The 57,379-nt window shown below is 37.9% G+C and overlaps 4 protein-coding genes across 8 annotated transcripts; 3 read left to right on the top strand and 1 right to left on the bottom strand.

The window, feature by feature from the left end:
- The first annotated feature begins 8,187 nt into the window (after positions 1-8,187).
- LOC116266941 (ABC transporter F family member 4) lies at positions 8,188-12,281 on the top strand. The gene is made up of 2 exons (XM_031648455.2): positions 8,188-8,340; positions 9,667-12,281. The coding sequence occupies exon 2, from the start codon at positions 9,687-9,689 to the stop codon at positions 11,874-11,876; it is 2,190 nt and encodes a 729-aa protein (XP_031504315.1). The 5' UTR covers positions 8,188-8,340; positions 9,667-9,686; the 3' UTR covers positions 11,877-12,281.
- Positions 12,282-21,761: 9,480 nt separating this feature from the next.
- LOC116267013 (high affinity nitrate transporter 2.5) lies at positions 21,762-25,291 on the top strand. The gene is made up of 2 exons (XM_031648557.2): positions 21,762-23,036; positions 24,684-25,291. The coding sequence occupies exons 1-2, from the start codon at positions 21,865-21,867 to the stop codon at positions 25,060-25,062; spliced, it is 1,551 nt and encodes a 516-aa protein (XP_031504417.1). The 5' UTR covers positions 21,762-21,864; the 3' UTR covers positions 25,063-25,291.
- An 11,638-nt stretch (positions 25,292-36,929) lies between these two features.
- Positions 36,930-51,778, top strand: LOC116267340 (vacuolar cation/proton exchanger 2-like). 4 transcript variants are annotated; one of them, XM_031649026.2, is made up of 14 exons: positions 36,930-37,185; positions 40,762-40,866; positions 41,259-41,516; positions 41,729-41,796; positions 41,907-41,935; positions 42,880-43,076; positions 43,169-43,381; positions 45,501-45,635; positions 47,096-47,212; positions 47,288-47,341; positions 49,742-49,858; positions 50,470-50,563; positions 50,662-50,720; positions 51,358-51,769. In XM_031649026.2, exons 2-13 carry the CDS (start codon positions 40,816-40,818, stop codon positions 50,667-50,669), a joined length of 1,341 nt encoding a protein of 446 aa, XP_031504886.1. In that variant the 5' UTR covers positions 36,930-37,185; positions 40,762-40,815; the 3' UTR covers positions 50,670-50,720; positions 51,358-51,769. The 4 variants fall into 4 exon arrangements, with proteins under 4 accessions (XP_031504886.1, XP_031504887.1, XP_049937054.1 ...); XM_031649027.2 differs by having other exon boundaries at positions 50,662-50,751; XM_050081097.1 differs by lacking the exon at positions 49,742-49,858 and having other exon boundaries at positions 51,358-51,778.
- A 56-nt stretch (positions 51,779-51,834) lies between these two features.
- Positions 51,835-56,419, bottom strand: LOC116267339 (myb family transcription factor PHL6-like). Of its 2 annotated transcripts, none has more exons than XM_031649025.2 (8): positions 56,115-56,419; positions 54,520-55,601; positions 54,104-54,317; positions 53,936-54,012; positions 53,807-53,846; positions 53,476-53,548; positions 52,482-52,551; positions 51,835-52,342 (listed from the first exon to the last, which is right to left on the bottom strand). In XM_031649025.2, the coding sequence occupies exons 2-8, from the start codon at positions 55,159-55,161 to the stop codon at positions 51,956-51,958; spliced, it is 1,503 nt and encodes a 500-aa protein (XP_031504885.1). In that variant the 5' UTR covers positions 55,162-55,601; positions 56,115-56,419; the 3' UTR covers positions 51,835-51,955. The 2 variants fall into 2 exon arrangements, with proteins under 2 accessions (XP_031504885.1, XP_031504884.1); XM_031649024.2 differs by having other exon boundaries at positions 56,182-56,419.
- Positions 56,420-57,379: the final 960 nt, after the last annotated feature.

Raw genomic sequence — 57,379 nt, 5'->3', positions numbered from 1 at the left:
CTCAACAGGTATAGCGTAGGTGGTTAAGTTGTGAGCCATGTGAAAGATGCATGCATAGTTTGTTTTAACTAGGGGTGCGCTATGCTCCTGCTCCTGGTTAAAGTGGTTGGACATGGTAACTAAGTTGAAATGTACAATGCTACGATCATTGATGTTGATATTGTTTGGGATTCCGAAAGTAGGTCCTAATCTTCTCGCTCACCCGGAGCAAGCGATAAATTTAACAGGCACAATAAAGCATGAAAAAAACATATTTTAGAAGTAAATTTTATTTACAGTTATGGATCTAAGTTTATAAGTGTAATAAAGCATGAAAAAAAATAACATATTTTAGAAGTAACATTTGTTTACAGCTGCGGATCTACATGTGGCCTTGTGTGGGCGGTTACCCACACAATCTTATAAAATTCATTTGTTTACATAGTGGTTGATTGTATATTAGTTTATATATTAATATCCTTGATCATTTATTTTATTTACAATAATTTTACATATAATGCTATCTATTTAAGCAGCTTAAAAGTTTTTAAATCAGTGCCCCTTAGGCCTTGTTTGGATAGAGAGAAATGAAGGGAAATGGAGAGATTCAACAATCAATCCTTTGTTTGGTTGATTAATTAGGAAGGACGGAAAGGAAAAAAAATTTAAAACTTTGATGGGTTGCAAAGAAAAGAAAATGAAAGAGAAATGAAATGTAAATTCAATCTCTCTAAAATAGGAAGCATTAGAAAGGAAAAAAAACATCTGCCTCTTTCTACCATCTATACCCCTCTCAATTTTTAAAACATTTTGAATGTTAGGGGTATTATTATAAAGTATTACAAATTCTATCATTTCCTTTCCTTTTTATCCAAACAACTTTATAATTTCATTTCATTTTCATTCTCTTTCTTTCTCATTCCCTTTCCCTCCTTTTTTTTTTTCTTTCCTTTTCATCTCTTCCTTTCCTTTCATTTCACTTCATCCAAACAAAGAGTTAGTCAAGACTTTCTAGCTCTTTCAAACATTCCAATTTTGGCAATTGTGCCAACAACAATCTGACAATAATTAAGTAGGGATGTTAATATGTCATATTTAAAGAACTATGCTCCTTGGGACTTAAAAGATTGTCATTGGTTTTCAATTTTAAAGATGAATGGCATTTGCATATCTTAGATTAGGGAACTAAGGTGTGGCAATGCTTAAATCGGCCTATCCTAAACAATACCTTGTCTGTGTAAAATAATATTGTGGGATATGTACTAAGCAATGCTTTTTAAGCATAATTCATTTACATAATCATCCACTTTGACATTCACAAAATCAGATCGAAAACAACTTAAAACAGAAATAAAGCCGAAGCAATCAGTGCTTTAAATGCGTGCGCACCGAGGCGTGATGCGCACGCCTTGGAGCGCACCACACCCAAAAGCGCGCCGATTAATCGTGTAAAGGCGCACTGTAACCTGATGCGTGCGCCTCACTGGACTGATGCGCACGCGTCCGCATCCGCATCGGGCGCTTTTAAAACCACCGTTGTTTGTTACTTAAAACTTATGTTTTATGAATTTACAAGTTAAGTTGCTGTGTAAATGGGGAAAAGGGTTTTTCAAATGGGTTTTTTTCTGCGGCGTCCGCCCCCCCCTCCGGTGTCGGCTCGTCCGGTCGTCCCTCCAGCGGCAATAGCTTTCGCCGGCGGTGACGGTTCCCTCTCCGGTGTCAGGCGACATCAAACCAGTTGAGGATGTTAACTTAAACCAGAGAACGCCCCTCCCTCTGCCCTCTATCAGACGACGGTCCGCTTCTCCACCGGCAGCTTGCACCCCTCCCTCTGGCGTCTGCTCTGTGTCTGATTTACACTCTCCTCATCGTCTTGCTTGATTCAAGTTTGCAGAATGCAGATGCATCAACATTGAGTCATTTATAATCCAACTGCCAATGGTTCATGATTTTTTGCCCTTATGGTGTATTTATTTGCACAGGGTTTACGTCTTGGAGGAACAGGCCGATTAGTGGCGTTGCCCCCGAATATTTTTTATCGTCAAGATTCAAAAACATATAGCGAATTGGTATATTTTTTTTTCTTTCTACTGATTTAAGACATGAAGAACTGGCAACGATTTTAAATTTTTAAGTATAAGTTGATTATTATGCTGCCAATGTTCCTGCATCATCCTTTTACTCTATAAAATTTCTCTTGCGTCTAAAGATGGATACCTATAGGAGCTAACAGAAACAGCAAATTTGTTGAACAGTAGAGATAGGAGTCAGTAATTTTCATGATGTTTATTTGTTATCCGCCAATTTTCACGCTGCTTCTTAGTTTGAACATCAACGTGTTGCTTAAACAACATTTTTTCATGCCTTAAATCATCAACTCCTCTTTAATCCTACTGTTGTGTACATTATTATTCATTTTTTACATTATCTGAAGGGTAAATATTACTTTAAGAATTTTAGTCGTGATGCTTGCACATCACTTCAAATTATTGCGCATCACCTCGCATCAACGCATTTAAAAACATTGATTGCTTATATGTACAAAAAATCTTTGGTGAAATCAATCTATGCTTTATTTGCCTCATTTACAATCTTTGGTGCTAATATATTACGATCAACAAAGCAGGCTTTACTTTCAGCATTGCAACATGTGGTATTGGTGGTCTAATCTAATGTGAATAAAGATAGAGAAACTGAGCGATGGAGCTCCTTCAATCTCCTTGCTATTGTCTTTCATAAACAACATCAAGTGGAGGAGACATTGTTCAATGTATCTGCAACATAGCTTGTGAAATGATATAAATTCATATGACTCCATATATGATATTAATGTTTGATATCAAGAGCCACTAATTTTACGCCTATTAACAATAATTGAAACAAATAAACAACGATTATGTTATACTCGTAATATATTATCATTATTATGTACATGAACCCCTGTCCCCTATAACACCACAATAGAGAATCAAAGATATAAAAACCTTTAGGAAGTATACATTCTTTTCGATAGACAACATGTGGTTAGGCAAAACCCTACAAGATGATGCCATTAATGGAGATGCATCCTAGTACATTAGTTATTCAACTGAATGAAATTAATAAGCAATAGCTCACCCTCAGAATGAAATTAATAGACAATAGATCACCAACTTCAGATCATCTGTTCTTCCCCAAGAGACAGTGGGAGAGAAATAAGTTGGGAAAGACTAATCTGGCAGACAGAGAGACTAAGAGAAAGATAATATGAGAGACCCCAACAATATAATGTGTTTGCATGGATGCATGCACATCTGATAACATTGGCAAAATGTTTAAGACACAAACTACTTAAGCTCGAAATGCCCATTCATGGCCAGGTTGATGGAGTGCACCTGGAGGACTCAGTACAGTATGAGTTCATGCAGAGGGAGCTCATTTGTGGTCTGCTTGCTCTTAGGTAGAGTAAGAAGGGAAGCATTCTTTGGATTGCATGGTTGTTGACTTCACTATAGATGATATGGAGTGCATTGTAAATGCTCTTCCCAACCATGGAGTAGAATGATGGAATGTTGACATTAGTGATTACACTTTGTTCATTTTCGCAAATGTCTTTTCTTCATTTTCGCAATCCATTGTTCACTTCTATAAACACCCTTACCCATGCTTGGTAAACTTTTGTTCATTTCTACAACCCCATCATGCTAAGGATGACTTTAAGTTAATGATGGTTTGAAAGCAACATCATTCCTTGGTTGAAATGTATCTTGGTCAAAAGCCTTAAGATCTCCACCAGAGAAGAAGTTCATGGTGGCATGTAAAAATTCTCCATTGACTCTCATCGGTGTTGATTGTAACAACATATTTTTCTAACTAATAGCGGCCATAGCCACACAAGCACAAACCACTATAATAACTCAACACTAGCCATGCCTTGACAAACTTTACTTTAAATGGTGTAGAATTTGTCATAAGCATGCTTGAAGATAGACCTAACGATAACATTAATGACTTTGCTACAAAAAACATTGCTATTTTCCTATTATAGACAATAAGCACTACTAGAATTAGCATTGAGTAGACAAAAGTAGAACTAGCATTTTGCCAATTGTTAGTTGCGTGTCATTAACAAGCATGACCAATTGCAATTAGCAAGTCACAAATAAATGTGCACTTTTGCAACATAGAAATGTGTATTTTTGGCCTTGGTAAGTTTTATAAAATGCTTTTTAGTAGCTTGAGTTGTTAAAGTAGTAGCCATGTAGGTTTTCCCAACCTGTTACCTTCTTCCCATCCTTCATCATTTTCTCATTTCCTTTATCCTCCACTTCATTTGACATGGTATGTGCACTTGCGTCTTGAAAATGTGTACTACCAATTGGCAGGTCTATACTTGTGAATTGCAAACATGCACTTGCAACCTTCAATACATGAGTTATATATATATTTTTGGATGTTGTAAGTGAATTAGTTGATGGATAGAAGATTTGAGACATTATATCTAGTTTTACTTTAATAGGAGTAGATATTGAAGGGGTCACTGTTGTGGTAAAAAAATACACATGATAGGTAGTTACTTCTTCTATTTCTTATTGGTTTTTTGGATCAATGTCTCTTAGTTCACGCGTGTACTCGAGAACGATAGTGGTCATGATCTCTTACAAAGTATAGATAAATTGTGGCCTACAAATACAGTTGTAAATGTTGTCGAGAGTGAGGAGGACATGGTTTAAGTGGTTGGAGATGTTAGGGAAATGAAAATGACATACATCTTTCACAATGCAGTACCTAGTGTTCTAATAGATGCAGTATCTAGTTGTCCACTGGATGCATCCATACTGGAATAAAGGAGCGACCAACTTGATGATGTACATGGAACATGGGAAAGTATTTCAATAGATGCAAAGATGCAGACAAAAAAAGTAGTGGTAAGTTTGATACAAGTGTATATCTTCTCGTCTTTGGTGTGGAAGCTTCACATGAAGGACTTGAATTCAATAACAATGAAGATACATATAACTTCTACAAAAATGCATTGCACCACTGATTTAATGTAAAAAAAAAAAAAGAAATAATCATGTCAGATCTGAAAGGTATTGTCACAGCAAAGAATTATCTATGTTCGAAAGAGAAATGGTCAAAAGAGAGCAAGAATAGTAACATTTAGGGGGCGCTTGAATTGCGAAGACAACACTGTGGCAGCGGATATATATCTGCCCCGTACAAATTTTGTCTGCACAATTCAAACGTGGAGGGAATGTCTGCGCTCTCAAGGGCCACAGCACGGACGAAGGTCCACGATTTTTTGTCAGACCTGTTGACGTCCGACAGAAGTCTTTGGACAAAAATTCTAAGGGCAGAATTTTTGTCAGTGGTAATGCACCAGCTCTGCTCATTGAAACCTCTTCGTAGCAGCTCCGCTCGTTTAGACCTCTTTGCAGCAGCTCCTGTTCAGCAGCTCATTCTTCCCTTGGCAGCAGATCTTCCACAGGCTCTCTGCTGTTGCTTGTTGGCAGAAGGCTCACTTCTCCCCTCTGCAGCAGCTCTTCTGTCAGAGCCTTAGTTTTACATCGTGTTTCATGTCTGCTTTTTCCCCACATCGAAGCCCTAGTTCAAAGTTCACAGAGTTTCCCCAACCAAAACTAGAGGAGCAAAATTTGTAAAATGACTCCAAAGAAACAAGCGACGAGAATGGGTTATGCCTATAAAAGCACCATCTACATTCCTATCGAGGATGGGGGTTCCATTTGGGGCCTCCAAGTGAGAAGATCAGAGGCAATCTGTTGGCAAAACCGGGCATGTTGAGAGAGAGAGAGAGAGAGAGAGCGAAAAAAAAAAAGGAGATTAACAGCAATCTGGTGAGAGAGGTCAACAATGGATTCTTCTTTATATGTATAACAGCATGAACAGGAAAAAGGAATTTGTCTTGCGGGTGTTGGAGAAAGAGTACTTGCCTTAGAGAACCACATAGATGGATGATCAAAAGAACCACGTTAGCAGTTGATCAAAATTAACATATGCTTATTTGATCAAAAGAACCACGTTACCTTGAAATTCATTGTTTTTATGTTTCTAAATAACATTCAAACAGGGTGGGGACTAAGTTTTTATGTTCCATCATTTAGATCTACTTTATGCTGTTAATATTCTATCACATATCCAGTTCATGTTGGAAAATGTGGGGACTAAGTTGGGCTTGATTCAAGTAGCAGTCTGCCCAATTTCAACGGTAATAGTTTTGGTCTGCCCATTTTATATCCATGCAACATTCAAACAGGGTGGGACATTACCATGAATATTTGCTGTCTCAATCACACACGTTGGACAATTTTTTGTCCGTGGATCACCATCCATGGTCTTTCATCCATAGACAAAATCCATGGATGGACATCCATGGATCTTTGTCTGTGCATGTCAAATGCCCCTTAAGAAATGGCATCAAGATGCTGATGCGGTACAAGTTAAACTCATGGATGGTAATACATGTGCCTTACATGCACCAACATATAAGACATCTACAACTCCAACATTAATTACGGCACCATAGATGGGTATCTCAAAGTTCATCAGAATTTCCTCAAACTAAAATAGCATCTCAATGAGAAGCAAGATGGATGAACAAGCCGATAGAAACAGGTAACCAGAAAACGCTCAAGATTGGTAATAAAAGAGCCTTACACGCATAAACATATCTTTAAAAGATAAAGGCAATTAAACTAGGTTTCTGGGACATTGATACTCTAACCATGATATTTGGTGGGAAAACAAATCGGCATCTAGTTGGCAACACATTATTCATCCACTTCAGGCTTGATCTCTCTTTGATGGTCCCCATGCTTTTCAAACGTACCATGAAAAGACATTATAGCCCAGATTTCAGTTTTCCCTTTCCTCACCTACTCTCTGAGTCTGGGTATGAACCTATAACCATCACTAACCAGGGCAGCTTCTCTTGTGAATTTATCCAACGCACCAGCGGATGCATCACTACTCTACATGTCCAAATGGTTTGTGGTTTCATCAAGTAACAGATATGTGGGAACTACACATGGAAATTCAAATGAGCAATGCCCTCCTGAAAGCTTTGCAATTGAAGTTGGATGTTTCTGACTAGCAAATCTAAACTTGCCAAGCTTTGCATGAAGAAAGACCTGATTGCTGAACCTTCCTATAGAAGAAGATGCAGCCTCTTCCATGATAAATATATTGATCAGCAAAATGTTGAGAATACCTGCCAATTCTCGTTTTCTGGCTTGTTCAAACCTCTCCTTGTGAAGGGTGCAGATCACCTGCTACTAGGTTGAGCTAGGTTGATTTCTCAGCTCAAATGGGCCCAACAGTTGACATCCTTGTGCCTATATTAATACCCACAACAACGTTAGACAGCGGAAATCCTGCTTGATTCTAGCTGAAATTCACCTCAATCAGCTGCAGGGTTATGCAGGGCTAAGTTTCATCCAACAAGAATCAGGAAACGAAATGAAACTTCAAGTATAGACAAAGCTGATATCCACTATCAAAGCATGAGTTAATAGGAATACTTGCTCTTGTGGATCCAAAGGTTGGCACACAGGGGCAGAGCCAGGATTTTTTTTGGAGGCAAACAGAACAGTCCAACTGCCAAACTGAATTCGAATTCGAACAAACCATTGCACAACTAAATTTTTTTAATGTAATTTTTTTTCAATTGACTAGGGTGGAGCCATGGCCCAAGTGGCCCTCCCCCTCCCTCCGCCTCTGTTGGCACATATGTCACACTAACTCTTTAAAAAAGGGGCGACACCCACGTCCACATGATGTGGGTTGGGGTGCAGCTTTAACATGCACCCCAACAGCATCCTCTATTCACTTGCCAATTTTTTTTCTCTTCTTCCTTTTTCTTCTCTCTCTCTCTCCCTCTCTTTCTTCATTTAGTAGTAAAAATGAAAAACAAAGACAGATCTAAAAAACAACCACATAATTATATATATATATATATATATATATATATATATATATATATATTGATTTTGGATTCTTTGTCGGGTTTAGACTGAAAATAATCCAACTTTTCACAACATATTGTCTATTGCAACGTAGGTAGACAAAGGTATGATAAGAGGATTTCAGCTACATATTCATATACGTCAAAATTTCTCCAAACCGACCCAAGGTGGGAGGTCGGTCCTGAGGCGTCCGCTTCAGTCTTCCGGTGAGGCGCGGCAAGATGTTTTTCTTACAAAGTAATAAAAATTATAAAAGCAGCCCTGTTTCTTTATATTCCCCTTAATACCCTCTGCTCACTGGGAAACCCTGCATCTCCCGTCCTCTCCTTCCCCCTCGATCTGGATTCAACGGCTCACACGCCCCTCTCTCTCGATTCTCACCGCCGGCATCGCGCAGGTACCCATCTCTCTCTCTCTTTTCGATTGAGGGCTGACGACCCCCTTCTCCTCTCTCTGTCGCATGAGGGTTGCCGACCTGCTCTGTTTCTCTCTATCTCTCCGTCAAGAAAGGGCTGCCGGCCCTCTCCTTCTCTCTACGATTTAGGGCTGCCGCGTTCCGCCCTCAATCCTTCTCATGCTCAAATCTTTTGGGCTCGCACATGTCTCTTTCTTTCTCACCTCGAATGCCGTATAGATTTTCTCGGTAACGAGGCTTCATGTTTGCTGTTTGTTTCTGTCTTCCCCATATTTCTGCTATAATTGGTCGTGGATCACCAATATTTTGCCTTGTAATGCATTTGCTGATTTTTCCCGTTCTTCTTTTCGCTGTTCTGGACCATTTGGATTAAGGTTTTATTGTGAAGCTCATTTTTCTGAATTAATTTGATAAACAAGGAGTTCTTCTCTTGTTTGATTTGCAGTAATGGAATGAACTACTAATCTCCAGTGCTGTTTGGTTCGTCGATTATTTGCTTCTCTTCTAAATACGACATACTGTAGTTAGTGTCGTAATTAGGTCTCATTTTGGGAGTTTAACAGGTTATAATTTTCATGGATTGCACGATGATTTTTATTGCTTTCTTGGATTATCTATCTGTTTGAGTTGTCTTCTTAAAGAATATATTATAGTTCAATATTATTTCAATTTTTTGCGAAAGAAATACCATGATTTCTAGGGAAAATAAAGAAAAGGTTCACATGCACAGAAAATGTTGCAAGGAAGTCCTTTCAAAAGAAAGCATATAAGAAAATCTTTCAACACATAACAAGAAAGAAAAGCATCTTTCAACCCCTTGCTTCGCCTTATCGCCTTTAACAAGCTTGTTCAGAAACATATAAGATGTTCATATTTCGTTTAAAACATTTTTCCACAACAAATATATATAGATATATACATATATATATGTGTGTGTGTGTGTGTGTGTGTATTGAGAGAGAGAGAGAGATTGGAATTTCAAAAATATATCCAAACATGGAAAGGAGCCATTTTTTTCTTCTTTTGAAATTTGTATGTTTTATCATTCCGGGAAGAAGAAAGCCATATTTTCAAAGTTGTGGACAGCAAAATCTCAAAGCGAAAAAAAAAAAATTCTAAAATTGCAAAATGTAAGGGTCTTGATGGTTTCTGGACAGAGGTGGGACTGAATTCATAGAGTCAAACTGAATTTTAGTAGAGGGATTTGTTGATTGTTGTGTTACAGTAAAGCTGTTTGGATTTTGGGAGTATAAATCATGGGTAAATATTGGTATATTCCTGACAATGTGTAGGCCTCTAATCTTGCAGTGAGATAGTTGGTACCCACGATGGGGAAAAAGAAGACCGAGGAGATGAATCCACTGTCCTCAAAGGGTAAGCCTAAAGATGCTGCTTCTTCTAAAGAAGCCAACAAGAAAGAAAGGATATCAGTCTCTGCCTTACTTGCCAGCATGGACCAGAAACCTGAGAGCAAGGCAAAGGCATCATCAGCAAGTTCTAAGGCTAAATCCAAGTCTGCTGTAGTTGCACGCTCCTCTTATACAGATGGCTTAGACCTTCCACCTTCAGATGATGAAGAGGAAAATGAAGAGGAAAATGAGCTGGAGCCTTCTGCTCGTCCGAGAGGGCAAGGAAGAGTTGTTACCACTGTTGATATCTCTACATCCCTTAGCGAGAAGGAATTGAAGAAACGAGAGAAAAAGGAGCAAGTTGCTGCTCAAGCTGCTGAGTTCGCCAAACAGGAAGCTCTCAAGGACGATAGAGATGCATTCACAGTGGTCATTGGTAGCAAGACATCAGTACTTGAGGGGGAAAATGAGATGGATGCAAATGTGAAGGACATAACAATTGACAGTTTCTCTGTTTCTGCTAGAGGAAAGGAGCTCCTTAAGAACGCTGCTTTGAAGATATCACATGGCAAGCGCTATGGATTGGTGGGCCCTAATGGGAAGGGAAAATCTACTCTATTAAAATTAATCGCTTGGCGTAAAGTGCCTGTGCCAAAGAATATTGATGTCCTTTTAGTTGAGCAGGAAGTTGTTGGTGATGAAAAATCTGCATTGCAAGCTGTTGTTTCTGCTAATGAAGAATTGATTAAGCTTCGAGAGGAAGCTTTGAGGTTGCAGAACCTCTCTCTTGATGGAGGTGAGCATGATGATGATTCACGGGACTCTAGTGAAAAACTTGCTGAGGTTTATGACAAGTTGCAGGTGATTGGTTCTGATGCTGCCGAAGCACAAGCCTCCAAGATCCTTGCTGGTTTAGGCTTTAGTAAAGATATGCAAACCCGTCCTACTAAGTCATTCAGTGGGGGTTGGCGAATGAGAATTTCATTGGCTAGGGCTCTATTTGTACAACCTACCCTACTGTTGTTGGATGAGCCTACCAACCATCTTGATCTTAGGGCTGTCCTGTGGTTAGAAGAATATCTGTGCAGGTGGAAAAAAACACTGGTGGTTGTGTCTCATGATCGTGATTTTCTTAATACTATTTGCACTGACATCATACATCTTTTTGACGAGAAACTTCATTTCTATCGTGGAAACTTTGATGATTTTGAAAGTGGCTATGAACAAAAGCGGAAGGAGAGCAACAAAAAGTACGAGACATATGAGAAGCAAGTCAAGGCTGCAAAGAGAACAGGCAACAGGGCTCAACAAGAGAAAGTCAAGGAGCGGGCAAAATTCAATGTGAAAAAAGAAGCTTCCAAGAACAGAGCTAAGGGCAAGGTGGATGATGACGATGAAGCACCCCCAGAGGCCCCAAAGAAATGGAAGGATTACAGCGTGGAGTTTCACTTTCCTGAACCTACGGAACTCACCCCTCCTCTGTTGCAGCTGATTGAGGTGAGTTTCAGCTATCCTAATAGGCCGGACTTCCGCCTATCCAATGTTGATGTGGGCATTGACATGGGTACAAGGGTCGCAATTGTTGGGCCCAATGGAGCTGGAAAATCAACCTTGCTGAATCTACTAGCAGGTGATCTGCAACCTACAGAAGGAGAGGTTAGGAGAAGCCAGAAATTGAGAATTGGCAGATATTCTCAACATTTTGTTGATCTGTTGACCATGGAAGAGAACCCTGTCCAGTATCTTCTGAGGCTGCATCCTGCTCAGGAAGGGTTCAGCAAGCAGGAAGCTGTTCGTGCAAAGCTTGGGAAGTTTGGACTTGCTAGTCACAACCATCTAACTCCCATTGCAAAGCTTTCAGGAGGCCAAAAGGCACGTGTAGTGTTCACTTCAATTTCCATGTCAAATCCCCACATCTTGTTACTTGATGAACCCACAAACCATTTGGACATGCAGAGTATTGATGCATTGGCTGATGCATTGGATGAATTCACTGGAGGGGTTGTCCTAGTTAGTCATGATTCTAGGCTAATATCCAGAGTATGTGAGGATGAAGAGAAGAGTCAAATCTGGGTTGTGGAGGATGGAACTGTAAGGACTTTCCCTGGTACGTTTGAAGAGTACAAGGAGGATCTGCAAAGAGAGATCAAAGCTGAAGTGGATGATTAATGTGTGTTGTCTTCCAACTGGATACCAATTTGTTTTCCCACCACATAATAAGTCTATCATGGGTAGATCAAGTTGGCTTCTAAGAGGAGATTTCCTAGGAACATACTTTAATTGCTTGTATGTTTCATAGATATGTTTGTGCATGCGAGGCTCTTCTATTACCAGTAATGAGTCTTTTCTGGTTACCGTTTTCATTTGCTTGTACATCCATCTTGCTTCTCAGTTGAGTTGCTATTCTAGTTCGAAGAAATTTGTACGAACTTTAGGAGACCCATCTATGGCTGTATAAGTTTTGGAACTGTGTATCTCTTATGCTCCTACACAGGTTGTTGTGCTCGTTTACTTGTGATGATATTTCTGAACCCATCTTCCTTAATGACTAGTTGATTTAGTTATTTTGCTGTATGTAATCGAAGTGCTTACTTGTGAAGCCTATGCATGCCTATGCCATGGGTGGCACCTTTCGACTAGTCTGTAGTGCCAAGAAACGAAAAAAGAGTTTTCTCTTCTTCTGCATAGATTTAAGTTGACTATTCTCCAAGAATTAGTTAAAAATGAACAAGAACATGATGGTTTTTAAGGAGTGATAACATGTTTGTTTGTTAAAGTATATCATTGAAAGTCAATATCTGACTATCTGAGAGGTAAAATGGGCATTGTTTTGCTTGTCACATGTTTCTGGTCCATTTCATATTAAACTTGTTCTCTTGGAGAACCTGGTTCTCATCTCTTTTATGTTGTTTACTAACAAAAATTTGTAAATGACTGATTATTTGATGAGATGCTTAGGGAAACTTCCCCACAGCCTTCTACCTCCAAAGTAACTTTATTTTTTCATGACATCTAATAGTGGACTGCTTTTGGTCAATGGACAACATGGTCAAAATCTCCCCTCGACTCTCTAGGCTGGCATGGTTGCATACGCATAGAAGTTCTGGGTGGCCATAACTAGGATGCCTAGGTTCTTCCTTGCACTTTGTCGTGCCTTGTTTCATACTTAGGGTTGGGAAATACAAAAATAAATTGAAATTTCTCTCTCCTACTTCTAATTTTTTGCTTGTTACACCACCTTTTCCCTCAGATTCCTTCTGCTTCCTTTTTATTGCCTTTCTCTCTCCTCTGTTCCTTAAATTTTGGTAATGGGATTTTTGGCAGGTAATGTTTCTTTTATGGCTTCTATTAAATTATGCATGTTTGGTTATTTGGTAATATTAATCGAGTATGATTCTTTTCTGTTGTATTTGGTCAGACTTTGTATCTTTGGTTGTTAAATGTCTATATTCTTTTCATTTCCCTGTTAGTGCTAATGCATGCCAAGGATATATAAGCTAATATTGTACATACAAATGTTTTTACATCAATAGTCACATAACACAGAATAAGAAAAAGAAAATGATGGAAAAATAATGAAGAGGAAGAGGGAGGAGAAACAAAAAGGAGAAAGAGGTTGAGAAAAAAAGAAGTTACAGTGAGCACCAGATAAAAAAGGCAAAAAGAAAGTTGCTGCGGATGCCAGCAGCAAAGAGAAAGGAGAAAGAATTGAGAAGGAAAGCAAGAAAAGCTGCTGCAAGTAATAGCATCAACAGGGAAGAAAAAGCAAGAATGGAAGAGGAAGAAAAGGAAAAAAACTTCAACAGCTGGCAAATAGCAAAGAAGAATAAAAAGGAGATGAAGGAAATGCGAGAGAGAGAAAAAAGAAAGAAGCGTACCTTGGCCAGCAAAGTTGGTGAGAGGGAGAGAGAGAAAGACTGTAGCAGTTGAGCCAAGAGCCCATCTGTTGGAATTTGGCTTTATCTCCTTTACAATTTATGAAGAAATCTTTAGGAGCCATGTGATTCCTAGCTCTAAGCATCCAGCGCTGTTCCTTGAATGCAATAACCTAGATTCTGGCTTTCCCAATCAACAGTTCATTGCCATTCATCTAATTGCTGCGTGTACCAGAATTAGGATAGTGATGTGGAGATCATTAGATCAAGATAACATGTTATGGGATGTTTGATGTATTAGTGTTGTCACATTCTAATTGGTCTGTTGTTATAGTGTTGACGAGTATACATTGTTATTAAATGAGTTTTTCATCTTCTTGTTAGTTTGAACATTTTTTTTTTAATTGCTTGATGCCCTTGATCTTGCCTAGGCTCTAGGCTCTCTGTTTAGTGCCTAGGCATGGAGGCTTTCTTCATTTTCTATTATGATGGATCAACATTTGTATATATGTATTTTACATATATTCTAAAATTTTTTTGAGTATCTTTTAGGTCTGGATGGCTACCCAAAACCAGGTTTGGGAGACGAAAGCTGGTTTTGCTTCCAAAACTAGGTTTTTGAACTGTTTGGGTGCCATCAAAACTGGGTTTTAGGAAAAACTAGTTTTCACAAAACCTGGTTTTGTAAAAGGGAATGAAAAACCTTGCCCCCCTTAAGTTGTCCAACAGTCAGGTTTTGGATGTCTCACCCAAACAAAAAAGACAAGGTTTGGAAACTCATTAAAAAACTGGGTTTCCATAGAACCAAGTTTTCACAAAACTGGGTTAGATAAGGGTGTCATCCAAATGCCCTCTTAATGTTTCAATAACTATTGTTTATTTTTCCAATTTTGTTTATGAAATTAGATTTCATATTTTTATCTAGATAATTTGATTTATCTTTAAATAAATTTTTTGTGACATGTTATTAAGAAAACATACTTGAGAACAATGTATGTTACTATGGTCGATATATATATATATATATATATATATATATATATATATATATATATATATATATATATATATATATATATTGTATAAGAATAAAAGAAAATTGGAAAAAACTGTCCAATGATTGTAGAAGAAGGTGAAGGATAGAAATTGGCTCTGATGGCGGAAGAAAAAGAGTTCTGGTTTGCAATCAGGAAATTCTGTTCTTGTTGTTAGGGGTTCTGGTTAAAAGAAAGAACATTGTTCATTACTCAAGAATTTGGGATTTTAGAAGCATCTACGTTGTGTATGTTGTTTTTGTCCTATATGCTTCATTTCTTACTAGACTAGTAGGCACATATTTTTTTTTTTTTTTTGCTGAAAGTCTGGATATTTAAATTCAGAGTGGACTTGATATTGCCCTATATGTATCATGTCTTACCACAGGTAGCAATTTCTGCTTGCTTCCCTCTCAGTTTGTTCATAAATCCTTTTTCATTTGTTTTCCCTTCTTGTGTTCCAGTCTTTCTGCTCTATTATCTGTGCCGTTTGACGATCATGTTCCTCTATATGATATGGCTTAGATCAGACAGTAAGCCATGCAGTTGCAGTTGCAGACATGCTGTGGATCTTCTGTAATATTTTGGCAAGAGGGCTGTGTCTATTCTGGCCTGTAACATGGTTAACATTGGCCTCGTTTGCAGCATGTTGGGCACTTATAGATCATGGTTATTGACAGGAGGGTAAATTGGTCAGATTTTTGGCCAGTTAAGCACATGGAGGGTTGGGTTTGGATTGGGTTTGATGCGCCAAAAGTCTGTAAAAGCTTTGTCCTGAATCCAGTCTGCTTGCGTCTGCAGTTTACCCTATTGGCAGCATTCCCCTTCCCTTACTTTCCTATAATTCTGCTTTGTGATTGTCTTTATTAAAGTTCTGGGAAAAATGAGTGCAGTTCTGTTCATCAAGGTGTTTCTCAGTCTGCTTGCGGCTGTAGTTTACCCTATTGGCATCATTCCCCTTCCCTTATCTTCATATAATTCTGCTTTGTGATTGTCTTTATTTATTTTTTTGAAAAATCAGTGCACTTCTGTTCATCAAGGTGTTTATTTTCCAATCTAGCTGTACATATCATGAGCAGACTTTTGTGATTACGTGCTGTTTCTGAAGTAAATGCATGTAGTGGAGACGTTTTGTCTAGAAACATTGTCAATATGGTTGGATTAGTGGATATCTTGTGATGAACGCACAAGATATGATTCTTTCCTAGTTCTTCTTATTGTCAGCTTACTCTTGAAGAATATCTTGCAAATCTATCTTGGTACTGAGATCTTTTGGTGCAGAAAGGGATTTTAGAGCAAGCGTTCTGCCAATCTTTCATCTGTTTTCCTCATTATTTGGTTTAGGCGGCCCTTATATTGTTTCGTTGTACTGTACTGATTTTTTACAGCCAAGATATAAAACCACTGGAATGGAGTGTCCCTTGTTACAGTCACCATCCTTGTGCTAATGCTGAAGAAGAGCTGTACTGGCGGCTTAGATAGGCATCTATTCACGGGCATTGAGTATGACTAGATGGATATATTCAGCCTTTCATGTTCATGTAATTTTGTTTTAAGATCTTACTCGAGATGTGATGTTGACTACTTGCTAATTATTCTACACATTCCAACGAAAGGATCAAACAAGGCTTCTTTTTTTCTTCTGTTTTTGAATCTAGTCATGTTGAACCACCCTCTTGGTATTTCCTCGGGAAAGAGTTTGGATGAAATTGTATTGCCATATCTTAAATAGCAGACACAAATTAAGCGGGTAATCCCATGTACATTTGTCCAACATTTTATCCCTTATACCTTGGAATATAATAAATATTTCCAGTTAAAGATAAAATATGTGCGACATTCCTGTGAACCATGCAAGAAACGCAGTAACATTGTGTGGTTATAAAAGATCAAAACTTTTACAAGTGAAAACTTTTTTGTGTTTGATTGTTGCATGAAACAACAAAAAAAGTTAAAGAGACTGTATGCTCATAATCAAAACCTTTTCTCCTCTTTCAACGGAAGTTTGTCTAAAAGGCTAGCAAAATGATTTGACCAGCGGCTGAACTTTTCCCTCGACAAGATTTGTCAATTGGATAATGCATGGTAAACGTGGGAAGGCCACCCTGCTTTGGAAAAGCTTTTGTGCGGTTGCCAAGGACAAAAGTTTTTCCTAGCTATCAAACAGATCACTAGGACAATGTTTTATATCTTTTCAACTGTTACCTACCTACTTCTGAAGATCTGACCAATTTTGTTCCATTCTCTTGTAATTGAAGTTTGTGGTTCGTATCATCACGTCGGATCAAGATCTTTACTGTCCACTTAATATCAGAAGTACAGGAGGATGGCAATTAAGACTCCTTCCATTACTCCTGAAAGAACTTGAGTGTATTTTTAACAACGTGGGAACTAGGAGTGCATGTTTTTGTTATCGCCCAGAACTATATGTGTGTTTTTGTTATTTTATTTAATACCACCTTGTGGATGTGATCTATCAAGCACCTAATAATCAAGCTTTGAACATTCTCTACTCATAAGAGGCCTGAACTTGAAATGTTTTGACTGAAAGTGCCCAGTTCAAAATTGACTAAAATGCTCTCTCATGTATTCAGGAGCGGAGCCAGAAATTTATTATGAGGGGGGCCAAATTAAAGTTTTAAATTTTTGATTGGGGTTAAAATATCATTCTTCAAAATTTTTATATGAAATAAGTGATTTTTTTCTAAAATTTACATGTAATTTTTTTTAAAAAAAATTGAGATGAGGCCAGGGCCCATGCGGGCCCTACCTTGCTCTAGCCCTCCATGTACCTATAATTACAGCTCAAAAGGCTAAAAACCAAGACAGTTAGGGGTTGTTTGAGAACAGTAACATTAATGTCTCATACACCAAACCCAAAAAATAGTTAGTTTCATTGGATACTTAGAAAAGTATTCTATAGATCTGCTTCATTTCCAGGGGCAGATTCATGAGACAACAATAAAACAGCTCCTTAAGTTATATAAGGACATTTAAGAGTTGTCAAAACCTAAGATATAAAAATATTCACAGGAAGAGTTTCTTTAATTGAGATTTCTTGCTTTCCTTGAAGGGTATTTCAGTATTTTGAAAATAGAACCAGACTTCTATATTTTTTTGAATTTAATATCAATCATATGCTCTAATTAATGACTTCGATATTTTACATCAAATCTAGTATATAATGATTTGGTATCTACCTTTTTACCTATAGCTGTCAGACCTCAATATGTCAGACTTGATGAAAAATCATTTAGGCAGCAATTCAAGGAAATTGTAAATATATAGGACAAGTTGCGCCTTTTTAGAGTCTAAAGTAACCTTTAGAGAATGAGAAAGGAAGAGGAAAGATGGAAACAAATGAGTTTTCTTAAACAAAATTTCTCATCTTCTTTTAGAGATATTTAGATTTTTTAAAAAACTGCTTGCTCGTACATTTGTAACTTAATTTTCATTATATATATATATATATATATATATATATATATATATATTCGACTTCGCGTGCATCCCAGCCTGAAATGCATCCAAATGGGCATAACAGCCCTGAACAACGTATCACCGCTTCTCATGTGGAGGGTCATCACAACTTATCACCGCTTCTCATCGAAGCAACCTTTCATCCGAAACAAAAAGAAAAACGTTGATGGCCTTTGAGACCTCCAAACTTTTGCTGAAAAGAATATTCATTCGTCAATCCCAAAGGTTCAAGATTGCAACATGATCATCTTCTGAAAAATTTCTTTCTGGGGATGATGTAATTCGACTAAGACAGGTCAAAGGAAAATCCCAATATATAAAACATGTCTTCGCTTTACTTTTTTTGTTTTCAATCAAAGGGAACTTATAAGAACTTTCTAATGAATTGTTAAAGTATAAACGGAAGCTGGATTGCCATGAGTCGTAAACCGTGTGGTTAAGGTCTCTTTGAAAGCGCAACGCCGCAAAATTATTTGATTTTACATATTAATGCCTGCAACGGTTGAGAAGAGCGATTAAAGAACTAATGAAATATAATCAGGGGTTGAGCCAAAAATTTATTATGAGAAAAGTCTAAAGTTTTTAAATTTTAACACAAGCCTAAATATCATTTTTCAAAATTTTTATGTTGGACAAATTTTTTTAAAATAATTTTTTGAGGTCAGACGAATGGTCATGCAAGCCCCCTTTAACTCCACCCCTTAAATATAATATAGTTCTAAAACTTTAGCATGTCGGCTGATCCCTTATCAGAATATCAGACCAGGAAAATGAAGCAACACAATATATATATATATCGGATAAAAAAAAACATAAATAAATGAAAAGAATAGTACGTGATTCTTGGAATAAAATAACCGCAGCTTTTCAATTGTCAATTGCTTTTGAAAGCGGCATCAAAATGGGGGGCTAAGAGCCTGACGCCCTAGCTGCCGAGTACCGTCCATCTGAGCTGATGAACGGAAGGAAATTAAGGTCCTGATATTTCCAGAACCAGACATCAATTCTCAATTCCCTCTCACATCGTGCAGAGAAGAGAATGAGTCCTTCCTTAGCTGTGAAGACATGGACATCTCATTTAAAAACAAATCTGCCCTTCAGAATTAATTAATTGGTCATCTGAAAATAAGAATCCGAATACAGTTAGAATTTAGATATAAATTCCTTATTTTTTAAACCTACCTGTCAATATCAATAGAGAAAAATGCCTGCCTCAAGGTTGTGTTTGTTTCGTCGTCAATTTGAGATTTGTGGTGATATGAAACCACACCTTCATCGATTTAAGGTCGAAACTCTCTTCCCTCTCCCTCAATTCGACTACTGTCGATTCATGGTTTTTAACATGTAACATGAATTTAAAAACTGATGGAGTTTTAAGTGTCTAATTTTGGGGCGGTCCTTCAAGATACCAAAAGCAAGTTTGGTATAAGAGAGGATGAATGGAAGGGTAAAGGTTTCGGCTCTCATTTTATATTGTAGAATAAAATACTCCTCGTGCACACCTAAAAAGATTTCTAAACTTTGTAAACCATATTCAAGTCATAGCGTGGCTCCAAAATCAAGTAATCCAAATACAATTAAGTTAGATCTAAATCTCTTAATTAAAACCTCCTTGTCAATATCAATAGAGGAAAATGTCTTAAGATTGCATCTGTTTCATCATCAATTTGAGATAAACCATGGTTTTTAACATGCAGCATGAATTTAAAAACTAAGGATTTCTAAAACGACACTTTTTTTTTTTATGGAGCTTCAAATTTAAAATTGAAGGCTATCAAATCAAATGCAACCTATATGATTTGGATTTTTTTATGTAAACCAATGCAGCCCTAAAAAAAATGCCTTGGATTCTCATTTGTCATCATTCTAATTGGTCACACCAAAATAAGAAAAGGAAAATAGAAAAATAGAATTCGACCGATATTGAAATGGAAATGGAATCTTTTCCACAAGAAGTTGATGTCGATTAAAAAAAAGAAGGCGAAGGGTGGCGGCCTTTGGGCATTTTATTTCAGAGAAAAATATAAATGTATAAAAATGAGTTTCCCAGTCACAGGCGCCGATGCCGTCCATCTTGGAGATGGATGACGCGATCGGGGCTTCCGTCCTCGCCGCGTAACAAAGAAGAAGGTCACGCCCTTCTGCAGTGCCGTAGGGCTCTTTGTGCTGGGAACCCTTGAGGAGTTTAGAATCTTAGATTCCGAAAAGACCTCTTGGATTCCGTAAACGATTCATACGTCCCAATATATATATATATATATATTAGCCAACTCCCACAAATGAACCCATTGACTAATTGAAGTAAATAATTGTAATACCACTTGTTGGTGCCTTTTCAAATTACCCCCAACTTGATCAAGCGTAAAGCTCTTTCTTCATTGCAATCGATCAATATATATATATATATATATAATTTTTTTCTAATATTTTGCTCTCAAATATAACCAAACATTGATCTTTGAGGTTTCCAAATTAGAGAGCCACATGAATCGAGAGTGGACTCATAGAAATATAAAACTTTTCTCAGAACATCCAAGGAAATGCTCATTTTATGAATCGGGTTGAATTAAAGTTTTTAAATTTTGATTAGGGTCAAAATATCATTTTCCAAAGTTTCTCCATAAAACAAGTGAAATTTTTTTAAATTTAAATATAAGTTTTTTTTTTAAAAAAAAGTCTGGGATGAGGTCAAAACTCAAGTCAACCCTACATTGGTTTTGCCCTTGCAGATAGCACCAAATGCATACGTGGCACATGGAAAGTCACTCATTCCAAGCTCCCCCAAGAACATAACAGCCAAAGCGCACCTCATCTTAAAAAGTATTTTAGATCCGTCCAATTTAAATAATTTCAAATCTACAGTTGCATGTGCCGATCGCAATATAGGAAAAAACAAGTACGAAATGAAGATATTTTAAAAACTATTTAAAAAGAAATGTTCTATCTAGTTTTAACTGTTTTTTTTTTCCTTACAAAAGGTTTTTTTTTAATTAATCTAAAACATTTTCCTCATTAACCATACCAAAACACAAAAATTTGATGCATGAGGATGGTTAATTTAAATACATTAGAGTAGAGGTCGACCAGCAGCTAAAGTACCAATCTTGATCCTCAAAAGAAAAGAAAAAAACTGAATTTTGAAATGAAAACTTAGCATTGGATAGAAAAAAAAAATCATTTTTTACGTGTACAAAAAAAGGTTTAACGACCCTTAAAAGTTTAAATCATTTGCTTATTTTTTAAGTCATTATAAAATCTTATTAGAAAAGTGTGTGAGCTAAATTGATTACTAATTCTTGAGTGGGAGATAAGTTTTAGAAGGACATTTATGCAACCCTTTTGTAATTTATTCTTCAAATTCATTATTATTGTTTGTAACCATGCATAATAATAATTAAATGAAAAATAGAACTTTTCTACACCATTAATTTGTTAAGCTCTATAAATGCATTTTTTTTTTAAATTAAGGAAGAAAAAGGGTGAAGGATGTGTGGGCTTGATTAGTCAATCCACTGTGGGCTTACAAAACACGTGGCACTGTTTTATAGGAAGAGATAGCGGAGTTCACGAAGGTCCCACCACCGGCGCTGACTTCCGGCTGCCCGCCGGCCGTTCTATATAAGTCAACCAAAGGCTTCCCCTGAAGAACCGAACCATCAGCCTCCCAGCTAGTAATCACGGAAAGCAAGCTCTCTCCGGCCATATTTCACGGCTGGCTGCCTGATCGGCGGGCCGGAGGTGAAATTTCAGGCGAATCATCTTTCCAGGATGGGTGAGGAAGCAGGGGCAGTGCCCACCTCGATGGCATCTGTAAATGGCGGCGAGAGTCGGAAGTTCGCCCTTCCAGTGGATTCCGAGCACAAGGCCACGGCCTTCAAGGTCTTCTCCTTCTCCAAGCCCCACATGCGTTGCTTCCACCTCTCCTGGCTCTCCTTCTTCGCCTGCTTCGTCTCCACCTTCGCCGCCCCTCCCCTCATGCCCATCGTCCGCGACAACCTGGACCTCACCGCCCTCGACATCAGCAACGCCGCCATCGCCTCCGTGACCGGCGCCATCGCCTCCCGTCTCCTCATGGGCACCCTCTGCGACCTTATCGGCCCCCGCCGCTCCTGCGCGGCCCTCTGCATCCTCACCGCCCCCGCCATCTTCTGCGCGGCCATCATCGACTCCCCTGGTTCCTTCATCGCCGTCCGCTTCATCATCGGCCTCTCTCTGGCCAGCTTCGTCTCCTGCCAGTTCTGGATGAGCTCAATGTTCAGCACCCGCGTCGTCGGCCACGCCAATGGCTTTGCCGCCGGCTGGGGCAACCTCGGCGGCGGCGCCACCCAGCTGCTGATGCCCCTGCTCTACGAGCTCATCCACCGGGCCATGGGCGTCACGCCCTTCACCGCCTGGCGCATCGCCTTCTTCGTGCCCGCCGTCTTCCAATACCTCATGGGCATGATGGTCCTGACGCTGGGGCAAGACCTTCCCGACGGCAACTACGACGACCTCAAGAAGAAGGGGGAGAAAGTCGACGACAGCTTCGGCAAGGTCGTCTACCACGCCGTCACGAACTACCGGGCCTGGATTCTGGCGCTGACGTACGGCTACTGCTTCGGCGTGGAGCTGACGGTGGACAACGTGATCGCTCAGTACTTCTACGATCGGTTCGAGCTGCAGCTGCACACGGCGGGGATGGTGGCGGCGAGCTTCGGGATGGCCAACCTCTTCTCCAGGCCTCTCGGCGGGGCTTTCTCCGACTGGATGGCCAAGAGGTACGGTATGAGGGGGAGGCTGTGGGGGCTGTGGGCAGTGCAGACAGCCGGCGGGGTCCTCTGCGTCGTCCTGGGGATGATGAACACCTTGGCCGGCGCCATCGCCGTGATGCTGGTCTTCTCCTTCCTGGTTCAGGCAGCCTGCGGTTTGACCTTCGGCGTCATCCCCTTCATCTCGCGCAGGTTAGTACCACACTCCTAGTTTGTGTTTCACAGTGGGCGGGATCGTTAATCCCACCCACCGCTTCCGCTTCCGCTTCCGCTTTCGCTTCCCCTTCTTCATATAAGATTCTGAGTTATTGCCAATAGATTGCCAGATCTCCACGTTGAAGAACTTGCATGTAAGACACACTCTTTGCAATATAAAAATACATTTTGTGTTTCGCTAGATTGAAAAAAACATTTAAAAAAGATTTTCACTCAATCAGACCCTTAGATTTTTTTCAAAATATTTGTTTAAAGGATAAATCTTTCAAACCTAGTAGCTTTGGAGTTTAGATAGACTTAGAATATATCTATGTTTATCATGATTTAACTCCTTGGCTAATTAAATTATAGTTGAAGCCTAGCTGAGGTAAACTCGGGCCAGATAAGCACTAAAAAGTACACATATTTTAAAACAAAAGGGCAAGTACCGACCACTTTAAAAACGATTTTTTTTTTTCAAAAAAACAATAATTTTATCTCTATATGATCCTAGTATGACGCATATAACCAACTTTACCAAGCGGTAGTTTTTATAGACTTAAAACCTGTACTACCAAGTACATACACGAATATAGATCCGCAAATGGGATTGTCCAAAGTTTCCTCCAACTTATGAATTGGATTACAAGATCTTATTGGTAAATTCAAATCACTGCTTCAAGAATAAGTTTATAGAAAAATATAAAGGTAGTTATATATTTTTGAAACAAAATACATGAAGAGTTAGTCACGTCCCATCATATTGTGCTACTCAAACCGCATCTGAGGTTGGAGTACCCTGAGCGGACCTATCCTCCCCGGATTCCGGATTTTGGAGAAAAAGAGATTTTATGTTATAATTTACAAAAGTTTTATTTGGTCTTTTTGAAAAATATATTTTGCATGGTAAAGGTTTTGAAAAATACAATTCAGTCCATATATATTAAAAAAAAAAAATCCTAACTGTGTCTGTGCACCTACGGACAATGTAGTACTACAAACCGGCGAGCTCCAATATGAAGCAACTAGTAATAGTAAGGATGGAGCTACAAATTATTTTTAGGAGGGGACGAATTATACTTTCTTAAAATTTTTAGAAAAGCAATTATTTTTATTCAAAATTTCATGGAGGTAGATGCAGATTTTTCAAAATTTTAAGCCAAGAAGGGAGTCCACATATGAACACAAATCTGTGTCACCGTACGGATACAACAAAGAGGGTACTTAAGATCCGAACTCCTTACTTTTGCTTAATTTAACTTGTTTTTAACTAAGTTTTCGTTTTGTTTTTGCAAGTTATTGGTGGTTAACATGCACTGGTTTTAACAATATTACTTGTTTATCTAAATGCTGCTTTAATTTTGAAATTTTTATAGCATTTTGATTCTATATAAATATATATTTTGGTATTCCAAAATACACATATTTTCTAAGTTTGTCACAGGGGTGTGCAATTTAATAAAAAAAATGTTTTTAAGAGGGTAAAAAAATTATGAATAAGATAAAAAAAAGTCTAAACTACTTATTCTTCTATAAAAAGTTTTTAAAAAATACCCTCCATCCCTCTTCGTGCATACTTGTTGCCTACTCAATTCGATCACTGTTGCTTCCTCTCCTAAATTTGGGTCTGGGGTGTTTTTCCAGATCACTTGGGATCGTGTCTGGAATGACGGGAAGCGGGGGAAACGTCGGTTCGCTGGTGACGCAGTCGATATTCTTCAACGGGTCGACGTTCTCGACGGCGAGGGGGATCACCTTCATGGGGGTGATGATCATCGCCTGCGCCCTCCCTCAGCACCTCATCTACTTCCCCCAGTGGGGCGGCACCCTCTCCGGCCCCTCCTCCAAGCCCGGCTCCTCCGAGGAAGACTACTACCTGCGGGAATGGAGCGATGGGGAGAGGGAGATGGGCTACCACCACAACAGCTTGAAGTTTGCACACAACAGCAGGAGCGAGAGAGGGCGCAGCTCCGAGAAGCAGCTCCATGCTTCCACCACGATGCCAGTCGAACGTAACTGCTGAGCAGATATCATCTCCTATGTTCATCTTCTTCTTCTTCTGCTGCTGTCGATTCAAACTGATCATGCCTCAGTTTGAACACAACTTGGTGTTGCTTTCCTCCTCCCCGTTCCACCAACCTGACTGGGATATATGGTCCAACAACATAAATTATTCCTACCAAATGCTATCTAAGCGTATGAACTGGACATAGAGTTTAGTTTTGGATCCATATTTTGCAGGCTATTGGGTTTTACAACTCGAGTCTTCCTTTAGTTTTTCTACTGTAATTTAGTTATGAAATCAAGAACAGTGGCATGGGATTTGAAAACACCAAGAGACGTGTTCGCATCCACTCGGCCACATAGATTGGCACAAGCATGGTGAGTCGAGCTACATGGATTTATCAAACCTCAGGTTTGGAGAGAGTTTGGGCATGGATAGGGACGTCTTATTTGATGCAGTTGTTGGGAAACTGGTCTTTAGCCACAAACCGCGGGTAAATATTTTTAGCACAAGTCTACGTACACCCAGCCCTGGCTAAAAGCATTTATCCATTTGAAAAACCTAGACTGGGAAAAATTAGTCATAATAATAATAATAATAATATATATATATATATATATATATATATATATATATTAAATGGTGACTCTAACTTTTTAAATCACCCACCCATCTAACAAACAAGAACAAAAAGTTTAAGTATTAGTTTTCACTTTCTTTTTCATATATTTTTTTTAACCATCCACCTGTATCTGAGATTAGATGGCTCAATGACTAGCTACGGTTAACATTGACTCAATATATATAAATATATATATAACATTGGATTCCTTTGGCCATCTGACCATCTATCCTCATGTGTGATAGACTAGAGGAATCCACATTTTCTATATATAGCCAGGGCCATTGGAGGAATCCAGTGCTATTTATATATAATGTGGATTCCTATAAAATCTTACACACATAGTTCGATGCATGGCATTGGGCTGTGTGTATGAGATACATGATATATATATGCAGCTTGCCGGCCTGGGCTTTCTCACCAAAATGAAGAACAAGATCAGCTCATCTGTTTCGTTGTCTCCCCTTCTTCTTCTGGTTTTTATTTCCTATAGCTGATTTACGTTTTATTGATTATTGTGACAATGCTCCCATCACTAAAATTACCATTTGATGCACCCAAAAAATCATGTGCATTGGTTGAAAACTATGCGGGTGGGTGAAATTTCACCCGTTCACCTTCCAACGTAACAAACATGATGAAATTTCACCCAAAAAACTCAAGTCTGACCTAGGTCGGACCTTTTCGGTAACAAAACTGAGAGCCATTAGGTTTCTCAATTTTTCCCCTCCCGTAGATGCCCATCTTCCCCTCTCTTGCTGCTTTCCCTTCCTCACTCGACGGAACCTCTCATCTCTTGCTGCATAGGTATCTCTTCTCCCGCTGCGTGTCCTCCTCTCTCGCTCTCTTGTTCCTCACCTTTGCTGCTGCACATGTTTCTTCCTGCTCCAGGGTTGTTTTCTGAGTGGTGTATCTTGATCTGAGATTTTTGTCTGCATCTGTTTGGTTTTTTGGAGGAGGGTTTTCCCGACGAGGAGATCAAGTAAACCAGGTATGGCAAAAGAGAAAGGAACGAAGGGAAACTTGATCTTTTCCATCTCTCCTCACATTCCTCATTTTTCTTTGTTGGTACGAGAGAACGATGTTTTATATGCACTACTAGTCATGATTTTACTTTGGTCTTACATTTCCTTGAATACTTCATTTATTAAGTTTTTGTCTCCTTCCATTTCAACGATTGGTCATCTCTTAGTCCACGACATGGTTAATTTTACCACGTTAAAAACTGAGACCCTGTCATCAAACAAGGTCTCATATTGAAAGAACGAGAAATTTCATCTTGTAAATTTTTTTAGAAAAATTTACCATTATAAATTTACCATGTTAAATTCTTCCATGCCATCAATACGACAAATATACAAATGTTAATATTGCATTGTAAGGTATGAACATTGAACAGATATACACATTGCTAAAGAGACAAAAAAGTCACAAAGTCACCAGCATATAAGACTAGAAGTCACAAAAAACAACTCTGAAAAACAACTCTAATCCAAGTTCTCCAATCTCAACTAGGAGTTTCACAAGGGTTTATTGAAACCCACTTTCACCAATCTCCAACTTGCCGTGGACTAAGAGATGACCAATCGTTGAACTGGAAGGAGCCAAAAACTCAATAAATGAAGTATTCGAGGAAATGTAAAACCAAAGTAAAATCATGATCAGTAGCGCATATAAAACATCGTTCTTTCGTATCAACGAAGAAAAATGAGGAATGTGAGGAGAGATGGAAAAGATCAAGTTTCCCTTCGTTCCTTTCTATTTTGCCATACCTGGTTTACTTGATCTCCTCGCCGGGACAACCCTCCTCCAGAAAACCAAACAGGTGCAGACAAAAATCTCAGATCAAGATCCACCACTCAGAAAACAACCCCGGAGTAGGAAGAGACCTGTGCAGTAGCAAAGGTGAGGAACAAGAGAGCGAGAGAGGAGGAGACGCAGCAAGAGAGGAGAGACGCAGAAAGAGAGGAGGACATGCAACGAGAGAGGAGATACCTGTGTACGAGTTTTCGGGTGAAATTTCATCGTGTTTGTTGTATCGGGAGGTGAATAGGTGAAATTTCACACACCCATACAGTTTTCAACCGATGCACAAGATTTTTCCTTGCATCAAACGGGCCCTAGTGACTATGGCTGTGTTCTATTAGGTAGATCACTGTTGTTATTGCATAACTTTTGTGTGTTCCCACCCATTTGCTTCTATTTTGAAGAATTGTTCCTCACTACATTTTTGCCCAATTTGATTATTTTGAAATCTTTTTCACAAAGTGCAAGATTTGTGGACAAAGAACTTTTTAATAAAAAAAGAACTTTTTAATAAAAACAAAAAAAGGAAATTTCGTTAAGAGACCACATCTCTCTCTCTCTCTCTAAGGCGTTGTTTACAAGGATCTGTTCATGAACCTCAGAATTCCTGGCCATCCGGGTTTGCCAAGAGAAGAAGAGGGAAGAGAAACATGCATGCAGGAAACCAAAAAAAGGTGCAAAGATGAGAATGGTTTACACCAATTTGCACTATCCCCATGATTCTCTCTCTCTCTCTCTAGAATCATAGGGATAGTGTAAATTGGTTGGAACCATTCTCATCTTTGCACCTTTTTTTGGTTAGTCTTGTAGAGGGGAGAGAGTTTGGATTCTGAGATCGGACGGCCAGGAATTCTGGGGTTCATGAATAGATCCTTGTATGCATGGCCTTGGAGAGGGATATTGAGAAATTGAAAATTAAGGAAGTTTTTATATGTAAACAGAGTAAAATTTGTTTACTGATGTAACAATGGACCACATCAACTACAACGTAGCTCCGCCACTGCTATTAAACATGCATGCACATATATTATAAGTAAAAGTTTTGCATTCATAAAAGTGAGAGCTGAGAGTTAAATATCATCAAGATGCTTTTGTTTCTGCAACAAAAATATGTCAAGTTCTTACAAGGATTCCAATAGTTCCTTCTTACTCTTCAACATATCAATGCAACTAGCATTCATAATGGCATTTTTACTTGATAAGTTAAATTTTATTTCTAATTTGTATACATTATTACTTATGATCTTAAAAACATATCCACATTTCAGTTGAGCCTGTCCAACATTAGAATTAGTGGTCAGATTTTGATTTGTAACATAGTCCTTGATGGGGTTCCCAAAGTGACATCCATATTTCAATTAAACAAATAAAAAATGAAAACAAAGCAAGACATCAACGCTGGGATTTGATATCAGCTATTCCCCTTGCAATCGTTTTTACTGGTAAAATCATTAGCTGTTGATACAACATATCCAGAAAATAACTAGCCTTTCCAGCGTTCATCTAATAAGTTAAGGGTATTTTAGTATATTTGTTAACTATGTAATGGCTTGCATCAGGGCCATCACCAAGGTGGCCATCTATGAATATATAAATGTCGAGGACATGGGCAAAGCGAGAAATTTTTCATGAGGGGGGTCAAACTAAAGCTTCTAAATTTCGCTTGAGGCCAAAATATCGTTTTTTAAAATTTTTATACACGGCAAGTGAAATTTTCTAAAATTTACATATAATTTTTTAAAAAGTTTTTTTTTTTGAGGTGGGGCCAGGGCCCATGCAGCGCCACCCTGGGCTCCGCCCCTAGTGGAGGGCCCCCTTGTTTACTTTTAAAAGTTGAGGGTATCCTTGTTATTGGGCATAATGCAACAGCTGGTCGGATTGATGAACGGGTTGAAATTTGGTTGTCAATTCAATTTCAGCAGGCGCTATTTTTCTAGACTACAAACGGCAGTCGCACAATATTTTAGTTCACATGTGTCCTGCTCCCCAAATCTTGAAACATCTTTCGACATAGGACCTCAAGAAAAGGAGAAGGGGCTTCGGCCTCTTTGAGGTATCCCCATTATTGCCGGAACACTTATGTGCCAACATGCAATTTTTTTTTTCAACACCCTAGAACTAAGGAAACTCTCCTACTGTTTTGGTAGAATTTAGGAATTACATTATGTGAGGGATGATCTCCATGGACATAACTCCTGGAAGAAAACACTAAATACATGCAAATTAAAGGAGAAGTACTCCAGAGAGCAACTAAAGTGCATGAAATGCTATTAAATTGCTAATGGTAGTGCAAAAATGCTCGAGGAATTATACAAAACATGAATTAAAGACATTAATGCATGATTGCATGAAACCAACAGGCAAGTTATTAGCTGTCGTCGGCATCCACAGAACATGAAAACAAGAAAAACTGACGGAATTCAAAATATTTCTAATTGAAAACAAGTCCGCACGACATATGATCATCTTCCGAACAGAGAACACAATACAAAATAGAAGAGCTGACTCGGAAAAACATAATGAGAGAAAGAAGAGAAGATGTCGACAAGTTCTTCCTACAGCGAGATGGATTTTAAACTCCAACCAAAATAGAAAGAACAGTTGAACTGCTCTATTTATAACATAGTCATAAACTCTTTTATTTATTTATTTATTTATTTTTATATATATATTAGAGACGCGTTAAAAATACCAAAAAGTAAGTCAGCCAGAAAAGGGGGAAAAAGCGAAAATAAAAAACGAGAAAAGGACATGATTTTTCCCCTTTATGGTTTTTTTTTTTCTCATTTCAGGTGTTTTTCACGTATTTAATTATAAGCTATTTATTTCCATTTAATGTTGTCTTATTAGTTGCTCATTTACTAGGTTTTCTCATAATTTTTAAGAAGTTTTAAAAAATTGACAATTTTTTTCACGTTTGATGTGTAATACTTGAGGAAAAACTTTGCTGCTTAAAACACTAAAACAATATCTGTAACTATGGTCTATCATCAACTTAAAGTTTTTAAATTTGTTTAAATTTTGACAAGAGTTAAAATATCATTTTTCAAAATATTTATATAAGACAAGTGAAATTTTTTAAAATTTATATAATATATATTTTTTAGGAGGTCCATGGCCCTGCGGGCACCCCTTAGCTCCGCTCCACCCCTGACCACATGCCCTACAGCCGAAACAATAGGTAACTCAAGAATATGTAATTTAAAGAAAAACGAAGGAGAGGAAACGAATTAAGAAGATGTTTGCTGCCTCAAGTAATGGGAAAAATAATCCTACTACTTTGTGATCAGAAAACTACACCGGACTACCTCTAGACACCATTTAGACTGGCTTTTAATTAAATGCACACAACATACAATGAAATATGAAAGAAATCTAAGCAAATATGGAATAACCAGCGGGGAAGCATATAAAAAATTAATGATGGCTTGAAGAGGTAAACAAGAGAGAGGGAAGGCCAGGAGGGGGCCATGGGCACCTTCACATTTTGAAAAATTAGATTTTGCATATGAAAATTTTCAAAATTGTCATTTTGTCCCTTGTAAAACTTTTGAAAAATAAGAGTTCTTTCAGTAAAATTATTTCAAAAATTTAATTCAATTTATCGCTCGATCATTCGCTTCCACCAAGTAAAAATCCTGCCTCCGCCCCTAAACGCCAGTGTCTTCCTTCCGAAAAAACATTTCCACCCCACGAAACTCAATGCATGAAAATGTGAGAGTGTGAAATGAATATCCAATGAAAACATGATGAAAGAGTAGATAAGAAACAGAAGCCATTGTGGGAAAACCACTTGACACAGCACTAGATCTTGGAAGGATGAAGGAGAAGACGTTATACTGCTCAAAAGGATTTACAAAAATACTCCCTGCAACTTTCTAAAATTAAGAACAGTCATGGAGATTTCAGAGTCCTGCAAATAAGGTGTTGCCCCTTACAGATGGGTTTTCTTATGAAATTTTTTGCTCTTTCTCCTTATCCAAATCTGCATTTTGCGCTAGGATTCATGATTTGATCTTGTATTGGATCCGCGTGAGTTCCCTGGATTTGGTTCTGGATCCGCATGCACTGTCGCTCCACAACCCCAGATTCAATTGCTCTATCTCCTCAGTTTTAACATTGTTTTACATGCTATTCGGAACAGTGCTCTTGTTGTCATAAGCAATGTAATTGCTGGATTTAAACCTTATATATATATATATATATATATATATATATAGGTGAAATCCTCTGGCCATCCAGATCTCCATCCACCATTTGCATTGATTAAACACACCACCAAGACCAGGAGCGAAGACGGAAATTTTTCATGAGGAGGGCCAAATTAAAGTTTTTAAATTTTGACATGGGCCGAAATATCATTTTTCAAAATTTTTATATAAGACAAATAAAATTTCTTAAAATTTATATATAAATTAAAAAAAAAAAAATGAAGTGGGGCTAGGGCCCATGCGGGCCTCCAGCCTCCGCCCCTTACCAAGACAATCAGTACTATAAAAGCTTGATATATATATATATATATATATATATATATATATATATATATATATATATATATATATATATATATATATATATATATATATATATGGCCACCTAACATGTCCTTGATTTGACAAATATGTTATGAAATTTGACCGATAATTAAGGCCGCATAGTTATCATATTTTACAACTCACCTACCAAGGGTCTCCCAAGCATTTCATTGGATCCTGATTAGATATTCGCCACTGGAGGTTCAACTGCCCTCAGTCTCTTTCTTCGTAAGCCCGTGTCAATGCTGCAAACTGTAGGGTCCTGGTCTGTATACAAACAATGCAAAAGAAAAAGACTTGGGCTTCTTTTTCAAAGAAATCAAACGTGGGCGGGTCCATAAAGGATCTGAAATTTCATAGCGCGTGAAGAAAAATCAAGGAAGATGCTCTTTCTTTCCGAAAGTGCTGACAATAAACACATGGCAAAAAAGAAGAAGACTCTCTGAACGATGAAACTAGGGAACAATTATGGAAGACTACATAATCTCTTTGTCTTGAATCTGTGGCGCTCGTTCTTTGACTGGTAAATGGTTTCAAGGTGGTCACATTATGTCAAAGAGGACGCCATGTCTTCGATTTCCTTTCACTGTCCTACTTATTTGGACTGATGGAATTAAAGAAGAGTCAAGCATCTTGGTGGTTGTGTTTTACATTAAGTGGGCGACTCGCCGCCAGCGGCTCATTTGATGCATTTGCTCCTTCCATGATGCACATCAAGGGGGACGAAAGCGAGTGTGGGCACCGTGTGGGCAAGTGTCAACATCAACCCATAAAAAAGTCTTATGTTCATATTGATATTTGGTACAAATTTTAAAATTACATATACCAACTTTTTTTTTTTTAAATATAAACATAATTTTTATATGGGGTGCCTTTTGAACTTAGCGCACAACTTTCATAACTGCTGCCCCCAAGCTAAAAATTTACAACTCCACCACCAGTTTAGCCTACAGACATAAACATCCTATGTATCTTCATGTTTATGACCAATCTTAGCTTTTAACCTGTGCGTGTGCATGCATGTGTATGTTAAGCGTTAAATTTGAGCCAGTAAAAGCTTAATTCATATAATCTAAAGGTTGAAGTTCAAGATATTCTAGGTAAGGTCTGTCCAAAATTGAATGCTAGAAGTACATCCCTTACAAGTGTTTGGTAACATGAACACAATGTCCTATTACAGGTCGTCTGACAGTTGAAACACTATGTAAATGTCTTATGAATCTGACCCAAAAGATTGAGCACATTCATAAAACACTAGTTCTAGTATGAATATGCTCAATCTTTGGAGCAGATTTATGAGACTCATAGTGTCCCCCTGCCGCTAAACACCCCATAAAGTGTTTAAGAATAGACATATTCAGTTAAAAAAATATATAGTATTCTCGTTTCAAAATGCCCTTTTAGATGGCCCTCATGGCCCTCATGGGCGCTGATCAAGTACTAAAATCGGCCAGTTCAACTTAAAAATGTTAAAATTTGAATGGGAACACTATAAAATATTGTTGAAACCATCAATTTGAATGAAGTCATCTCCTGACCGCCATAGACATTTTGATATAAAAAACAAACTTTGTTAAACTAAGTTCTAAGTTTGAAACTAGGATTTTAATACGATTTTAGGGCGTGTCTGATTATTCCATATTTGAAATCCATGGATTCAATATGAATCTAACGTGACTTTTTTTTTTTTACTGATGTAGTAAAATATCCAACAAAAAATCCATGGTTTATCAAACTAAGACTCCTAGATCTGACCTAAGAACCACACTTGAACTTCTTGTTTTATATGTAGGAAGAGACTAATCTTAACCCACAGTTTTCATATCATAGACTTTTATAGGAGGAGTGATCAAACACAACTTTAATATTTTGGGTTGATTTTGATTGTAAAATTAGGTTCCTAGTGGAGCAAAAGGTTAGCCTGCGTTCATAATTTAGAAGTTACCGATGACCGCCCTTAGAACTTTCAAAAGCATGACGTCCACTCATATGTGAGACCCAACAATTAGGTTACTTGTCGTGTTCATATCTTTGTCCATGAAAAAACCTTAATTTTCAAAAGAACGTACTTTTAAATGTGAAATAAGGGTCCTTTGGGTGGTGCGCTTCGGCCTTTACTCAGGCGGTAAGATTAACCTCTCGCTCACTCGATCTACCACCAAGATGTTAAGATGATAGTATTGAGAAAGCTGATAGGTTACTTGTCGTGTTCATATCTTTGTCCATGGAAATACTTTAATTTTCAAAAGAACGTACTTTTGAATGTGAAATAAGGATCCTTTGAGGGGGGGGGGGTGCGCTTCGGCCTTTACTCAAGGAGTAGGATTAGCCTCCTCGATCTACCACCAGGATGTTAAGATGATAGTATTGAGAGAGCTGATAGGTTACTTGTCGTGTTCATATCTTTGTCCATGGAAAGACCTTAATTTTCAAAAGAACGTACTTTTGAATGTGAAATAAGGATCCTTTGAGGGGTCCGCTTCGTCCTTTACTCAGGCGGTAGGATTAGCCTCTCGCTCACTCGATCTACCACCAGGATGTTAAAATGATGGTATTGAGAGAGCTGATAGGTTACTTGTCGTGTTCATATCTTTGTCCATGAAAAGACCTTAATTTTCAAAAGAAAGTACTTTTGAATGTGAAATAAGGGTCTTTTAGAGGGGTGCGCTTCGGCCTTTACTCAGGCGGTAGGATTAGCCTCTCGCTCACTTGATATACCACCAGGATGTTAAGATGATAGTATTGAGAGAGCTGATAGGTTACTTGTCGTGTTTATATCTTTGTCCATGGAAAGACCTTAATTTTCAAAAGAACGTACTTTTGAATGTGAAAGAAGGGTCCTTTGGGGGGGGGGGGGGGGTGCGCTTCGCCCTTTACTCAGACAGTAGGATTAGCCTCTCGTTCACTCGATCTACCACCAGGATGTTAAGATGATAGTATTGAGAGAGGTGACAAGGTCAGCTCACCGAATCCCATAGGTGTCACCTCTTGTGCAATCTAAAGCACATCGCGCTTCTTAGAGGGCATATTTTATAAGAACTTTGTGTCTTTGAAACACAATTTTTCATAGAAATGTTTTCATTACCAAACGCTGGATAGTATGTTGCATGAAACTAATTATTCTTGCATTATATGGGTCGTTTGGCAACAGTTACACATTGTTATTGTTCTATAAATTTGCTTCAAAAAATGAAGCAGATTCATGGACCACTTGTATATGGTGTTTTATGAATACTTTCATTTTCTTTTTGTGGGTAGGTTCATAGGATAACAACATAATAATGGCACTGTTGTCAAACAACTTTTAAGAGTTCAGTTGACAATTGAATAATATGTAACTGATACATGAATTGAATGTTACCCAAAAACTAAGCCAATTTCATTGAACATCTTAAAAAAATGTTTTATGAGTATGCCCTAAAAGTTTTATGAATATGCCCCACGACAGATTTATGGAACATTTTTCAATTCTTCCATTTGCCAAACGACTCCTAAGCATCCATAAGAGGTTGTTCTTGTTCACTGATTTTGCCACAAAATTTTTGTTCATTGATTTTGCCACAAAATTTAAAGTAGATTTATAAAACACTGTTTTGTAGGGTTTTACCCTACTTTTTAGGGGTAGTTTCATTGTATAGTAATAGTTTGTTATTGGTACCAAACGGCTTCTAAAGATGTTTATTTACTATGTAAAATGATATTGATTTTTTTTTTTTATAAATTTATCCATTCTTTTGGTACCCAATAAAAACCGGCCCTTTTATATATGCCCTAATCTTGACCAACATCAAAGCTTGGCTGAATTTTATGCTTAAATACAATTTGACAAGATTCAACCTCTTCACCAACGTGGCTCTCAAATGAGCTAGTTCTGGTGCCAAGCTGGTTTTGAAACCACACCGAGTCCCGTACCAGGTCAAAGTTTGGATTTTATTTGGAACCCGAACGTTCAAGATTTGGATTCGCTCATAGACTCTTCGCAAGGGCAGAGTCAAAGTGGGGCCTGCAGGGCCCTTGCCCCCCCTCATTTTTTTTAAATAAAATTACATAGAAAATTTCACTTGTTATATATAAAAAATTTAAAAAATGATATTTTAGTCTCTTTAATTTGAAAATTTTAATTCCACCTGAAAAATTTCTATCTCGGCCTTACCTTTGTGCACATTAAAATTTCAAACGTCCTAAAACCGGTGTAGAGTTGGGCCGGCAAAATATAACGCGAACCATGTACATCCGTCCCGGTAAAAGTAGGACCGACCTCACTGAATGGGTCCCCGAACCGGGTCGGTCTGAATCCACCGGACCCAAAGCCGCCGCAAGAACGGACCGTTGACCGCAGAGCACAAGGAGGTTCCACCGATCTTCCGTACGTTGACCTGATCGCCCCACCGTACGATTTGGTCAACCCATTTTTTCAGAAGCGATAACGACAAAGAAAGGAGGGAGACTGCAAAACTAAAAGTAATTACGTAAAAGGTGCTGCATAAACTATATTGACTTTAAGGACGTCACATTTGATTTTTTTTTTTTTTAACGAAAAACCCTTAACACCCAATGGCATACACAATTCAAGCCTCCGGATTACCAATGTCAGAGGAACATATGAGCGCGATGTTCCTGAACCATATAAGGTGGAAACATGACTACCAATTAATCGAATCAATCGTGTATTAGATGCAAGTCTTGTGAATTTGATGGTGCAGGGAAATGGGAACGATCTTGAAAGTTTTACGCTTAGAGTGTGACATAGCCCCTTAACAAAGGCAGTAATATTTTTGCTAAAACCCTCTTCTGCTCCACTTTTGTTTCTCTGCCTATCATGGTAGGCACCAAAATGGAAATATGGTCATCAATCATCCTTCGGTCTGAACTTTCCGGAATATAAATAGGCGGCACCCCGCGTTCGACCTTGCGCCCGGGCCCGCCGGAGGGGGAGCGGTTTTTCTTCGCAATTTCTTTTCTTGTGCTTAATGACAACCCTAAAATTTCGGGCGAATTCCTTCCTTCATTCTTCTAGGAGAAGGAAACCCTCCAAATCTTCGCCCCGTGATTCCTTCTTTCTTTCCCTGAGGAAACCGAGACACTTGCTTCCGCGACCATCTCCCGATCGTGGCGCTCGGAGTAGGCTGGAATGCCTTCCGCCGGTCTTCCTGTGAATTCCTTCCCGTGATTGTCCCGGTAAGAGGATCTGACTCCTTCATTGACATCATTCTTCTGTTTATTTGAGGCTCTTTTTGCGTTGAATTTGATGGAAATTCGTCCGCCTAGCCGGTTATATCGTAATTGTTGAATGACTGATGGAATTTTGAGGTCGATGAGGATGGAGTTTGCCGAGATGTATTGGTTTCACTGGTAGACGTTTTGAAGATCAGTTATATTCTGTTGATTCAGATATTAGAGTTTCTGCATTCCCGTAACCTTCTGCAAATTTTTGATGTTATTATTCTTTTCATCGAGTGAATTCTCAATAGGAGCTCCTCTACCTTTTGTCACGCAGGAATTATTTTTAGTATCCGCTAATAAGAGTCAATATATTTTACATGCAATAGTGTTCAACTTTTTTTTTACCGCATTCGTCATGTTTTGTCACGTCTTCACTTATTTTCCACGAAACAGGATTAACATGAATGTTTAATTACTCACACGCATATATATAAACAGGTAGGGTGAATCTTAACTAGAGGGGGTTATGCATCCGTTTGCGTGTGGTGACTCTCGTTTTGTAGAGTTACCCAGGCCATTTAATCAGAACCATCCAATCTAATATGAGATAATATGAGAAAAACAAGGAGAAAAAAATTACGGGCATTTTTATCATTTAATATTAATCTACACCTTTTTTTTCTTGTTTTTCTCTCAACCATCCATATGCTTTAGATGGACGATCTTGATTAGATGACCTGGGTGACTCTAGATAGCTAGAGTCGCCATTTACTCACTTATATATATATATATATATATGTATGTATGTATATATATATATATATAATGGTGACATTCAATTTATCCATATCTATGTCACATAGGTGCTGGTATGGGTACTGGTTCGGAGTATTTTCAAAATACTTGGGTACGAGAGTTCAACTATATATATATATATATATATATAAAACATACAATAAGAACTCAAACAAAATAACACATTCATGATTCAAAATTTATAGTTTCTATTTCTAGAAACTATTGAACAAAATATGAAAACGCAACTCTTTATGTGCTTCCTGAGTGTAAATGGTGTAAAGAACAAAACTGAAATCCTAAATTTTGGGTAGGAAAGGACTCGGTCAAATTTGATTGAGTTCTAAATCGGACGGATACGGTCCTGGGTATTGTTTGACCAGTACCCAAGAGGTACCAGAGACAATACCTGTATCAGCACTGGTGTCGTACCTGACTAGTACGAGTACGCTGCCTTTACAGTAGTACCCATGTGACAAAGATCCTTACATTTAGTTAATCCAATCTTTCTCTCTATCTCTCTCCTCCCTTTCCACTGGCAGACTGCCCGCCGCAACTGCCTCCCGCCCTCTCGGTGCTGCCTATTGGCAACGGCAGCCATCGCCTAACGATCCCACCATCCCCACCCATCGACTATGGGTGGAAGGTGGAGGGGGAACTCCACCCATGATCGTGGGTGGAGAAGGGGAGGCCGCTACCCTCCTCCAACCGCTGGAGCCTCCAAGCTCCAGCAACTGGAGTGGGGGAGCAGGCAAACCTCCCCTTCTGTAGGGCAACTGCCGCCGGCGGTGGTTAGGGCTGCCACTGGTTGTGAACTGGAAACAGTTGAAAGAAAAAAAAAAGACAAAGTAAATCTGAGCCATCTATTTGTTTTGAGATGGATGGTTTTAATTTGCTGTATCATTTTGAATGGTCAGTCACAGCTACCTCTATGGCGAGATGGTTATTTTTATTTTGTGTTACTGAAAACTATCACAAAAGATGCATTCTATCATAAAAAACTTTTGGTTGTCAAACAACTGACCATTGAAAATGCACTTTTTGGGTTGGTTTCTAAATGATACAAAACTAAAAAATAACCATTTGGCCACAAAGGTAGCCGACTGATTTCAATATATACACACACACACACACACACACAAAAAAAAAATTCTGTACCGCCGTGTGCTAGATATTGTTTCATGATTCAAATTAAAAATCTGTTGTCAAAAGCACTGTTAATCATTGTGAAAAACACCATATCGCTAATGCTTATGTGATATATATATATATATATATATATATATATATGTATGTATGTATATCATGGCCACAAATATCATTTTTAGGCTTTAAATGGTGAGGTTTTGTATGGGCATTAATTCAACATTTAAAAACTCGTTGAGTCAACCCAGTGACTTGGGCGACTCGGCTTGGCTCACCCCCTTAATGAGTCAACCCAGTAGGGTGACTCGTTTTACTTCATGCTTCAGTATTTTATTGCTGCTTATAGTTGATACATGTTAAATGCAAGTTCTGTTTTGTTACTTTATTAAGGATACAAGTATTTTGACTTCTTCAGTACGGGCTTGTTACTTTTTATGTTTAAGACAAATAAAAATGTTTGTACAGATTCCATTTTTATCAAATACTCTTGACTGCTTCATTACGTGCTTGCTACTTTTTATGTTTAGAAAATTGTAATCCGTATTCAACATTGTTGAAGAATAAGTCCCCTGGATTGAGCTTCTGTATGTGGCCCTTAAGGAGCTCCAGAACCTTGTTGACCAATCCAATTATTTCTGCAAGACCCACATCCATTTGCAGCATGCAACCTGATCTGATTGACACCCAGAAGATAACAAGATTTTGTGCTTGTTACTTTTTATGTTTAAAAGACAAGTTATATATTTGTTTTTTCTTAAAAAAAGTTAACATAACCTGGTCTGAGTCATCGAGTTGACTTGCCGAGTCACGACCCCGCGTCGCTGGGTTTTAAAACATTGTATTAAACTGCAATTTTTTTTTTATGAGAAAGAAACGAGAAAATGTCAGCAAGTTTTAAAACAATTAATCTTTTGGCGAGAAAAAGAAAGGTGGTCAAAATCTTAAAAATAAAATGCAAAAAAATGTGAAACAAAAATTTGGTAAATAAAAACTGTAAAAAACATGAATAAATGTGAATTCACATAATTGCCTTGAAATTATGTCAAATAGGTGCCAGTACGGGTATGGCAATGAGTGCAAAGATTTTATAAAAAGACTTAAGTGTGAATTCACATTTGTAACAGAAAGAAAATAACATTCATGATTCATAATTCATAAAATACAAAATGATAAACGAATACCAAAGCACAACATTGAAAAGCAAAAACAAAATTTCAGAAAATCCATCCAGCCAGAGCATTACAGGTAATAAAAATTTTAAAAAATCAACAGCACAGCTTGCAAGTTGTAACTCTGCATTTCTCAAAATAATAGAAAAGAAATGTATAGCAAGCTCTTCCATGCAATGAAAATTTTTATAATGAAAATGGCATGCAAACAAGAAATGAAAAGCCAGCTTTGAAGTTGATGTGTTTATGCTTGAGCCTTGAAGGCAAAGAAAAAGATTAATCATACTTGCATCTCATTCACTCCAGTCATTTTCAACATGATTGACATGCTTTCTAGTTTCTATTTAGTATCTTTTTGGCTTACATGAAGCTAGAACTGTTTTGTACTTTTCTTTTACTTTTGGCTTTGTAATGAACTAGGACAAACTTTGTCATTTTATGTGCTTATCCTGATTTATGAGCAACTTATATATGCTTGCAGTGAGGTAAAGGTTGCATTGTTTTTAATGGATTGCTTGAGATTCAGGTGGATCATATGGCCCAACTTAGTGACAAGTTCCAATCTGTAGGTCATTCTTCTATGGAGGTAATTTTGCAAGGTCTTGTCTGATTCTCTTCTTACAGTTTCAAGGTGGGCACAAACTGTGCTCAGATTCGGAAGGGATAGCTGCATATTTTTTCTGATTACCACTGGAGTATATATTGACATTACAAAAATATCTGAAGGAATTAAATGCCTATATAATGTAAATTCAGACAATTTCTTTTGCTTGTTCATCTAAAATTAAAATTTATTCTCCTGATATGTCTTGAATTTGAACATGCGTCAAACTGTCCATGCATGGGTGTCTGCCATTATGGGCATGCAGCCAAAATCACATCCTTATGACATAGCTAATTGTGACTAACCTCAAGTTTTTTGTTTCTATGCTGATATATTGATATTGCTGATGCTCTATGACAATTTTGATGATGTAGATGGGCTCACTTGATGACAAGGACCTTGAATTTGAAGATGAGAGCCTTGTTAGTCCTGTGGGAGCTTCCAGAAAAACATGTGCTTTGGAGACAGGTCCTGGTGGATCATTAGCAGACATCTCAAAAAGATGGACAGTTAAACAAGTAGGAAATAGGTTACTTAATAGCATCCACATTGTGATATTTCAGTCAAAGCTCAATGTACTCTTGCTTTCTGGCCCAGTTGCCATCTTGGTCCATGCCTTGACTCAGAATAGTGTAAGTATGCATATATTTCCACAGTTGTTCCTCTGCCGCCTTAAGCTTCATCATGTTCTTACTATTGATTTTTTTTTTCTTGTTGCTATTTCTGGTAGATTACTGCAATTTAAGTAAATTGATCACTTCTACATTTGATTTCCATGTTTGTGTTACTTTTCTCCCAAATAAACATCCTTTATGCAATTAACCAAAGGCTTCCAACATTACAGGGATGGGTCTTCTTTTTTAGCTTGTTGGGTATAATTCCACTGGCTGAGCGTTTGGGTTATGCTACAGAGTAAGAATCATTTAGTTAGACAATATATTATTAAACATATGCAGGGTTTTTCCTTCTTTAACTAGTAATTTTTGTGATTAATGGGTAATATAATTATTTGCTTATTGCAGGCAACTTGCATTCTTCACTGGACCAACAGGTGAGCTTTCTCAAATTTCATGAACTAATGTTACATTAGTATACTCTTAGGATTTTGTTTTTTGCATAAAATCTCTTTGAATTTCAACGTCCTAAAAAAATATACTTCCATCCTCTCTTTGGGCCTGACTCCTCTGCCGTCCCTATTTATTGGTACCTCCTCCCTCCAAAATCAATGAGCTTTTGAGCATATATCATTTATACTGAGTGCAGTTGTTTGTCAAGTAGGTTTTTGAACCTGAAAGCTATCATGAATTACTTTTCCTGGTCAAGCAAGTACCTTCATTTATGTGCACAAGGTGCTAAACAATGTTGCAGGTACTGCTGTTGTGGTTTCATCAGCATGCCTTAGTGTTGAAGTAAATTAATTTTCCGGAGAGGCTTAACAATTTAACAGCATAAAAAACTTTAAAATCACAAGATCAGTTAAGGTAAATTGGAAAAATGTCATCTCATTCTATGAATACTAGTATTTCAAAGTAGATCTAAGAATATAATTCCACTTTGAGCTTCATGCCTTCATAAATGTAACTGACATGTGCCTGAAAGAAAAAGCTCCATCTAATTGCTATGGGTTGTAACATATTTTATAATTAGATGAAAATGAAATAGATAGAAATAGAATGACGAGAAAATATTGATGTTTTCTCAAGTTGTTTTAGTTTAATCACATTTACAAGAAGAAGAAGGAATAATGAACTTAATGTATGTTACTGGTATTTTCAAGCATGTGCATAGGAACTGCTGTTTTTTCCTTTCATAAAACCTTCGCTTTGTTAGGGCTTCTTTAGGATGTTCATTCTCATTACCATACCAATCTCTTTTTCGGCAACTTCTCATACAATTTGTATTAATCTTTAATTTATTATATTGTTCAATTGATTCCTGAGGACAAAATTGATGTTCTTAACTGCATTTACTCCTTCTGTTGTGGTTCTGCATCAGTCGGTGGCCTTTTAAATGCCACATTTGGCAATGCAACGGAGATGATAATATCGATATATGCACTGGAACATGGAATGGTCCGTGTTGTTCAACAATCACTACTTGGTTCTATCTTATCAAATATGCTATTGGTGCTTGGTTGTGCTTTCTTCTGTGGTGGTATCTGTCACTACAAGAAGGATCAGGTTTTCAACAAGGTACCTTGTGCAACTATTTATCTTGTCAAATTTAATGTGCCTAGTTTTTTATTGAATTGACAATGATTCTGTATTTCTTCATTAAATATCAGGCAACAGCACTAGTGGATTCTGGATTGCTACTGATGGCTGTAATGGGCCTACTTTTTCCAGCAGTGCTTCATTCTACTCATACTGAGTTGCAGTATGGAAAGTCAGAGATGGCCCTTTCTAGGTTTAGCAGCTGCATTATGCTTGTGGCGTATGCATGCTATCTCATCTTTCAGCTTAAGAGTCATAATAATCTTTATGCTCCTATTGATGAGGTAACTCTATGTCTTCTTTTCCTCTGGATCTTATTTCTTGAATTTTGATGGTTAAACCTTCTATATAGCACATTCAATAGGAAACAACTTAGCTTCATGTTGAGATTGGAGTGTGTCATAGTGTAACGGAATGTGTGAGCTCATCTGGACATACAACAGAAGCAAGTTATGTAAAACATATCAAATTCTATGTCACATAGGTAAGGGTACGGGAAGCGGGTACAGGTATGGCATTTTCGCCAATCTTGGGACGGCGATAATTATATAATTTTAATTCCAAAAAAATAAAATAAAAAAAAACAAAAAAAACAAAATTGATATCATCACATCACAAACTATGGAGACTGGCAGCAGCGGCAGTAAATCATATGCTATAAAGGAAAAAAACTAAATACCACGGAGTCGCCAGCGACACTTAAAGCCGCTGGTGTCACTGAAGAAAGCTGCTGGCGACAAGGGCATATGCAAAATAGGAAAGGGCAGAAACCCTAAAAAGTAAAAACAGTCAAATGAAAAAAAAAACAAGATATTACTCTGCCAAAAAGTTGTTGCCATCTGTCGCCGCCGCCGCTGGCCGCTGAATCTCCCGCCGGCAGCTGAAGGTCCTGCTGTACATCTTTGGCCAGAGGGTGAAACAGAAAGATGTCGCAGGCTGGAAGAAGCGTCGCGGGTAAGTTATGAGTCCTTTTTTTTTTGTGGTTTGGATCATTTCTGACCCAAAACCGATCTAAGCGTACCCAGTTGTACCGGTTTTGCCTTACCAGCATACCAGTATGGGTATGTGGGCCTCCCCCCACGTGCCACTGTGACTTAAATCAAATGGAATGAGAAAATATTACAATGCTAAAAGTATTTAAGAGAGTCCTCAGTACAGTCACTCAATCATAATACTTCTTGCACAAGAGAACTATAATGCACCATCTGCAGTCCTTTATACACATGTACAAATCTAGGGACCAACAGCTGGTCAGACCATGAAGTAGCAACCAAACATACTCCTAACAACTAGCTGGATTATTCCCAAGATGACCCAAAAGAAGCAAAAAAGAAACTAGAAAGAAATATACAAAAGTAGATCCAGTTTACCTATATATTCTTGGGCCACTGCAAATAAGTATACCTAAAATACTTTATTTACCCTATAGATAAGTAGAAGACAAGGAAAATTGTAAAAAAACAAAGCCTCTTGGTGTATGCTAAACACAATGCCTAAATATTCTATATTTGATCCATTGGCGTTCTTGAATATACATACCTATTAACTATGTGCTTCGTCTAATCCTATCAGTATCTATGACTTGATACATATACCAGTCAAGCTGTAGCTTGACTATATACAAGATTATGTGTCCTCAGAAAGCAACAATCTCATGCTACAAAAATACTTTTTGCAAGAGGAAATACTTGAAGAAGATGAAATGGCATACTTTTGGCCATGTTATTGTGTTTCTCTGAGGGTGTAGAGGGAGTCATGACTTGGCATTCTCATCATTCTTCCTGGTCTAGCATTAACAGCCTATTCAAGGTTTCACATACAACAATGGAGACACTTTCTTGAGGGATGCACTTGCTGTGGCCTGTGGGACTTGATCAACCTCATCTTGTCAACTAGCAACCACCTCACATGCTGGGAGTTGACATTTCATTCAAATATCAGGGACCTCTGGTAACATATTGATATCTAGACAGAAACCAAACCATCATTTGTTGGATGAGGAAGGTTAATTGTGATACATATATGCTAAAGATAGACCCCATCACAGCTGCTTTCATTTATAATGCTAACAAGTTTGTATAAATTATTCTTCTACTTGTTAAGTGTTTGCAACTATATATCGACACATTTCAAAGAACTATGTCAATTATTCTGATGTGTACATGTCAAAACTCCTTTATGTTAAGAATTCTGCACCTGTGCTGTTAACTTCATATTCCGAAGTCACCTTTCCTGTCCAGTAATAAGACAAGGAAACAGCAAATATTTTCCATCTCAAAGCAGGAGAATCATTTGATAAGAAGAAACTTTCCGTTAGTTTGGTTGATTGATTTGCCACATAATTTTGTGACATTTCCAATACCATTCTTTTATTTGTCACCATTCTAATCAATGCAATCTCAGGAAGGAGGTCAGAGTGAAGAAGAGTCAGAGGAAGAAGATGTTCCAGAGATCACACCATCTGAAGCTCTCATTTGGCTTGGGATTTTGACTCTTTGGGTTTCCTTTCTCTCAGGATATCTTGTTGATGCCATAGAGGTAATCATTCTCATTGTTTTAAGTCTCTGTCCTATTTACCGACTGTTAGTAATCTTGCTCATTGGTTTTTACCCTCTGTCCTATGTACTGACCATTATTTTCATAACAATTTGTGTCAAATTATTATCGTCTCACAAAATTTTAAAGAAAAATGAACAAAAATCTAAATGTTGAAACATATCAACAAAGTTTCTGAATCATGTTTTCCAATTAGTATGCATCTTCCCCTGCATGTCCTGTCAGCTCATAGTTGTACTGGTGGAACAATCAAAGGCTCTTCTAAGTAATCAAACAAATCTGGAAATGAAAATGAAATACAGTTAACAATTATTTACTATACCTGATGTTGAAGCATTATAAACTAATATGTTCTTGCTCTCATCAGGATATGATTGTATGTCTATCTTCGTATCTTACATTGTCCAAGTAACACTGACTGTAATGAATGTAGGCTCAAAATTAACCTGAGCACCTATTTTAACATATGCAGACTTGCCTGATAGCAGACGTGGGTTCCTCACCTAAAAAGGCCATGCACTAGGGCACATGATAATATGGCACCTACGTGTATATGGACATTCAGATATCTCAAACTCTTAGACATGAGACAATTCTCAAATTATTCCCCATACTTGGGATATTATAACCTACCTCCTTAAAGAACACGTCTTGACTTCACATATTTAATTCAAAGTTTAAGTGTTGAACATGACCCTAACTCTATGCGTCCTCATATATTGGACTCAGTCCAAGTTTTGAAGTTGATTGTACCAATTTTTAACAACCTAGCCTGAAAATAATCCAAGGACCTGATATAGTGGATCTCAATTTGTACCATAGTCTTTTTTGTTCACTACCCAAAAAGGGCTATGGACCATTGTCACATATACTGTGTACGGATATTATACGGCGAGAAATTTCTCGGTTATAATACAACAAAGTTGTATATGTTGAGAATATCTCGGAAAAATTTCGGCAAATTTTTAAAAAAATTTAAAATATTTAATAAATCCTGAAAATTATAAAAAAATAAAAATTAATAAAAAAAATATGAAATAAACGTGCAAAAACGCATATAATATGCACCTTTTTCATGTTTCTTATTTTCTGACGTTTTTTTAAAAAGACAGGTCTAATTGCTGTTTTATACGACCAACTTATTTCTCGGGTATTATACACATTTTTTTCGAATGACACACATTTTATGTGACATCGCTATGGACCAACCAAGACAAGGTAGCATTTTTTATGTACTTTTCTCTACTAGCATATGAACTCCATCTAATATAATTAGTCCAATATTGTTTTTGTTGACTCTTGATATATTGACTTCAAATCACAAATTCTCTCTCTCTCTCTCTCTCTCTCACACACACACACACACACACACACACACACACACACACACACACATATATATATATAACTATCTATCTGTCTATTTGTTATCTCTCTTGCAGGGAGCTTCTGAATCATTGGGAATGCCGATCTCCTTTATTAGTGTTATCTTGCTGCCTATTGTAGGTAATGCTGCAGAGCATGCAAGTGCCATTATGTTTGCTATGAAAGACAAACTTGTAAGTATTTGCGGCTTGGTCTAAATATCGTTTTCACTTTTTTTAAGGGATGACTAATGCCTTATTTTAATTCAGGACATTTCATTGGGAGTTGCAATTGGTTCGTCTACACAAATATCAATGTTTGTGGTAACTATTCTAAATTTGTTTATCTCTTCTATTTAGCATCCTTCATAATTTTAATTTCATATTAAGGTTATCTTCATGAGAGCATTTTAGTTATTCCTATGGAGTCATCACAATATAAGTCTAGTCTACTAGGGTAAATGTCTGTGCACCATTTTAGACTTGATATTTTATACCTTCCATTGAGTGGTCTGCATATTATCACTACAAAAAATAAATATATTACCAATGCAACCTCTAGACGTCAGTAATCTTTCACCAAAAAGTACCTTCACCGACGCAAGGAGTCTTAGTGTCATATGAAATTATCATTTTTACTGACGGCCACTTTCCGACCGTCGGTAAAAATGAACTTTCACCGACTTTCACGGACACGTTGGTGAAAACTGATGTTCATCGACGCTGTTCTCTGAACATCGATGAAAGTCCATCTTCATCGACACTTCAGGTTGGACGCCAATAAAAATTTACTTTCACCAACAGCCATCAATCCATGTGTCAATGACTGCATGTTTTTTTTGTAGTGTATGGCAATAACTTTCAGTAATCCACCACTTCGAGGCACAGTTCGCCAGCTTATGGTTTCATGGTCCATGGCCCGGCTGTGTAGGGACCTATGTCATATGTAGTTCAAACTGAGTTGAAGGCCTAGGTGTCAGACCTTAATAAAACCCTAGGCAAAGCCTGGGCATTCCTATTCAACAGGAAAAAAAAGGGAAAAAGATAAAGAGGGAGAAAAAGAAAGAGGAAAGAGGGTCAAACTAGGGATTTGAAAGACTCCACTTTCAATCAATCTACTAATATACTAGAAGATAGAACAAACAAAATAATATTAAACAGTAAATTTTGTTTGGACGACCTAGTTGCCTCAGCCTAGGTGTCTAAGCAACCGCATAATGTGTAGCAGATTGAGGCATTATCTCAGGCACACTTTTAACTACAGAGCAAATGCATAGTTTTAACTACAAAGTAAATGGCATTAAATTCCTGTTTGATAGATTATTTTTATCCTACAAGAACAACTGCACACAATGTTGTAAAAGGCATACCATAACGTATATCTATCGGGCTGACCTACGCATCGTAACGTATCATAAATGTGGCATAGAATATTGTAAAATTAAAAAAATAAAAAATAAAAAAGGAGAAAATTTCAGAAACAATCAAGAAAATGACTTCCATATAAAAAACTTATCACACATAGAGAATATTGACAATTCATCATTCATAAGCCATAATATATCAAAAACACATTCATAGATGAGAAATCATAGATTCAAAATGACATAATAAGCATCCATCACAAGTTTAAAGTGTTTTAGATTATACCACAAGTTCGCAACATATAATTATTCACTGCCAAGTGCCAAATATCATGAATCAAAGATAAGCATCATCATCTTTATTTTCATCCTTATTTTCTTCATTAATTGTTTCAATGCTTTCAAATGTCTTCACCAATATATGGTTGATTTTTCTATAAAACTAGCAAAACGTCTCCTTCATGTAGCTCTTAGAGATGTTTACAAAGCGGGAGGGAGGAGTTATTTTAAAAAGAAGCACGAAAACGGAGCCTTGGGTCCTTTTTTTCTTTTAAATTTTGTCCATGTGTCGTACTATAGAAGGGCGTATTCTATACTGTAGGCATATCGTATAGGTTGTTTAAACCTATGTGATACGTATCACATGATATGGGCCCACATTGTGCGATACAGTCAAACCTATTTCATCTTTCTTATACATTAGGTTGTAGTGATAGTTTATTCCTGTGTTATTCCAAATTATCTTGTTAGTTTGGAAGTAGTCTCTAAGATATGACTTATGCATTAAATTTTGGTGTACTATTTTACCATATAGCATCATAAGAAACGAATATTATTCTGCAGGAGATCTTTGTTTGAGTTGTTAGAATAGCAGCTAAATTGCTATTTTTTAAAAGAATGCTTCCTCTTTTTAAGTATCTCTTGCTACTGGATGCTTGCTGAATGGTCAAACAAAAGATCAACTTTCGTGAAAACTACTTTGTAGTCTTTAGACATCTATTGGCAAGTTATGTTTGATTACTGATTTCAGTCCAACTTATATTGGTCGTGCTCAGTTTGTTCGATGAACCTGGAACTCATGTATCATGCATAATGACCATTGTCATGTTTAGGCCATTTTCTCAGTTTCAGTTTATGCTGTTCTTGGTCAAGGACTTAATACCAGACATAGCTAACCGTTAGAAACTTAGAATATATTTTTCCTTCTTTCTTTTGTCTTGATGTTTTTGTTTTTAAGGTGATTAATCTTGTTGCAGTGTTTTTAATCATACCAGCTACAGCTAACCATTCAAATCTGTTTTTGTCCTTTGTTTCGTTTATTGATCTTTTCTTTTATTGAGGGGGATTGATGTTGCTGCAGATTCCTTTTTGTGTAGTTATTGGATGGTGCATGGGACAGCCAATGGACTTAAACTTCCAACTCTTTGAGACTGCTACACTTTTTATGACTGTTCTAGTGGTGGCATTCATGCTTCAGGTCAGTCTGTAAGAAAATAAAAAAACACCAAGGGAGTTGAAACGATATGATAAAATGATTGTCGTTCGTGGACCACATTTAATAGCCAAAGCCTTATATCGTGCTCCAAGAGGAAAGAAGCTGCAAGCAGTGGTTTTTTTTCTCTTTTCAAGTATTTTTTTGTGTAATATGAAGATGCGTGTTTCAAATTTCAGCTTCAAAAATGTGGTTGGATAAACCTCCTTCCTTCTTTTAGGAAATTTTATAGGACAAGCTCTGGTTTTAGAAAATAGCTGGCCTTTAAATTTGAACAGTAAACTGATGAACAGGAAAGGTATGTAGATTTGACTGACATGTGCGTGCATGTTGGTGTACTTTTATGCACCTCCTCAAACGACCGTTCGACCATTCCTTTCTGTATCAACTGCACAAAGTACTGGGATGTGTAATGTGTTGAATGTGGCACTTTTTACCATGCACGGTATCTTGAATCTGTGTTAATTTAGCTTACAAATGTATTGGAAAGACGTTGTGTTCGTAGATGTCTTAGAAGTGCATTCCATTCCTAGATCCTGATTTTCTGTTTCCCATTCTAGTGGGTTGACAATAATAAATTGTTGGTTTTACCATAGGAGGGCACGTCAAATTATTTCAAAGGGCTGATGCTTCTCCTCTGCTATTTCATAGTGTCCGCGAGCTTCTTTTTTCACGTGGATCCTGCTATTGGTGAGTCACGTACCTTAATCAGTTCCAAGCATTCGTGCCTTGGATTAGAGAATTCTTGCTTTTGGCACTTCTTGAATACTTTCCTTGAAAAATTTTAGGTACCTAGTTTCATGGAGCGTCAGCAAGCTGCCTATCTTCTAAAACAATGGGCGTAAAGGTAGGCCTCCTGGAAATTGGAAACCAATGAGGTATTCATTTCCTACTTAATTTACTGAATGTTATATTTCTGCTCGCATATTTGAACTTTTAGCTTGAGTTTTATAGGCATTTTATATATTTATGCTGCTACTTTTCTATTTCATGCGTCAGAAATAAAAAAAACATGCAAGCAGTGAAGAGGATATGTACAACTTTGAGGAAGGAAAGGAAATATTGCTAGGGTACAAACTGGTCCGTAACAGGAGAATGAAAAGGCATTGAGAACCTAAAAAAGAACTGACATAATTAGTCCTTTTTCCAGAACCATGGATCTGTCATCTATTCACGTTTTCTTGGATAACTTTGTAAATGGCAGAATGGTTAGTTTATAATTTCCAGCAGAAAATTCTTATCTGATGACATGTGAGAGCTAATTGTAACATGCCTATAAATGAACCCATATCTAGTATTGGGCCTCTAGCTGAAGCGCTTCACTATAATACTAGCCCCTTGATTCTTTTCCCTATGTGTTTTATCAAGTTCACTTGTACCTGAATACAATGCTATGCACGTCTGCCCAATGCAACACAGAACTTTTTGCTTTTTGCTTTATCATATATGACATAATTACCTGATAAACTAGATCCTTGCTGCAGGTGACATCATGACAAGCCTGACCAAATGTGAACTCTAGCAGCATGAGTGATAACAGCCCGGTTTTTCTTTGGGCAACCGATTCAGATTCATTATTGCATTGTATATATTCTGATTCAAATGCTGATGTAAACTCGGGCAAGATGCAGTAGTAATATACAAGAGAACCCTGTTCTTTGAGTAGAGCAGAGGGCAGCCAACACCTAATTCTAGGGGAGAACAGAAGAGAGAGTCCACATCTCTGGTAGACGCAGAAGGGAAAATTTCACATATCAGCTGTGTTAAGTATACTCATCGAGGCTTCTGAGCATATTATAGTATAAAACATTCTTTTAATGTATAGTACTAAATATATAAGAATGTGATTAATTTCTGTTTTCCTCCATGGAGAACAGTTCATTTTGGTATAAAAGTTACTGGTTCGGTTCAAGCTCTCCTTTTTTCCACTACACGAGGACCATTGAAGTTTTGCTCCTTGCTGATTTAACAGGAAAATTTATTTTGAGATTCAGCATTCTATCAGCATTGTTACAAGCCAGGGAACTTAGAAACATAAAGGTTGGCGGGATTTACAGTACACCAAAAGAAACTTCCACAGTTTCACTGCAATGGTTCTGATTTCTTGACGACTGCATCGTCACAGCTTTCGTCCTTTCCCAGGCGAATTCTTTTTGGGTGAATTGGTGATTCATCTTGGCCGCTTGAGTCGTTCGTTTCCAAACAGGTGTCTCTTTTGTTGCTCGTAGGTGATGTTGAACCATTGGCGGGAGCACTAACTTGTGACAGGGAAGAGTTGGAATCAGCTTCCTGGCCAGCTCGTGGCATTAAATCTGTCAGTTGCTCGCCAGAATGTATGGCTTCTGAGTCACACGTCTTTTGCAGATGGCAAGCAGACATAAATGTATGGCCTGCTTTTTGTTGTTCTTCCAGTATTTTCTGCAGGTACCTAGCATGTTCTTCAATCCTCAATTGGAGGGCCCTTTGAACCTGAGAAAAATACAGAACGGGGGAGCATTCCAAAAGGGCAAAAAAAAAGATGAGATAGGAATCAAGTGTCTGAATAACACACGGATGCTTTAAGAAGAAAAGAGGATGTTTAGTTAGGAATGGAAAGGAAGTGACACACCTCGAGCTGTTCATGGAGCTGTTTCTGGACCTCCATTTGCATGCGCAGGGCCTCGGTAACTTGCATGCCTCTAAAACCAGTTAATAGTCCGTAAGTAAAAAAAAGCTCAAGTGTTCTCTAACTAATGTGGTGTTGTTCCAGAGCGCCACATAAGGCTCTTGGTGACACCGTCGTCCTGGCTTATACACGTGGACGGTGGATCATTACGTTTAGCAAATCCAATATTTAATAATAAAAGTGAATAACAATTCAATATAATATTTGAATTTAATAAAGTATATAAAAAAGGACTTCCGCGAAACATTGACCGGTTGATCTCATCTTTTGCTTTCACCAACAGCTTCAAACTCCAGTGAACTCATACGTGCGTTTTCGGGGACATGGCATGGCCATCACGGGAATTTGGCAAATAATGATTGTTTGTCACTTTTCCATATATTTTGGTTTGGAGTTATTTGACAACAATAACACTACGTCACTATTTTATATATTTGAGGTAGATACATAAAACATTTGAAGTACGTACATATTGCATATTGATTGTTACTGTTGTCAAACAAACTATAAGACAAAGTTTAATCTCTCTCACGACGAACCAAAAGGCAAAGTTTAGTCTCTCTCGACCAAGACCATTCAGTTTGGAAATGATTGTTCCAAAAAGTCGATGCTAAGTCGAAGCATCGTCTTTTCCTTTTTTCTGTTTTTTGTCCCTTTTTTTTAAAAAAAAAAGAAATGGAGGAAACGAAAAGAAGGAAAAAAATTGGGTCAGACTCACCCCAAATTTTGAAATCATGATCTTAAGTAGAAGGTTTAAAGCCCAAGCTCCTAGCCAGGTGTAGGGAACTCTTGCCCAGGACGCCCCACCAATGGAAGGGGCAGAGATGAGCATATTAGTGGCAAATTCAGGTGAATACTGTAAATTTAAGAAAAGAAACACAAACAGGGAAAGCCGTTTTAGTCTGGCCGTGAAGAGCACAAAAATACTGAAGTATACCTTTTGAGGACCAGCTCTTCCTGGGAGGCAGCTGGTGCCTTCTTCTTGTCTTCTGAACACGATGTCTTTTTCTCTAAGGAAGAAACAGGCAATTGTTTCATCAGTTTAATAAGCGATGAGGTAAACAAACAGAAACAAAAAACTAGAAAAGCTACACGACCTTCCCAACCAGCAAATGCATTTAGATTCTCAGAAAGCGTGTAGGGAAAACAGTATGGAAAAAAGCAGGCACACACATTTGGAATTCACAAACTGCTTCTTTCAATTTCATTCCTTTGTGTAAACTATCTAGAGGAACCAAGTACACGTCATTGTGCATCCATATTCTTACCTTCCTTAGTCTGTGGTAGATATTTCGCCAAGCGGTATTTCTGCAGATTTAAAGTCATATGCAAATGTCAGGGTCTTCGCCTTAATTTAATTTAAGCAGGGATAACATGAAGAGACGCCCAGAAAGCACCTGCAAGTGGCTTTTCACATGATAGATCGTCAGACCCTCAACATTCATGAGTTTTAATACACCCTTGGGAGTAGCTTCTGCAGGTTATGCACAGGCAAACATGAGAAAATTGATGCAACTAAAATTCAAGGTGCTTAGTTTTTATTATCTTTGTTAATGGAGACTTACTCTCGGCCCCTTCGAGCTTGCTCACGGCTTCTATGAAACGCTCATGGAGCTCTGTTGTCCACCTCATCCTTGGTTTGTTGATGGTTGCGATTCCGGATTTGGAGCTGGATTGAGTTTTCCCACAGACTGTGCTGAGAGGCACTCGGTGTGTCAGGATGCATTCAGACTCAGCTTTCTTGGCTGCTGCTGATGGTTCAGGTTCTTTACATATTTCCTAAACAATGAAAGATTATATTCGTCATGGAATGCCAAAAGAAGCTGCAAGAACATTACAGGAGAAGAAAAGTTCAAAAAAAAAAAAAAAAAAAAGAGAGAAGAAAGAAATGCATTTAAAAGAAGAAAGAATTTCTAAGAAAAACATATTCATCTAGTTGGTTCTTTCTGTCAAGCAGAAAGGAAAACCTGACCATACGTACATCCAGGCTGGGATTTTTCCCATCGTCTGTGATTGCCATGTCGAGTTGATCCGAGAGAAAATCCCATTCTTGCAGCTCAGGATATGCAATGTCGTCGTTCAAATGCTCAGGATCAGCTACACAATCACCATTCAAGCTGAGGTAATCATTTGTATTCTCTTCAACATATTCATCTTTAGAGCACTGATGTCCTAATGTGAGATCAACAGCAAAAGAATTTGAAGAATTGAGCACTGAGGCTGGAGAAGGGGATGTAGGATTCGGAAGGAAAGGTAGGTTGCCGAGATGCCTGTAATTCTCAGCGCATGTTGAAGTTGACAAGTACAGATTGGTGCAGAATGTTGAAGAAGGAGAATGAATATTGGATTCCTTGGTACAGGAAAAGGAATCAGCACCATCCAGCCCAGACTCTGAACTCACAATCTTGCGACGGATTAAAAGCTTCTGGCTTCTTGATGAAGAAGGGCAGAGTGGTCGTGCATCTGGTGAAAGTGATAATGTAAAGCTGTGTTCTGGAGCATTCTCACCATCTGATCCTGTATCAGATAGATCACGAAATGCTGCAGAGCTAGCACACACTGGCCGTATAGCTCCTCTTGGTGAATCGCTCCGTTTTACAACTTCAACACTGTGACTTTCCATGGTCTCTACATATATTAAGCTTCTAACTGACTGCTTGTAGGTACTGACCGTTAAACAAATGATCTTGGACGACCTATCATTATCAAAGTGAGAAGGCAAATCCTAAATTCTGAGATCATTAAAGGATACTATTTTCAAAACTTGAGGGGAGGGAATGAATGGAACTGAAGGCCATTCCTGTTCCTTTCAGAAACATATCTACCAATTGCCTTCATTGATGAGATTATTGTGGCTTCAATTGGGGGTCGGGGCTACCGAAGAGAAGGAAATTGTGAAGTATCACAATTTCAGGCGGCCCAGCATATATTGGCAGGACATCCCCAGGTTGCGGGGCAATGAAACTCTGGACAGTCTACAATGTTCCACAAGAATTGGAGCTCCACATAGCTAATTGATTGCTGAATGCACTGCTTGTCTGCTACAGAGAAGAGCAACAAATCCTGCAACAATGGATTAAGAGATTTTACTTCACCTTGGCCAATCAGCAAACAGATAGCGTCAATAACCAATTGAACAAGCAGTACAACCGAAAAGGAATCAACAAAAGGAGTGCCATCCATCAAGGGTAACAGATCCATGAAGACCAGAACCGTCAGAAAAGAGCACACAACACATAAAAACAAAAGAAAAGAGTGCAGATTCTTTATGCTTCATACATCTCGCTGAACCACATCTAGTCATCAAACCCAAGAAGAAAAGAAAAGGGAAAAAAAAAAGAAAAAAAGTAAACAGTCTCAGATGGTTCAATGAAAAAAGAGTCGCGTTTCAATAAGCAATTTAGTGAAAAATGTCTAAAGACTACAGATTCGAGACAGTTTAATCAAACTTTTACATCAAATCAAAGAAGAAACCGGAAGAGAAAGAGGGGAATGAAGCATCGTGAATAGTAAACCATTTATCCATCGAATATCGTTCCAAACACGAGTCCCCAAAAAACAACAACACAAACTTACGACTGAAAAATCGAGGAGACCATGAAAAGGCCCAGCTTGTAGTCCCATATCTGAACTAACCACTGACCTGATGGTGCGGAACAAATTTCTAGCTCTTCAAGAAATCCATCGAACAGCATCTAAACAGGACAGAAATGTGGAAAGAAAAAAACAGCTGCTTATTGGCAGTAAAATGGGCGAAATAGCTGGAATTTTTTTTTCTGCGCCTATCAAACTTTTTCCCTTCACCTGGGAAGACGGATAGGAGCCGCCTCTCTCTCTCCCCCTCCCTCTCTCATTCTATCTCTCTCTCCCCCTCCCTCCCTCTATGATTGGCTGGTTAACAGAAGCACGCATCCTCATGTCACAAGACTTAATGCGGATGAATCTGCGAACGCTCGAGTAGGCAATTAATGCCAACATGTTCCATAGACTTCTTTTTTATTTGGTTTTTTGTCATATTTTATCCGCCATTTGCTACCAGTCCCAGTCCCAGGAAACAGCGGAAAAATAAGGATTCAATCAGTGGAACACCAAAGTCCGAAGGCGCGTTTGGGCGTGTCCATTTACCAAGATAATTGCTCGGCTTTCGTAAATTTAAATGCAAAAGTTATGGACTTTTACAAGGAGCGCTCTCAAGAATGTGGCACGTTCCTTTGAGTGGCTGTGAGAGGACACATTTTTTTTTTCAATTTTTACCAAGAACACCGAAGACAACCTAGTTGTTTTGAGGAGTAATGAAAATACTGTAAATTAATGATGTGTGACACTTTAGTTGATAGTTGATAGATGTGCTTCTCTATGGGGTTTCGATCTCTTTAAGATATCTCTTCCAAAGACAAACGACTTTGTAACCTAATTTTTTATAGGAACATTCACTTACAACCTTGTATCCAAGTCATAATTTTGTGATTATGTTGTCCTAGTTCTTTTATTGTTTCAATTAAGTCTAGATTTTGTCATTTTATTACCCAAGTTTTTTATGGTATATAGCTTGAAAGTTTTTTGTTTTGAGTTTTCTTGAAGAGTTCCTCATCTGGAAAAAAAGGGACTACAGACAAAGTTTAATAAGCTGAATTGCAAGTTTAAGAGTTGAGCTGAAGTTATTACCATTATAGTTTAGCAGGGTTTATGGATGTCAATGCTCCTATCCTGATCACATATCGGGCAAGACTGCCTAAAATTTGGCATCCAATTAAGAAATTGAACCGGATTATATTTAAATAATATCTTATCTGTTTCAGATTTAGTTTTAAATAAACATATCATAATGTATTCAAGATTCT

The sequence above is a fragment of the Nymphaea colorata genome, chromosome 13 (assembly GCF_008831285.2).
Source record: "Nymphaea colorata isolate Beijing-Zhang1983 chromosome 13, ASM883128v2, whole genome shotgun sequence".
In the NCBI taxonomy this organism is placed as follows: Eukaryota; Viridiplantae; Streptophyta; class Magnoliopsida; order Nymphaeales; family Nymphaeaceae; genus Nymphaea; species Nymphaea colorata.
The sequence above is the reverse complement of the archived record's forward strand: the minus strand, read 5'-3'. Positions and strand labels throughout refer to the sequence as shown.

Bases quoted from the DNA above. Each gene is read 5' to 3' on its own strand.
- LOC116267013 (XM_031648557.2), top strand. From the start codon at position 21,865: ATGGGTGAGGAAGCAGGGGCAGTGCCCACCTCGATGGCATCTGTAAAT. The intron at 23,037-24,683 runs GTTAGTACCACA...GTGTTTTTCCAG, and splicing joins ATCCCCTTCATCTCGCGCAG to ATCACTTGGGATCGTGTCTG.
- LOC116267339 (XM_031649025.2), bottom strand. From the start codon at position 55,161: ATGGAAAGTCACAGTGTTGAAGTTGTAAAACGGAGCGATTCACCAAGA. The intron at 53,847-53,935 runs GTGCTTTCTGGG...TTAAATCTGCAG, and splicing joins ATGTGAAAAGCCACTTGCAG to AAATACCGCTTGGCGAAATA. The intron at 53,549-53,806 runs GTAAGAATATGG...TTTCTTCCTTAG, and splicing joins TCTACCACAGACTAAGGAAG to AGAAAAAGACATCGTGTTCA.
- LOC116266941 (XM_031648455.2), top strand. From the start codon at position 9,687: ATGGGGAAAAAGAAGACCGAGGAGATGAATCCACTGTCCTCAAAGGGT.
- LOC116267340 (XM_031649026.2), top strand. From the start codon at position 40,816: ATGGCCCAACTTAGTGACAAGTTCCAATCTGTAGGTCATTCTTCTATG. The intron at 40,867-41,258 runs GTAATTTTGCAA...TTGATGATGTAG, and splicing joins TAGGTCATTCTTCTATGGAG to ATGGGCTCACTTGATGACAA. The intron at 41,797-41,906 runs GTAAGAATCATT...TGCTTATTGCAG, and splicing joins CGTTTGGGTTATGCTACAGA to GCAACTTGCATTCTTCACTG.